General features: G+C 47.6%; 1 protein-coding gene across 1 annotated transcript; it reads right to left on the bottom strand.

The window, feature by feature from the left end:
- Positions 1–12,545: 12,545 nt before the first annotated feature.
- LOC135572087 (uncharacterized protein DKFZp434B061-like) lies at positions 12,546–66,090 on the bottom strand. The gene is made up of 5 exons (XM_065019102.1): positions 66,079–66,090; positions 64,249–65,004; positions 39,481–40,075; positions 35,664–35,853; positions 12,546–12,708 (listed from the first exon to the last, which is right to left on the bottom strand). The coding sequence occupies exons 1-5, from the start codon at positions 66,088–66,090 to the stop codon at positions 12,546–12,548; spliced, it is 1,716 nt and encodes a 571-aa protein (XP_064875174.1).
- Positions 66,091–71,021: the final 4,931 nt, after the last annotated feature.

Here is a 71,021-nt window from a genome sequence, read left to right as displayed (position 1 = left end):
AGTGTCTCCTCAGTGTCTCCTCAGTGTCTCCTCAGTGGGGACTCAGTGTCTCCTCAGTGTCTCCTCAGTGGGGACGCAGTGTCTCCTCAGTGTCTCCTCAGTGTCTCCTCAGTGGGGACTCAGTGTCTCCTCAGTGTCTCCTCAGTGGGGACTCAGTGTCTCCTCAGTGTCTCCTCAGTGTCTCCTCAGTGGGGACTCTGTGTCTCCTCAGTGTCTCCTCAGTGTCTCCTCAGTGTCTCCTCAGTGGGGACTCTGTGCTGAGTTGAGTTGCTGTCCTGTAGCTGCCTGCTGTTGGAACTGGTTCAAGGCCAGAGTCTGAGCTTAAAGCTATTATTAGGCCAAGAAATGTTATAGGAATATACAATTGAAGTCAGAATTTCACGTACACTTAGGTTGGAGACATTAAAACTTGTTTTTCAACCACTCCACAAATTTATTGTTAACAAACTATAGTATTGGCAAGTGGGTTAGGACATCTACTTTGTTCATGTCACAAGTCATTTTTCCAACAATTGTTTACAGACAGATTATTTCACTTATAATTCACTGTATCACAATTCTAGTGAGTCAGAAGATTACATACACTAAGTTGACTGTGCCTTTAAACAGCTTGGAAAATTCCAGAAAATGATGTTATGGCTTTATTAGCTTCTTATAGGTTAATTGACATAATTTAAGTCAATTGGAGGTGTACCTGTGGATGTATTTCAAGGCCTACCTTCAAACTCAGTGCCTCTTTGCTTGACATCATGGGAAAATCAAAAGAAATCAGCCAAGACCTCAGAAAGAAATTTGAAGACCTCCTCAAGTCTGGTTCATCCTTGGGAGCAATTTACAAATGCCTGAAGATACCATGTTAGTCTGTACAAACAATTGTACGCAAGCATATACACCATGGGACCACTCAGCTGTCATACCGCTCTGGAAGGAGATGCGTTCTGTCTCCTAGAGCTTAACGTACTTAACGTGCGAAAAGTGCAAATCAATCCCAGAACAACAACAAAGAACCTTGTGAAGATGTTGGAGGAAACAGGTACAAAAGTATCTATATCCACAGTAAAACGAGTCCTAAATCAACATAACCTGAAAGGCCGCTCAGCAAGGAAGAATCCACTGCTCCAAATGAAAAAGCCAGACTACGGTTTGCAACTGAACATAGGGACAAGATCGTACTTTTTGGAGAAATGTCCTCTGGTCTGATAAAACAAAAATATAACTGTTTGACCATAATGACCATCGTTATGTTTGGAGAAAAAAGGGAGAGGCTTGCAAGCCGAAGAACACCATCCCAAAGGTGAAGCATGGGAGTGGCAGCATCATGTTGTGGGGGTGCTTTGCTGCAGGAGGAACTTATTTTCTTTATTTTTTTTTTACCTTTATTTAACTAGGCAAGTCAGTTAAGAACAAATTATTATTTTCAATGATGGCCTAGGAACAGTTGAGGGGAGGATGGATGGGGCCATGTATCGCAAGATCTTGGCCAACAACCTCCTTCCCTCAGTAGGAGCATTGAAGATGGGTTGTGGCTGGGTCTTCCAGCATGACAACGACCCGAAACATACAGCCAGGGCAACTAAGGAGTGGCTCCGTAAGAAGCATCTCAAGGTCCTGGAGTGGCCTAGCCAGTCTCCAGACCTGAACCCAATAGAAAATCTTTGGAGGGAGCTGAAAGTCCGTATTGCCCAGCGACAGCCCCAAAACCTGAAGGATCTGGAGAAGGTCTGTATGGAGGAGTGGGCCAAAATCCCTGCTGCAGTGTGTGCAAACCTGGTCAAGAACTACAGGAAACGTATGATCTCTGTAATTGCAAACAAAGATTTCTGTACCAAATATTAAGTTCTGCTTTTCTGATGTATCAAATACTTATGTCCTCGAATAAAATGCAAATGAATTACTTAAAAATCATACAATGTGATTTTCTGGATGTTTGTATTAGATTCTTTCTCTCGCAGTTGAAGTGTACTTATGATCAAAATGACAGACCTCTACATGCTTTGTAAGTAGGAAAAACCTGCAAAATCGTCAGTGTATCAAATACTTGTTCTCCCCATTGTATATATGTATATTTTTAATTAACCTTTATTCAACTAGGCAAGTCAGGAACAAATTCTTATTTACAATGACGGCGTACCCAGGCCAAACCCGGACTCCCAATCACAGCCAGATGTGATACAGTATGCTCTCCCTGTTCTCCCTGCTCTCCCTGGCTCTCCCTGTTCTCCTTGCTCTCCCTGCTCTCCCTGGCTCTCCCTGGCTCTAACTGGCTCTCCCTGTTCTCTAACTGGCTCTCCCTGATCTCCCTGCTCTCCCTGTTCTCCCTGCTCTCCCTGGCTCTCCCTGTTCTCCCTATTCTCCCTGTTCTCCCTGTTCTCCCTGCTCTCCCTGGCTCTCCCTGGCTCTAACTGGCTCTCCCTGTTCTCCCTGCTCTAACTGGCTCTCCCTGCTCTCCCTGGCTCTCCCTGGCTCTAACTGGCTCTCCCTGTTCTCCCTGTTCTCCCTGATCTCCCTGCTCTCCCTGGCTCTACCTGTTCTCCTTGCTCTCCCTGTTCTCACTGCCTCTCCCTGGCTCTAACTGGCTCTCCCTGCTCTCCCTCTTCTCCCTAGCTCTCCCTGTTCTCCTTAGTCTCCCTGTTCTCCCCGGGTCTCCCTGATCTCCCTGGCTCTCCCGGCTATCCCTGGCTCTCCCTGGCTCTCCCTGTTCTCCCTGTTCTCCCTGCTCTCCCTGATCTCCCTGGCTCTCCCTGTTCTCCCTGTTCTCCCTGGCTCTCCCTGACTCTCCCTGGCTCTCCCCGTTCTCCCTGTTCTCCCTGATCTCCCTGCTCTCCCTGACTCTCCCTGATCTCCCTGGCTCTCCCTGTTCTCCCTGTTCTCCCTGATCTCCCTGCTCTCCCTGGCTCTCCCTGTTCTCCCTGTTCTCCCTGATCTCCCTGCTCTCCCTGACTCTCCCTGTTCTCCTTGCTCTCCCTGTTCTCCTTGCTCTCCCTGTTCTCACTGCCTCCCTGGCTCTCCTGGCTCTAACTGGCTCTCCCTGCTCTCCCTCTTCTCCCTGCTCTCCCTTGCTCTCCCTGTTCTCCTTGCTCTACCTGTTCTCCTTGCTCTCCCTGTTCTCACTGCCTCTCCCTGGCTCTCCCGGCTATCCCTGGCTCTCCCTGGCTCTCCCTGGCTCTCCCTGTTCTCCCTGGCTCTCCTGGCTCTCCCTGGCTCTCCTCCCCCGGGTCTCCTCTCCCTGGCTCTCCCTGGCTCTCCCTGGCTCTCCTGCTCTCCCTGTTCTCCCTGGCTCTCCTGGCTCTCCCTGGCTCTCCCTGTTCTCCCTGGCTCTCCTGGCTCTCCCTGGCTCTCCCTGTTCTCCCTGGCTCTCCTGGCTCTCCCTGGCTCTCCCTGTTCTCCCTGGCTCTCCTGGCTCTCCCTGTTCTCCCTGGCTCTCCCTGTTCTCCCCGGGTCTCCCTGATCTCCCTGGCTCTCCCGGCTATCCCTGGCTCTCCCTGGCTCTCCCTGGCTCTCCCTGTTCTCCCTGGCTCTCCTGGCTCTCCCTGGCTCTCCCTGTTCTCCTTGCTCTCTCTGGCTCCTGGAATTATCCCTCGCATCCGTCACTGCTGTTAGTTACTGTAGCTCCTATGTCTGCTAATATGGATTCAGGTACTGCTGTTAGTTACTGTAGCTCCTCTGTCTGCTAATATCGATTCAGGTACTGCTGTTAGTTACTGTAGCTCCTCTGTCTGCTAATATGGATTCAGGTTCTTCTTTGTGGTTATTGTTAGTGTACGTGCCGTATACCTCTGGTTTCCTTGACGCTGGAAGTGGCCCTTACATCCATCAATGCTATTATTTAGCTGCTAGGGACACGTGCTGGATTAGGGTTGTTGTCAATGTATGTTATTGACTATATGTGACCGGTTTCAGGAAGATTGGCGCAAGTCACTTCTTCACAGGAGATTCATTGAACAAATTATTATTATTTTCATTTACAATGTGTTTTATGGCAGGAAATCCTTCTGGAACATGTGAGCTTTCATATGGCTTAATTACAAATGTGTAAATATGAATACATGTGTTAAATTATGCCATTTGACATCTAGTGGAAGCCTTAAGAAGTACAACATGACCAATATCCCACTGGATCTTCAATAGGGAATGAGTTGAAAAACGACCAACCTCAGATTTCTCACTTCCTGGTTGGATTTTTTCTCAGGTTTTCGCCTGCCATATTAGTTCTGTTATACTCACAGACATCATTCAAACAGTTTTAGAAACTTCAGAGTGTTTTCTATCCACATCGACTAATTATATGCATATATTAGCAACTGGACCTGAGCAGCAGGCAGTTTACTCTGGGCACCTTATTCATCCAAGCTACTCAATACTGGCCCCAGCCATAAGAAGTTAATAGTATGTAGTATGCTGGACGTTGGTATGGGTATTTGAACACAGCTTATGTCGTTTTTGTGAATCGTTCCTTAAAGTTCCAAGGGCAGTAGTGACATTAAGTTATAGACAACAGTGCATTATAGAGATGGCACCATTGTGATCGAAGCGAACCTTCCAGAGACGGACCTAATTGTACAAGACCTCCAACACGTATACAACACTGACTCCTTCACCTCATAGTGTTATCCCTAATATGAACACTCTCTCTGCTGTGCTTTAGCCCATTCCTAGTCTTTAATGAGTCCAAATGGTACTCGGTGAATTAGTGAAAACCCCCAGTAACACAGCAGCCAGTGTGTGAAGATAAATGCTGCTGAATCAAATGAACACTTTTTAATTAACCTGTTAATTAAAACAGTCACGTCTGGATTGAAGGGGTATGTGATGTGTTAAGATAAAAATATAACGTGTAAAAACAAAACTTTATTAATTGAAGACGATAACACGATTTCACATCTATAACCATTTAGCAGATTCTTTATTGGCGTGGAAATTTAACGTTAGAAAATGTTATGGTGTGAGAATCTGAATCAAACTTGTAGATTAGAATACTGGCCTGGTTGGTTCATGATGTAATTCACTTTATGTTGATTAGAATACTGGCCTGTTTCATGATGTAATTCACTTTATGTTGATTAGAATACTGGCCTGTTTCATGATGTAATTCACTTTATGTTGATTAGAATACTGGCCTGGTTCATGATGTAATTCACTTTATGTTGATTAGAATACTGGCCTGGTTCATGATGTAATTCACTTTATGTTAATTAGAATACTGGCCTGGTTCATGATGTAAATCACTTTATGTTGATTAGAATACTGGCCTGGTTCATGATGTAATTCACTTTATGTTGATTAGAATACTGGCCTGTTTCATGATGTAATTCACTTTATGTTGATTAGAATACTGGCCTGTTTCATGATGTAATTCACTTTATGTTGATTAGAATACTGGCCTGTTTCATGATGTAATTCACTTTATGTTGATTAGAATACTGGCCTGTTTCATGATGTAATTCACTTTATGTTGATTAGAATACTGGCCTGGTTCATGATGTAATTCACTTTATGTTGATTAGAATACTGGCCTGGTTCATGATGTAATTCACTTTATGTTGATTAGAATACTGGCCTGTTTCATGATGTAATTCACTTTATGTTGATTAGAATACTGGCCTGGTTCATGATGTAATTCACTTTATGTTGATTAGAATACTGGCCTGGTTCATGATGTAATCAAATCAAATCAAAAAAAAAAAAATTAATTCACTTTATGTTGATAGATACATACATTAAAAGAGCCAACAACCCTCTGGAGTATATTGCATCCCAAGTGGCACCCTATTCCCTATATAGTGCACTACTGTTGACCATGGTGGCACCCTATTCCCTATATAGTGCACTACTGTTGACCATGGTGGTTCACGCTAATTCCTTTATGTTGATTGAATACTGGTGGCACCCTGTTCCCTATATAGTGCACTACTGTTGACCATGGTGGCACGCTATTCCCTATATAGTGCACTACTGTTGACCATGGTGGCACGCTATTCCCTATATAGTGCACTACTGTTGACCATGGTGGCACCCTGTTCCCTATATAGTGCACTACTGTTGACCATGGTGGCACCCTGTTCCTATTATGCACTACTGTTGACCATGGTGGCACTTTATGTTGATTAGTGCACTACTGGACCATGGTGGCACCCTGATCCCTAATAGTGCACTACTGTTGACCATGGTGGCATACTGTTCCTGTTAGTGCACTATGTACCATGGTGGCACCCTTTATATTGATTAGAACTACTGTTGACCATGGTGGCACCCTGTTCCCTATATAGTGCACTACAATAAACCAGAGCCTGGTTCCCATGTCAACAGTAGTGCATGGGAATAGGTGCCATTGAGACGCAGACTATAACTGTCCTGTAGGGACTTCTCATCTGTTACCTCCCTAAATAGCCTCATCAAACTGTTTCACGGTCCATCTTAACACGGATCGCAGCAGGACGACGAGGCACACACACACATGTACACACACTTTATGTTGACACACACACACTGGCACACACACACACATGTAACACACACACACACACATTACAATACACACACACACACACACACACACACACACACTAAATAGCTAACTAAGAATACTGTAGTGTCTGTATTGATTATTTGTATTTTTGCACTGTCTCTATGATTAGAATACTGTCTCTGGTTCACACTGATGTACACTACACATGTCTTAGAATACTGGCCTGGTCTCACACTGATGTAATTCACTTTATGCACTTAGACACTGTCTCTGGTGCACACTGTAATTCACTTTATGTTGTCTCTATGCACACTACACACTGTCTCTATGCACTCTCACACTGTCTTATGAATACTGGCACTGTCTCTGATGTAACTCTACACTTTCTATGCACTTGATTAGACATACTGGCACTGTTCTATGCACACTCTACACACTGTCTCTTGCACTCTACACACTGTCTCTATGCACACTACACTGTCTCTATGCACACTACACACTGTCTCTATGCACTCTACACACTGTCTCTATGCATGATACACACTGTCTCTATGCACACTACACACTGTCTCTATGCACTCTACACACTGTCTCTATGCACACTACACACTGTCTCTATGATGTAACTTCACACTGTCTCTTATGCACTCTACACACTGGTCTCTATGCACACTACACACTGTCTCATGCAAAACTCTAACACTGTCTCTATGCACTCTAGACACTGTCTCTATGCACACTAAACACTGTCTCTATGCAACCCACTGTCTCTATGCACTCTACACACTGTCTCTATGCACACTCTACACACTGTCTCTATGCACCTATGGTGGCACTCTACACACTGTCTCTATGCACTGCTACACACTGTCTCCATGCACACTCTACACACTGTCTCTATGCACTCTGCACACTGTCTCTATGCACTCATGGTGGCACTGTCTCTATGCACTCTACACACTGTCTCTATGCACACTCTACACACTGTCTCTATATAGTACACACTGTCTCCATGCACTCTACACACTGTCTCTATGCACACTACACACTGTCTCTATGCACATGGTGGCACACTGTCTCTATGCATAGTACACACTGTCTGACCATGGTGGCACACACTGTCTCTATGCACACTACACACTGTCACTATGCACTCTGACACACTGTCTCTATGCACACTACACACTGTCTCTATGCACACTCTACACACTGTCTCTATGCACTGGCACACACTGTCTCTATGCACACTACACACTGTCTCTACGTGCACATTACACACTGTCTCTACGGCCTCTACACACTGTCTCTATGGTGCTACACACTGTCTCTAGCACTATACACTGTCCTACGTACACTCTACACACTGTCTCTACGTACACTCTACACACTGTCTCTATGCACACTACACACTGTCTCTATGCACACTACACACTGTCTCTATGCACTCTATACACTGTCTCTATGCACACTACACACTGTCTCTATGCACTCTATACACTGTCTCTATGCACACTCTACACACTGTCTCTATGCACACACACACTGTCTCTATGCACACACACACTGTCTCTATGCACACTCTACACACACTCTACACACACTCACACACTGTCTCCATGCACACTACACACTGTCTCACACACTAAATAGCACACTGTCTCTACATGTACACTCTACACACTGTCTTATTTGTACACTTACACACTGTCTCCATGCACACTACACACTGTCTCTATGCACACTCTACACACTGTCTCTATGCACACTCTACACACTGTCTCTACGTACACTCTACACACTGTCTCTATGCACACTACACACTGTCTCTATGCACACTACACACTGTCTCTATGCACACTCTACACACTGTCTCTATGCACACTACACACTGTCTCTATGCACACTACACACTGTCTCTACGTACACTCTACACACTGTCTCTATGCACACTCTACACACTGTCTCTATGCACACTACACACTGTCTCTATGCACTCTATACACTGTCTCTATGCACACTCTACACACTGTCTCTATGCACACTACACACTGTCTCTATGCACACTCTACACACTGTCTCTATGCACACTACACACTGTCTCTATGCACACTACACACTGTCTCTATGCACACTCTACACACTGTCTCTATGCACACTCTACACACTGTCTCTATGCACACTCTACACACTGTCTCTATGCACTCTACACACTGTCTCTATGCACACTCTACACACTGTCTCTATGCACTCTACACACTGTCTCTATGCACACTACACACTGTCTCTATGCACACTACACACTGTCTCTATGCACACTCTACACACTGTCTCTATGCACACTCTACACACTGTCTCTATGCACACTACACACTGTCTCTATGCACACTCTACACACTGTCTCCATGCACACTACACACTGTCTCTATGCACACTCTACACACTGTCTCTATGCACACTCTACACACTGTCTCCATGCACACTACACACTGTCTCTACGTACACACTACACACTGTCTCCATGCACACTACACACTGTCTCTACGTACACTCTACACACTGTCTCTATGCACACTCTACACACTGTCTCCATGCACACTACACACTGTCTCTATGCACACTCTACACACTGTCTCTATGCACACTACACACTGTCTCTATGCACACTCTACACACTGTCTCCATGCACACTACACACTGTCTCTATGCACTCTACACACTGTCTCTATGCACACTCTACACACTGTCTCCATGCACACTACACACTGTCTCTATGCACACTCTACACACTGTCTCTATGCACACTCTACACACTGTCTCTATGCACACTCTACACACTGTCTCCATGCACACTACACACTGTCTCTACGTACACTCTACACACTGTCTCTATGCACACTCTACACACTGTCTCCATGCACACTACACACTGTCTCTACGTACACTCTACACACATGTCTCTATGCACACTCTACACACTGTCTCTATGCACACTCTACACACTGTCTCCATGCACACTACACACTGTCTCTACGTACACTCTACACACTGTCTCTATGCACACTCCACACGGTCTCTATGCACACTCTACACACTGTCTCTATGCACACTCGACACACATGTCTCTATGCACACTCTACACACTGTCTCTATGCACACTCTACACACTGTCTCTATGCACACTCCACACTGTCTCTATGCACACTCTACACACTGTCTCTATGCACACTACACACGGTCTCTATGCACACTCTACACACTGTCTCTATGCACACTCTACACACTGTCTCTATGCACACTCTACCCACTGTCTCTATGCACACTCTACACACTGTCTATGCACACTCTACACACTGTCTCTATGCACACTCTATACACTGTCTCTATGCACACTCTACACACTGTCTCTATGCACACTACACACGGTCTCTATGCACACTCTACACACTGTCTCTATGCACACTCTACACACTGTCTCTATGCACACTCTACCCACTGTCTCTATGCACACTCTACACACTGTCTATGCACACTCTACACACTGCCTCTATGCACACTCTACACACTGTCTCTATGCACACTCTACACACTGTCTCTATGCGCACTCTACCCACTGTCTCCTATGCACACTCTACCCACTGTCTCTATGCACACTCTACACACTGTCTATGCACACTCTACACACTGTCTCTATGCACACTCTACACACTGTCTCTATGCACACTCTACACACTGTTTAGGCACACTCTACACACTGTCTCTATGTACACTCTACACACTGTCTCTATGCACACTCTACACACTGTCTCTATGCACACTCTACACACTGTCTCTATGCACACTCTACACACTGTCTCTATGCACACTCTACCCACTGTCTCTATGCACACTCTACACACTGTCTATGCACACTCTACACACTGTCTCTATGCACACTCTACACACTGTCTCTATGCACACTCTCACACTGTCTATGCACACTCTACACACTGTCTCTATGCACACTCTACACTCTGTCTCTATGCAGACTCTACACACTGTCTCTATGCACACTCTCACACTGTCTATGCACACTCTACACACTGTCTCTATGCACACTCTCACACTGTCTATGCACACTCTACACACTGTCTCTATGCACACTCTCACACTGTCTCTATGCACACTCTACACACTGTCTCTATGCACACTCTACACACTGTCTCTATGCACACTCTACACACTGTCTCTATGCACACTCTCACACTGTCTCTATGCACACTCTACACACTGTCTCTATGCACACTCTACACACTGTCTCTATGCACACTCTACACACTGTCTCTATGCACACTCTACACACTGTCTCTATGCACACTCTACACACTGTCTCTATGCACTGTCTCTATGCACACTCTACACACTGTCTCTATGCACACTCTACACACTGTCTCTATGCACACTCTACACACTGTCTCTATGCACACTCTACACACTGTCTCTATGCACACTCTACACACTGTCTCTATGCACACTCTACACACTGTCTCTATGCACACTCTACACACTGTCTCCTATGCACACTCTACACACTGTCTCTATGCACACTCTCACACTGTCTATGCACACTCTACACACTGTCTCTATGCACACTCTACACACTGTCTCTATGCACACTCTACACACTGTCTCTATGCACACTCTACACACTGTCTCTATGCACACTCTACACACTGTCTCTATGCACACTCTCACACTGTCTATGCACACTCTACACACTGTCTCTATGCACACTCTACACACTGTCTCTATGCACACTCTACACACTGTCTCTATGCACACTCTCACACTGTCTACACACACTGTCTCTATGCACACTCTACACACTGTCTCTATGCACACTCTCACACTGTCTCTATGCACACTCTACACACTGTCTCTATGCACACTCTACACACTGTCTCTATGCACACTCTACACACTGTCTCTATGCACACTCTACACACTGTCTCTATGCACACTCTACACACTGTCTCTATGCACACTCTACACACTGTCTCTATGCACACTCTACACACTGTCTCTATGCACACTCTACACACTGTCTCTATGCACACTCTACACACTGTCTCTATGCACACTCTACACACTGTCTCCATGCACACTCTACACACTGTCTCTATGCACACTCTACACACTGTCTCTATGCACACTCTCACACTGTCTATGCACACTCTACACACTGTCTCTATGCACACTCTACACACTGTCTCTATGCACACTCTCACACTGTCTATGCACACTCTACACACTGTCTCTATGCACACTCTACACACTGTCTCTATGCACACTCTACACACTGTCTCTATGCACACTCTACACACTGTCTCTATGCACACTCTACACACTGTCTCTATGCACACTCTCACACTGTCTATGCACACTCTACACACTGTCTCTATGCACACTCTACACACTGTCTCTATGCACACTCTACACACTGTCTCTATGCACACTCTACACACTGTCTCTATGCACACTCTACACACTGTCTCTATGCACACTCTACACACTGTCTCTATGCACACTCTACACGCTGTCTCTATGCACACTCTACACACTGTCTCCATGCACACTCTACACACTGTCTCTATGCATGCTCACACACTGTCTCCATTTTATTAGTTTTTTATTTCACCTTTATTTAACCAGTTAGGCCATATCACCTTTATTTAACCAGGTAGGCTAGTTGAGAACAAGTTCTCATTTACAACTACGACCTGGCCAAGATAAAGCAAAGCAGTGCGACACAAACAACAACACAGAGTTACACATGGAATAAACAAGCATACAGTAAATAACACAATACAAAAAAAGAAAGTCTATATACAGTCAATAACACAATAGAGTGAAGTCTATATACAGTGTGTGCAAACTGCGTGAGGAGGTAAAGCAATAAATAGACCATAGTAGCAAAGTAATTACAATTTAGAAAATTAACACTGGTGTGATAGATGAGCATATGATGATGTGTAAGTAGAAATACTGGTGTAGAAAAGAGCAGAAAGGTAAATAAAAACAATATGGGGATGAGGTAAATAGATTAGGTCTCCAGCTTCAGTGATTTTTGCAGTTCGTTCCAGTCATTGGCAGCAGAGAACTGGAAGGAAAGGCGGCCAAAGGAGGAGTTGGCTTTGGGGGTGACCAGTGAGATATACCTGCTGGACGGTCTGCTACGGGTGAGTGCTGCTATGGTGACCAGTGAGCTGAGATAAGGCGGGGCTTTACCTAACAGAGACTTGTAGATGACCTGGAGCCAGTGGGTTTGGCGACGAGTATGAAGCGAGGGCCAGCGAGAGTGTACAGGTCGCAGTGGTGGGTTGTATATGGGGCTTTGGTGACAAAACAGATGGCACTGTGATAGTCTGCATCCAATTTGTTGAGTAGAGTGTCGGAGGCTATTTTGTAAATGACATCGCCGACGTCGAGGATCGGTAGGATGGTCAGTTTTACGTGGGTATGTTTGGCAGCATTAGTGATGTTTAATGTGAGTCTGGAAGGAGAGTTTACAGTCTAACCAGACACCTAGGTATGTGTAGTTGTCCACATATTCTAAGTCAGAACTGCCCAGAGTACTGATGCTGGACGGGCAGGCAGGTGCGGGCAGCAATTGGTTGAAGAGCATGCATTTAGTTTTACTTGCATTTCGGAGCAGTTGGAGGCCATGGAAGGAGAGTTGTATGGCATTGAAGCTCATCTGGACGTTAGTTAACACAGTGTCCAAGGAAGGGGCAGAAGTATACAGAATGGTGTCGCCTGCATAGAGGTGGATCAGAGGAACACCAGCAGCAGGAGCGACATCATTGATGTAAACAGAGAAGAGAGTCGACACGAGAATTGAACCCTGTGGCACCCCCATAGAGACTGCCAGAGGCCCGGACAACAAGCCCTCTGATTTGACACACTGAATTCTGTCAGAGAAGTAGTTGGTGAACCTGGCAAGGCATTCATTTGAGAAACCAAGGCTGTTGAATCCGCCGATAAAAATGTGGTGATTGACATAGTCGAAAGCCTTGGCCAGGTCGATGAATACGGCTGCACAGTATTGTCTCTTATCGATGGCGGTTATGATATTGTTTAGGACCTTGAGCGTGGCTGAGGTGCACCCATGACCAGCTCTGAAACCAGATTGCATAGCGGAGAAGGTATAGTGGGATTCAAAATGGTCTGTTTGTTAATGGCTTTTGAAGACCTTAGAAAGACAGGGTACGATAGCTATAGGTCTGCAGTTTAGGTTTGCAGTTTGGGTCTAGAGCAACTCCCCCTTTGAAGAGGGGGATGACCACGGCTGCTTTCCAATCTTTGGGAATCTTAAATGATACGAAAGAGAGGTTGAACTGGCTAGTAAGAGGGGTTGCAACAATTTCAGCAGATAATTTTAGAAAGGGTGGGTCAGATTGTCTAGATCTTGGTTGAAAACATCAGAGGTGTATTTGGAGGGCAAGTTGGTTAGGATGATATCTATGAGGGTGCCCGTGTTTACGGCTTTGGGGTTGTACCTGGCAGGTTCATTGATAATTTGTGTGAGATTGAGGGCATCAAGCATGAAACCAAGGCTTTTACGGTTACGGAAGTCAACAAATGTTCGCACTTTCATTTTTTGCGTGAATGCTGCCGTCAATCCACAATTTCTGGTTGGGGAAGGTTTTAATAGTCACCGTGGGTACAACAACACCGATGCACTTGCTAATAAACTCGCTCAATCAGCGTATACATTCATTTTCTTGTCTGAGGCTATCCGGAACATATCCCAGTCCACGTGATCGAAGCAATCTTGAAGCGTGGAATCAGATTGGTCGGACCAGCATTGAACAGACCTGAGCACGGGCGTTTCCTGTTTTAGTTTCGGTCTATAGGCTGGGAGCAACAAAATGGAGTTGTGGTCAGATTTGCCGAAAGGAGGGCGAGGGAGGGCTTTGTATGCGTCGCAGAAGTTAGAGTAATAACGTTCCAGGGTTATACCAGGGTCGCGCATTCGATATGCTGATAAAATTTAGGGAGCCTTGTTTTCAGATTAGCTTTGTTAAAATCCTCAGCTACAATAAATGCAGCCTCAGGATATGTGGTTTCCAGTTTACAAAGAGTCCAATGAAGTTCTTTCAGGGCCGTCGATGTGTCTGCTTGGGGGGATATACACGACTGTGATTATGATCGAAGAGAATTCTCTTGGTAGATGGGGGGGGGGGATATACACGACTGTGATTATGATCGAAGAGAATTCTCTTGGTAGATAATGCGGTCGGCATTTGATTGTAAGGAATTCTAGGTCAGGTGAACAAAAGGACTTGAGTTCCTGTATGTTGTTATGATCACACCACGACTCATTATGCATAAGGCACACACCCCCGCCCCTCTTCTTACCAGAGAGATGTTTGTTTCTTTTTTGTTTTTTGTTCTCTTTTCTGGATAACGCATAGGTGGTGGACAATCTAGTCCTAGTATTTATGGAATGTCTGTCTCTTACCAACTGAATACCGTTGTGAATAGAACTTCGCCATTTTAAATTATGTATATTATGAAATAAAATAATCTTGTTTTTTAAAATTATCTTGTCAATTGATGACCAACCAAGAACAATGCGCATGACTGCAACAGAAGAACCATATCTCCACCTTAAAACAATCCTTGCTGCGGTGTTCTGTGCATTCTGCAGCCTCCTAACTTCACTTGATGATGCATTTCCCCAGACCACAGAACAGTAGTTCACCGGACTCTCAACCAATGCCTGTGTTATTTGCTGAATAATTTTTCCTGGTAAATATTTAGCTATCCTTCTGATTATACATGTGGTTTTAATATGTTTTTTTTTACATAGATTAGTTATTTCAGACAACCATGATAAGCAGTTGTCTAGCTGCTCTCCCAATAGTTTGGTTTCTGCCACTTCTTCAATTTGTACTCCTCCCATACTTAATTTTATCCCATGCTGTTTTGGCCTTTTCCTAGTGGAACAGACCAACATAACTTTGGTTTTCTTGGTGTTTAAAACAAGTTTGTTTTGGCAAACCCACTCCCTAATATTCTCCAAATCTCCTTGTAAAGTTTGCTGTACCTGTTGAACCAATTTTCTTGCTGCATAAATTGTAGTATTAGCTGCAAATATAGTAGCTTGAGTTTTGGCTAAGACATAGGGAAGGTTGTTGGTATATATTAAATAGAGAAGTGGCCCAAGACAGCTGCCCTGCGGTATTCCACAGTTTAACCCATGAGTGGAAGAAAATGAACCATTGATATAGTTGGACTGTTTCCTGTCAGTTAGATATGACTGTACCCAATTCAATGCTACCTCCTTAAAACCATAATGCATTAATTTGGTCAAAATTATTTCATGATCCACTAAATGAAATGCTGCACTGAAATCTAAAAATAGTACACCCACAAACTTGCTATTATCCATAGCATTGAGCCACTGGTCAGTCATGTCAACCAATGCAGTGGTAGTGGAATGTTTTTTGCGATAAGCATGCTGATTGGCTGTAATCAGATCATTCTTTTCCATGTTCTCCCATATTTGTCTACTCACAATACCCTCCAATATCTTACTGAGTGTAGGGAGTACACTAATTGGTCGACTATTGGCAAGAGTAATAGGTTCTTTGCAGTCTTTCGGGACAGTACACAATTTCGCATGCTCCTATACATTTGCAAACATCCCATTTTGAAGTGACCAATTAAATATGTATCTCAGTGGAACTGCAATCTGTGGAGCAGCACTGCGAAGCAAAACATTGTCCATAAGACCATAACCTGTAGATTTACCATCAGGTAATGACTTCAATAAGTTTAACACCTCCTCCACTGACACCGTTTGCAGACTAAAAGAGCAGATCTTGTTGCTCATAATATGGTCATCAATCGATTGGACAATAGCTGTCTACATTGTTGCTCAGTAAATTAATTATCTTTGTAAAAAAAAAAAATCAGCAAAATGATTGGCAATATCAACTGGTTTTGGTATTATTCTCCCGTCAACCTCCACACTAGATGGGCATGATGAGATAGATGTACCAAGTAAGCCCTTAACTGTGTCCCATACCATTCTAGATGGGCATGATGAGATAGATGTACCAAGTACCAACCTTAACTGTGTCCCATACCATTCTAGATGGGCATGATGAGATAGATGTACCAAGTACCAACCTTAACTGTGTCCCATACCATTCTAGATGGGCATGATGAGATAGATGTACCAAGTACCAACCTTCACTGTGTTCCATACCATTCTAGATGGGCATGATGAGATAGATGTACCAAGTAAGCCCTTAACTGTGTCCCATACCATTCTAGATGGGCATGATGAGATAGATGTACCAAGTAAGCCCTTAACTGTGTCCCATACCTTTTTACAATCATTTTTACAATCAGTAAAAGCATTGTTGTAAAATAACTTTTTTTTCCTTCGATTCAATTTAACTGCATAATTACGTAATGTTCTATAATTCTGTTCATCAATTTCTCATTTTGACTTGGCTGCTTAGACTTTTGCCATATTTCTTTGAGAAAAAGCTTCACCCAGTTCATCATCAATCCATGGAGATGGACGAGCACCAACTGTACTCTTTCTTATAGGGACATGATGGTCCATTACCTCAGTGAGCAAATCAATAAAACATTCTGTAGCGTGATTTAGTTCATCCTCTAGATAAATCAGCTCCCAGGATACACCAGCATTTAGAAAGAGCTCATGATTAAATGTTTTAACATTTCTCTTGACCACAATCCTAGGGGGTTTCTTTGAAACCTTGGTGTTCGTGGTTATGGTCACAATATTATGGTCTGTCCAGCCCACTGGCATTGATCTGGCTTTTAAGCATTGCAATGGTATATTACAGAAAATCAGATCAATGCATGTGTCTGAATGATGACCCAACTTAATTGAAGATCTAGTAGTATCATTAACCATTTGTTTCAAACCACAGTTCTTAGCATAATCTCATCAATTTTGTTCTATTCTAATTATTGTGATCCTTCCAATTTATATTAAAATCACCCAAGATAAATACATCTCTGTTGGTATCTGTGGCCTGGTCTAACCCAGTACATAAGTCATCCAAATAGGACACCTTAGAGCTAGGAGGTCTATACACACATCCTACCAATATGGGTGCCTGGTGAGGCAGATGTACCTGAGCCCATAGTGCCTCTACTTGACCTACATTAAGGTCATCCCTCCTCTTAAAAGGTATATGCTTCTGAATATACAGTGCTACACCCCCACCATTCCTATTCCTGTCCCTTTCAAGTAGACTATATCTATGATTCCTGTCCCTTCTCAGTAGACTATATCTATGATTCCTGTCCCTTCTTCTCAGATTCCTGTCCCTTCTCAGAGACTATATCTATGATTCCTGTCCCTTCTCTTCTCAGTAGACTATATCTATGATTCTGTCCCTTCTCGGTATATCTATGATTCCTGTCCCTTCTCAGTAGACTATATCTATTCCTGTCTCTTCTCAGATTATATCCTGTCCGTTCAGTAGACTAGATTCCTGTCCGTTCTCAGTAGACTATATCTATGAATGTTAATTTGCCCATCATTTACAGATGCATCTAAATGAGTTTCGGTCAAAGCCAAAATATGAATATTTTTTATGTTGACCAAGTTAAAAACCTCATGTATTTTGTTAGGGAAACTACATACATTAACCTGAGCTATATGCAGCCCTTTCCTTATCAAGAGATGAAGATACACTACACTACAACACACAAACTCAAATTTGAACATTAAATTAAAATAGCCAGAGTTACTCTAGAGTCCTGATACAGTTGGATTAAAATAGCCAGGGAGTTACTCTAGAGTCCTGATACAGTTGGATTAAAATAGCCAGGGAGTTACTCTAGAGTCCTGATACAGTTGGATTAAAATAGCCAGGGTTACTCTAGAGTTACAGTCTAGAGTCCTGATACAGTTGGATTAAAATAGCCAGGGAGTTACTCTAGAGTCCTGATACAGTTGGATTAAAATAGCCAGGGAGTTAATCTAGAGTCCTGATAAAGTTGGATTAAAATAGCCAGGGAGTTACTCTAGAGTCCTGATACAGTTGGATTAAAATAGCCAGGGAGTTACTCTAGAGTCCTGATACAGTTGGATTAAAATAGAGTCCTGAGGGAGTTACTCTAGAGTCCTGATACAGTTGGATTAAAATAGCCAGGGAGTTACTCTAGAGTCCTGATACAGTTGGATTAAAATAGCCAGGGAGTTACTCTAGAGTCCTGATACAGTTGGATTAAAATAACCAGGGAGTTACTCTAGAGTCCTGATACAGTTGGATTAAAATAGCCAGGGAGTTACTCTAGAGTCCCGATACAGTTGGATTAAAATAGCCAGGGAGTTACTCTAGAGTCCCGATACAGTTGGATTAAAATAGCCAGGGAGTTACTCTAGAGTCCTGATACAGTTGGATTAAAATAGCCAGGGAGTTACTCTAGAGTTCTGATACAGTTGGATTAAATCCAACTGATACAGTTGGATTAAAATAACCAGGGAGTTACTCTAGAGTCCAGATAGAGTTGGATTAAAATAACCAGGGAGTTACTCTAGAGTCCCGATACAGTTGCCCGTTGATATAAAGTTTATCATGATGGGATATAGTTTTTTTGTCCTTTCATTGATCTCGGTGGGGAAGTGATTATTCATTCCAAAAATCTGTGTTTCTTCATGTTCTTCGTCATTTCCTTTTGGTTAAATTTATCAAAACATGCAATAATAGCCCGTGGCCTATTCCCCAGAGGCCTTACCCATTCTATGGACTCCGGAGAAAGTGGCATTGCGCACAACATCAGTGGGCAGTTTTAGTTGAGTTGACATAAAGTCTCGGACTCACAGCCTCTGGTGTTGTCATTCTCCGGGTATCCCTGAGAAGATTAGATTGTTCCCCATTGATCGACATTGTAAATAGCGCAAGTTTCCCTAAGTTGTTTGTTCTACCTTTGTGCCACCTCCACCTTGCCGTGAATAGAGTCTACATTTACATTACATTTAAGTCATTTAGCAGACGCTCTTATCCAGAGCGACTTACAAATTGGTGCATTCACCTTATGACATCCAGTGGAACAGTAGTTCTCTTTCCTCAGAACATCCATCTGACATTGGCTGAATTCTAGACTGGCACATAATGCATTGATGTCCTCTCGTAATATATCCAAGATATCAAGTTTAGCAAGCCTTTCATTGATGGATTTTAACAAGTCAACATCCATATTAGTAAACCTCTCACCCACTCGCCACACTCGCGCCCTCTTACTAGGGGATGGTTTGGGTTCCATCGTTGATACCTATTGGCCAACCTGGTTTTGTTTTGTTGATTGTGTTTGTTGTCCTTAACAATTCTTGAATCCTCCGAAACCAGCGACATGTTTCTTTGAGTTCGTAAGTATCTCTCGTCAATGAATCGTTCTTCAATGGATTCTGAATTATCCAGCGTGACAGAGTTAAACACACACAAAATAAAAAACAAAAACAAAAGAGAGGCGAAGGTCGAGAGCCGACATTGGCGAGTAGTATACTCGGGAGCGGTGGGCGATGTGCCCTTTTATGGAGCCTGACCAGAAGACCACTCCGTCTGCCCCTTCTGCGGCGCCGTTGTTTTGGGTCTCCGGCTGGGATCCGATCCATTGTCCTGGGTGGTGGACCAAACAGAGGATCCGCTTCGGGAACGTCGTATTCCAGGTCGTAATGTTGCTCTTAAATCCAATAGTTCCTCCCGGTATTAAGACTTAAGATTTAACAGTGTAAGAAAGAATACATAAAAAAAACGAAATACTGCATATTTTCCTAAGAACGCGAAGCGAGGCGGCCATCTCTGTCGGCGCCATGTTGTAGAGGTGCTTCTGGGCAGAGATGATATGGTGCTTCTGTCCCCAACCAAGGAGGGCCTTCAGCAGCACCTAGATCTTCTGCACACATTCTGTCAAACCTGGGCCCTGACAGTGAATCTCAGTATGACAAAAATAATGGTGTTCCAAAAAAGGTACAGCTGCCAGGACCACAAATACAAATTCCATCTAGACACCGTTGCCCTGGAGCACACAGAAAAACTATACTTACCTCGGCCTAAACATCATCACCACAGGTAACTTCCACAAAGCTGTGAACGAACTGAGAGACAAGGCAAGAAGGGCCTTCTATGCCATCAAAAAGAACATAAAATTTGACATACCAATTAGGATCTGGCTAAAAATAGTTGAATCAGTTATAGAACCCATTGCCCTTTATGGTTGTGAGAAACATATGTTTCCCATGCCAATAAAGCCCTTAAATTGAATTGAATTGAATTGACAGAGGAAGAGACAGAGAGAGAGAGAGGATTAGAGAGAGAGAGAGAAGGGATGAGAGAGAGAGTGGATGAGAGAGAGAGAGAGAGAGAGAGAGAGAGAGAGAGAGAGAGAGAGAGATGAGAGAGAGAGAGAGAGAGAGAGAGAGAGAGAGAGAGAGAGAGAGAGAGAGAGAGAGAATGATGACAGAGAGAGAGATTCAGTGAACTGGCATGTGTTACTTTTGTTCATCATTTCTAGTTTGAGTCAATGGTTGCGATCTTTCCCGTGAACAGATGGCTGGAGCAGGCAGGTATGGAGGGGAGGAAGCTGGTTCGAGGGATAGAGGTGTAGAGGTGGGTAGGGATGGATGGTGGAGGAGGGGAAGGGAAGGAGGGGTGCAATGTACGGCAGGGTGGAGGGTTGGATGGACGGGGACGGGGAAGAGGGTTGGATGGACAGGGGTGGAGGAGGAGGGACACGACAGAGTGGAGGGGTGGATGAGGGTTGAAAGCAGGGCAGGTGGACTCAATCAAGCAGTGAAATGTAAATCTGCGCGGCGTCGAGACTCGCTGCACATCCCTCTCTCCTTTCCATCACTCTGTTATGCCCTCTGAGCCGCATGCCGCATGCAGGTGAGCATCGAATGGCACCCCTGTGACACCGGGGGAAGGGTAGTGACATCTGCACATTGACGTGAACAATTGACTCAGGGACAGAGAGACAAGAGGTGGGAGGCAGGGAAGAAAACGACGTCAGGTTTATTCAGAGCTTTGTGTGTGTCAGAGGGGGTGGGAGTCGGGAGGCACTGGGAAAAATGACACAATCACTACCTCTCTGCTCTGCCATCCTCCCTCCTTCTAAATCTCCTGATGAAAGGAGAAAGAGAATCAGCGTCCTGACTGGGCTCTGAGGTCCACCGTCCTAGTTATACTCCTGTTGGGCACAGTGGTTATTCTGATTCTGTGTTGAAGGAATGCTAGACTGTGTGAGTATAGGTGTCTTCAACCACACATCACACCAGACCTGGGGTGATTCTGTACAGCTTTACACATCACACCAGACCTGGGGTGATTCTGTACAGCTTTACACATCACACCAGACCTGGGGTGATTCTGTACAGCTTTACACATCACACCAGACCTGAGGTGGTTCTGTACAGCTTTAACATTCTGCTCTGCATTTTTCTCCCTCTGAATATTCCAGCCCAGATGAAGACCCAGGGATAATTTATCTCCCTCTGAATATTCCAGCCCAGATGAAGACCCAGGGGTCATTTATCTCCCTCTGAATAGTCCAGCCCAGATGAAGACCCAGGGGTAATTTATCTCCCTCTGAATATTCCAGCCCAGATGAAGACCTAGGGGTAATTTATCTCCCTCTGAATATTCCAGCCCAGATGAAGACCTAGGGGTAATTGATCTCCCTCTGAATATTCCAGCCCAGATGAAGACCTAGGGGTAATTTATCTCCCTCTGAATATTCCAGCCCAGATGAAGACCCAGGGATAATTTATCTCCCTCTGAATATTCCAGCCCAGATGAAGACCCAGGGATAATTTATCTCCCTCTGAATAGTCCAGCCCAGATGAAGACCCAGGGATAATTTATCTCCCTCTGAATAGTCCAGCCCAGATGAAGACCTAGGGGTAATTTATCTCCCTCTGAATAGTCCAGCCCAGATGAAGACCCAGGGGTAATTTATCTCCTCTGAATATTCCAGCCCAGATGAAGACCCAGGGGTAATTTATCTCCTCTGAATATTCCAGCCCAGATGAAGACCTAGGGATAATTTATCTCCCTCTGAATAGTCCAGCCCAGATGAAGACCCAGGGATAACTTATCTCCCTCTGAATATTCCAGCCCAGATGAAGACCCAGGGGTCGTATCATTGTTGTAACATTTATTACTACAGGTTCAGAGAGCGAGCGAGGATGATGTTTCTGTGATGTTTAAGAATCCACGACTATATGACAACATTGGAAGCTGTGTTTGTAAACCGTCAAGCAACTGCGGTGGTGTTAACATAACACACTTACCTTTCTAGCTGAACACAGAGTTCAGATATGAGAGAGAGAGAGAGAGAGAGAGAGAGAGAGAGAGAGAGAGAGAGAGAGAGAGAGAGAGAGAGAGAGAGAGAGAGAGAGAAAGCAGGGAGAGAGAGAGAGAAAGGAGAGAGAGAGAGAGAGAGAGAGAGAGAGAGAGAGAGAGAAAAGCAGGGAGAGAGAGAGAGAGAGAGAGAGAGAGAGAGAAGCAGGGAGAGAGAGAGAGACAGCAGGGAGAGAGAGAGAGAGAGAAAGCAGGGAGAGAGAGAGAGAGAGAGAGAGAGAGAGAGAGAGAAAGAGACAGAGGGAGAGAGACAGAGAGAACGAAAGAAAGAGAGAGAGAGAGAGAGAGAGAGAGAGGGAGAGAGACAGAGAGAGAGAGAACGAGAAAGAGAGAGAGAGAGAGAGAGAGAGAGAGAGAGACAGAGAGAGAGAGAACGAGAAAGAGAGAGAGAGAGAGAGAGAGAGAGAGAGAAAGCAGGGAGAGAGCGCAGAGATAGAGAGCAGAGGGAAAGAGAGAGAGACAGAGAGCAGGGTGAGAGAGAGCAGAGAGAGAGAGAAAGCAGAGGGAGAGAGGCTGAGGAAAAGATTAATATAACATTTTAGACAAGAACTGTGCACTCCGAGTATGTAGGTGACGCAGGCAGAGTGTTTTCGTTGTGACACGGCTGTCAGAAACATCCTATAGTTGGACGGCTGCTCTACTACCATGGTGACACTGAATATGTTCATAGAGGGAAATTCTCCCTACGACTCATTTCCAGCCGTGACTAAGCATGCATCCCAAATGCACCCTATTCCCGATGTAGTGCACTACTTTTAGGGAATTGGGTGCCATTAGGGATGCCATCTAAGACCCTTCTGAGACCCCTCTCTGTGTAAGAATGCAGGATCACACACACACACACACACACACACACACACACACACACACACACGTTGTGTTCACTGTTCTATGTCAGGTAGACATACAATTTGGTGAAACACTTAATTTTGAGGCTAAGCAATGACAGTCAGGTAAATGACAGTCAGATAAATGACAATCAGATACATGACAGTCAGGTAAATGACAGTCAGGTAAATGACAGTCAGGTAAATGACAGTCAGATAAATGAAACGTTTTGGGGTCTCAGGTTTAACGGAAGTTACTTTGCAAAGTAGTTCACAACGTCCAAACTACTTTGTGAAACACTATCATGTGTAAATTCTGAATTGTCAACGGACTATAAATTGCAAGAACAGATCAATTTGGGGTGGTGATATGTTAATTAACAGAATGCATAATTTATCCTATGAATCACATTTCAGGTGAGAATCAGGCAGGTGTGATGTAGATACAGAAAGGACATTCTGGAATACTTAACCCATAATTTATTGAATTTTTTGCAAAAACAGTAGTGTGTAGTTCCAGTAGTTAGCCACACCGCTACATGGTAAAACAGTAATGAACTACTGAAAACACTACATCGATTAGAATGTAGTTCAACGACCACCAAGCTACTGTTAAATATAGTTCAACTACCACCAAGCTACTGCTAAATATAGTTCAACTACCACCAAGCTACTGTTAAATATAGTTCAACTACCACCAAGCTACTGTTAAATATAGTTCAACGACCACCAAGCTACTGTTAAATATAGTTCAACTACCACCAAGCTACTGTTAAATATAGTTCAACTACCACCAAGCTACTGTTAAATATAGTTCAACTACCACCAAGCTACTGTTAAATATAGTTCAACTACCACCAAGCTACTGTTAAATATAGTTCAACTACCACCAAGCTACTGTTGAATATAGTTCAACGACCACCAAGCTACTGTTAAATATAGTTCATAGACCACCAAGCTACTGTTAAAAATAGTTCAACGACCACCAAGCTACTGTTAAATATAGTTCATAGACCACCAAGCTACTGTTAAATATAGTTCAACTACCACCAAGCTACTGTTAAATATAGTTCATAGACCACCAAGCTACTGTTAAAAATAGTTCAACTACCACCAAGCTACTGTTAAATATAGTTCAACTACCACCAAGCTACTGTTAAATATAGTTCATAGACTGTTAAATATAGTTCAACTACCACCAAGCTACTGTTAAAAATAGTTCAACTACCACCAAGACCACCAAGCTACTGTTAAATATAGTTCAACTAGAAATATAGTTCAACTACCACCAAGCTACTGTTAAAATAGTTCAACTACCACCAAGCTACTGTTAAATATAGTTCAACTACCTACTGTTAAATATAGTTCAAGCTACTGTTAAATATAGTTCAACTACCACCAAGCTACTGTTAAATATAGTTCAACTACCACCAAGCTACTGTTAAATATAGTTCAACTACCACTACAATATAATTCTACTGTTGAATATAGTTCAACTACCACCAAGCTACTGTTAAATATAGTTCAACTACCACCAAGCTACTGTTAAATATAGTTCAACTACCACCAATCTACTGTTAAATATAGTTCAACTACCACCAAGCTACTGTTGAATATAGGTCAACTACCACCAAGCTACTGTTAAATATAGTTCAAGCTACTGTTAAATATAGTTCAACTACCACCAATCTACTGTTAAATATAGTTCAACTACCACCAAGCTACTGTTAAATATAGTTCAACTACCACCAAGCTACTGTTAAATATAGTTCAACTACCAACTACCAAGCTACTGTTAAATATAGTTCAACTACCACCTGTTAAAAATAGCTACTGTTGAATATAGTTCAACTACCACCAAGCTACTGTTAAATATAGTTCAACTACCACCAAGCTAAAATATAGTACTGTTGAATATAGTTCAACTACCACCAAGCTACTGTTAAATATAGTTCAACTACCACCAATCTACTGTTGAATATAGTTCAACTACCACCAAGCTACTGTTAAATATAGTTCAACTACCACCAAGCTACTGTTGAATATAGTTCAACGACCACCAAGCTACTGTTAAATATAATTCAACTACCACCAAGCTACTGTTAAATATAATTCAACTACCACCAAGCTACTGTTAAATATAATTCAACTACCACCAAGCTACTGTTAAATATAGTTCAACTACCACCAAGCTACTGTTAAATATAGTTCAACTACCACCAAGCTACTGTTAAATTCAACTACCACCAAGCTACTGTAGTTCAACTACCACCAAGCTACTGTTAAATATAGTTCAACTACCACCAAGCTACTGTTAAATATAGTTCAACTACCACCAAGCTACTGTTGAATATAGTTCAACTACCACCAATCTACTGTTGAATATAGGTCAACTACCACCAAGCTACTGTTGAATATAGTTCAACGACCACCAAGCTACTGTTAAATATAATTCAACTACCACCAAGCTACTGTTAAATATAGTTCAACTACCACCAAGCTACTGTTAAATATAGTTCAACTACCACCAAGCTACTGTTAAATAGTTAACGACTAGTTAAACTACATGTAGTTCACTACTTCCCAACACTGGTTGCTATTCTGCGGCGCTATGCTAAAGTAAATATTCCCTAAACAGTACACTACTTTTGACCAGAACCCTACTATTATGTTGTGAATAGGGCACCATTGTGTGGGTACCATACTGTTGTGAATAGGGTACCATACTGTTGTGAATAGGGTACCATTATGGAGGGCACCATTATGTTGTGAATAGGGTACCATTATGTTGTGAATAGGGCACCATTATGTTGTGAATAGGGCACCATTATGTTGTGAATAGGGTACCATTATGTTGTGAATAGGGCACCATTATGTTGTGAATAGGGCACCATTGTGTTGTTAATAGGGTACCATTGTGTTGTTAATAGGGTACCATTGTGTTGTTAATAGGGTACCATTGTGTTGTTAATAGGGTACCATTGTGTTGTTAATAGGGTACCATTGTGTTGTTAATAGGGTACCATTGTGTTGTGAATAGGGTGCCATTATGTTGTGAATAGGGCACCATTATGTTGTGAATAGGGCACCATTGTGTTGTTAATAGGGTACCATTGTGTTGTGAATAGGGTGCCATTATGTTGTGAATAGGGTGCCATTGTGTTGTGAATAGGGTGCCATTATGTTGTGAATAGGGCACCATTGTGTTGTGAATAGGGCACCATTGTGTTGTGAATAGGGTGTCATTATGTTGTGAATAGGGTGCCATTTGGGATTCAGCCCATTGTGTATTTGATTTCCATATGAGCCGTTTGACTTAGTTGATGCAGAATCAATATTGCATATCTAGAATTCATGAATTCTGAGAAGGGTTATGTTGGTAACAGAACCTGTGTGTGCTGGCTGGGTGACTGTGTGTCTGTGTGTGTGTGAGGGTGTTTTTCTCTCTCTCTGTGTGTGTGTGTGTGTGTGTGTGTGTGTGTGTGTGTGTGTGTGTGTGTGTGTGTGTGTGTGTGTGTGTGTGTGTGTGTGTGTGTGTGTGTGTGTATGTGTGTGTGTGTGTGCGTGTGCGTGTGCGTGTGCGTGTGTGTTCGTGTGTGTGTGTGTGCGTGTGTGTGTGTGTGTGCGTGTGTGTGTGTGTACGTGTGCGTGTGCGTGTGCGTGTGCATGTATGTGTGTGTGTGTGTGTGTGTGTGTGTGTGTGTGTATGTGTGTGTGTTTGACCTACATCAGTCTATCTGTAGTGAACGGGCCTCTAGAGAGTTGAACTACCACCAAGCTACTGGACTGATTTCCTTTCTTCTGGAGAGAAAAAACAGTCTCAGAGTCACATTCCGTCTTGGTCTCGTCAGTTCCCTGTGTGTTCCCCCACTTCTATAGTTCTGCCACGGCTACACAGAAGACTGGGACTGGCTGGGCCTCGTTCAATCAAGCCATAATTCCTTGAGAGATACAGTTCTCCTTCAAGCTCTCAACGTGGCCTATAGCTGTCTCTTCCTTTGAGGTTACCTGACAATTACCACACACACACACACACACACACACACACACACACACACACACACACACACACACACACACACACACACACACACACACACACACACACACACACACACACACACACACACACACACACACACACACACACACACACACAATCTGTCTATCTCTCACCTGCCCCCCTCCACTCCCTATTTGTGGTCCCTGGGAGTTTTCTATGTGGGCATCATCAACCTCTTTGTCTGTGTGGACTTGAGCCCATTAGAGCCAATCCATCACTGTTATCCACAGGACAGCTGTTATATAGTTAACACTGTCCCCTGTTATCCTCAGGACAGCTGTTATATAGTTAACACTGTCCCCTGTTATCCTCAGAACAGCTGTTATATAGTTAACACTGTCCCCTGATATCCTCAACCAGCTGTTATATAGTTAATACTGTCTCCTGTTATCCACAGGACAGCTGTTATATAGTTAACACTGTCCCCTGTTATCCTCAGGACAGCTGTTATATAGTTAACACTGTCTCCTGTTATCCTCAACCAGCTGTTATATAGTTAACACTGTCCCCTGTTATCCTCAGGACAGCTGTTATATAGTTAATAACTGATCAGTATTAATGAGGCAGGTCCCAGATCAGTAATGAAGCAGGTCCCTGATCAGTAATGAAGCATGTCCCTGATCAGTAGTAATGAAGCAGGTCCCAGATCAGTAGTAATGAGGCAGGTCCCAGATCAGTATTAATGAAGCAGGTCCCAGATCAGTAGTAATGAAGCAGGTCCCAGATCAGTAGTAATGAAGCAGGTCCCAGATCAGTAGTAATGAAGCAGGTCCCAGATCAGTAGTAATGAAGCAGGTCCCAAATCAGTATTAATGAGGCAGGTCCCAGATCATTAGTAATGAAGCAGGTCCCAGATCAGTATTAATGAAGCAGGTCCCAGATCAGTAAACCTTTATTTAACTAGGCAAGTCAGTTAAGAACAAATTCTATTTTACAATGACGACCTAGGAACAGTGGGTTAACTGCCTTATTCAGGGGCAGAATGACAGGTTTTTAGCTTGTCAGCTCGGGGGATTCCATCTAGCAAGTAAAAGTAAAGATACCTTAATAGAAAATGACCAGTAAAATACTACTTGAGTAAAAGTATAAAAGTATTTGGTTAACTATCAAAAATAAATGCAATTGCTTAAATATCTTAAGTTTTTAAACTAAAAGTACAAGTATAAATCATTTCAAAGCCCTTATATTAAGTAAACCAGACAGCATGATTTTCTTGTTTTTTTAATTTACGGATAGCCAGGGGCACACTCCAACACTCCAACACTCGGACATAATTCACAAACGAAGCATTTGTGTTTAGTGAGTCTGCCAGATCAGAGTCAGTAGGGATGACCAGGGATGTTCTCTGTTTAGTGAGTCCTCCAGATCAGAGGCAGTAGGGATGACCAGGGATGTTCTCTGTTTAGTGAGTCCTCCAGATCAGAGGCAGTAGGGATGACCAGGGATGTTCTCTGTTTAGTGAGTCCTCCAGATCAGAGGCAGTAGGGATGACCAGGGATGTTCTCTGTTTAGTGAGTCCTCCAGATCAGAGGCACTAGGGATGACCAGGGATGTTCTCTGATTAGTGAGTCCTCCAGATCAGAGGCAGTAGAGATGACCAGGGATGTTCTCTGTTTAGGGAGTCCTCCATTTCAGAGGCAGTAGGGATGACCAGGGTTGTTCTCTGTTTAGTAAGTCCTCCAGATCAGAGTCAGTAGGGATGACCAGGGATGTTCTCTTGATATGTGTGAATTGGACCATTTCTGTCCTGCTAAGCATTCAAAATGTAACGAGTTCTTTTGGGTGTCAAGGAGAATGTAGTAAAGTACACGTAAAAGTTGTCAAAAACATAAATAGTAAAGTACAGATCCCCCCCCCCCAAAAAAAACCCACTTAAGTAGTACGTTAAAGTATTTTTACTTAAGTACTTTACACAACGGTGTACACGTCAATCCAGAGCATTCCAAACATGCTCAACGGGTGACATTTCCGGTGAGTATGCAAGTCATGGAAGAACTGGGTAATTTTCAGTTTCCAGGAATTGTGTACAGATCCTTGCGACATGGGGCCGTGCATTATCATGATGAAACAATGAGGTGATGGAGGAGGATGAATGGCACAAAAATGGGCCTCAGGATCTCATCACGGTATATTTGTGCATTTAAATTGACATCGATAAAATCATTTTTTGGAGTTGTCCGCAGCTTATTCCTGCCCATAACCTCACCTCCACCATGGGGCCTGTGTTCACAATGTTGACATCAGCAAACCACCATACCATAACCTCACCTCCACCATGGGGCACTGTGTTCACAATGTTGACATCAGCAAACCACCATACCATAACCTCACCTCCACCATGGGGCCCTCTGTTCATAATGTTGACATCAGCAAACCACCATACCATAACCTCACCTCCACCGTGGGGCCCTCTGTTCACAATGTTGACATCAGCAAACCACCATACCATAACCTCACCTCCACCGTGGGGCCCTCTGTTCACAATGTTGACATCAGCAAACCACCATACCATAACCTCACCTCCACCGTGGGGCCCTCTGTTCACAATGTTGACATCAGCAAACCACCATACCATAACCTCACCTCCACCATGGGGCCCTCTGTTCACAATGTTGACATCAGCAAACCACCATACCATAACCTCACCTCCACCATGGGGCCCTCTGTTCACAATGTTGACATCAGCAAACCACTCACCCACATGATGCCATACACACAGCCTGTGGCTGAAAGATACAGGTGTCCTTCCTAACTCAGTTACCGAGGAGGAAGGAAACCACTCACCCACATGATGCCATACACACGGCCTGTGGCTGAAAGATACAGGGGTCCTTCCTAACTCAGTTACCGAGGAGGAAGGAAACCGCTCAAGGATTTCACCATGAGTCCACCATGACTTTAAAACAGTTACAGCGTTTAATGGTCTGCGGTTGTGAGGCCGGTTGGATGGGCCTTCAGAAAGCATTCACACCCCTTGACTTTTTCCCACATTTTGTTGTGTTACAGACGGAATTTAAAAATGGAATAAATGTAGATGTTGTGCCACTGATCTACACACGATACCCTACAATGTCAAAGTGGAATTTTGTTTAGAGAAATGTTACAAATGAATAAAATATGAAATGTCTTGAGTCAAGGAATATTCAACCCCTTTGTTATGGCAAGTATAAATACGTTGAAGAGTAAAACTTAACAAGTCACATAATAGATTAGAAGGATTACCCAATTCTTTAAATGTAGTAAAATAATTGTTCTGATTACTTTGATAGTTTAGTCTATTACCTTTATTACTTTGTATTGTGGGGCAGTTAAATGACATATTTAATCAAATAACGACACTCAGACTACCACTCTTTCATCCCCTCTCCTACCAGAATAACACACTCAGACTACCACTCTTTCATCCCCTCTCCTACCAGAATAACACACTCAGACTACCACTCTTTCATCCCCTCTCCTACCAGAATAACACACTCAGACTACCACTCTTTCATCCCCTCTCCTACCAGAATAACACAGTATATGACAACGGGAATAATAATGTACAGGAGACAGGGAGGCAGGGAGGGATGAAGGATCTAATGGAGGGAGGGATGAAGGATCTAATGGAGGGAGGGATGAAGGATCTAATGGAGGGAGGGATGAAGGACCTAATGGAGGGAGGGATGAAGGACCTAATGGAGGGAGGGATGAAGGACCTAATGGAGGGAGGGATGAAGGACCTAATAGAGGGAGGGATGAAGGATCTAATAGAGGGAGGGATGAAGGATCTAATAGAGGGAGGGATGAAGGATCTAATGGAGGGGGGGATGAAGGATCTAATGGAGGGAGGGATGAAGGATCTAATGGAGGGAGGGATGAAGGACCTAATGGAGGGAGGGATGAAGGACATAATGGAGGGAGGGATGAAGGACATAATGGAGGGAGGGATGAAGGACCTAATGGAGGGAGGGATGAAGGATCTAATGGAGGGAGGGATGAAGGATCTAATGGAGGGAGGGATGAAGGACCTAATGAAACGAGGGATGACCCAATGGAGGGAGGGATGAAGGACCTAATGGAGGGAGGGATGAAGAAGGTTAAGTTGGAGTGAGGGATGAAGGACCTAATGGAGGGAGGGATGAAGGACCTAATGGAGGGAGGGATGAAGGATCTAATGGAGGGAGGGATGAAGGATCTAATGGAGGGAGGGATGAAGGACCTAATGGAGGGAGGGATGAAGGACCTAATGGAGGGAGGGATGAAGGACCTAATGGAGGGAGGGATGAAGGACCTAATGGAGGGAGGGATGAAGGTATAAATGAACACAGCCCTGTATCAACGTAGATGTCTCTGCTGAATGAACACGGCCCTGTATCAACGTAGATGTCCCTGCTAAATGAACACGGCCCCGTATCAACGTAGATGTCCCTGCTAAATGAACAGGGCCCTGTATCAACGTAGATGTCCCTGCTAAATGAACAGGGCCCTGTTCATTTAGCAGGGACATCTACGTTGATACAGGGCCCTGTTCATTTAGCAGGGACATCTACGTTGATACAGGGCCCTGTAACGTAGATGTCCCTGCTAAATGAACAGGGCCCTGTATCAACGTAGATGTCCCTGCTAAATGAACACGGCCCTGTATCAACGTAGATGTCCCTGCTAAATGAACAGGACCCCGTATCAACGTAGATGTCCCTGCTAAATGAACAGGGCCCCGTATCAACGTAGATGTCCCTGCTAAATGAACAGGGCCCCGTATCAACGTAGATGTCCCTGCTAAATGAACACGGCCCTGTATCAACGTAGATGTCCCTGCTAAATGAACACGGCCCCGTATCAACGTAGATGTCCCTGCTAAATGAACACGGCCCCGTATCAACGTAGATGTCCCTGCTAAATGAACAGGGCCCTGTATCAACGTAGATGTCCCTGCTAAATGAACACGGCCCCGTATCAACGTAGATGTCCCTGCTAAATGAACAGGGCCCCGTATCAACGTAGATGTCCCTGCTAAATGAACAGGGCCCCGTATCAACGTAGATGTCCCTGCTAAATGAACACTGCTATCGAGAAATGAGGACCTTGGTAAGAGTGGAGGGGAGTACAGCAAACCTAATGGGAATACAAGTATTTAAAATATTACAAGTGAGGTGTGATTTCTGTAGCTGCCACAGACACACGGCTCTTCTCCTTTCTGTAAATAGATTTCTTGTTTCTTCCTTTTTTCTGTTGACATGAATTTGTTGACCTTTTGGTTGGAGAAGTACAGGTTTGGTTAACCAAAAGGTAGAATAAATATCCCAAGATACTTACTGTAGAGAGAGAGACTCTGGGAATCACATCCACTTCAGGTTCGGTGTATGCGATTATCTAGCGTTGGGTGTTGTATTCTTAATTAAGTCAACTGTGTGTGTGTGTGTCTGTGTGTGTCTGTGTGTGTCTGTGTGTGTCTGTGTCTGTGTCTGTGTCTGTGTGTGTGTGTGTCTGTGTCTGTCTGTGTGTGCGTGCCTTTGTCTTAAACCTCACCAGCGATCAGTCTTCCTCTGTCAGCAGATTTCCCCCAAACATGATCTTCCTCTCCTACATCTGAAATCCGAAGTTGTTTTTTCCCATCAGTTATTGTGTGTGAGGATCCAAGAATGGTTAAAAGCTAAACAGTATCTCCACGTACTGAAAAGAGATGAGAGAAGATGACAGAAAAACCTACATGGTTTTGGGGTGCAGTACATATTGATTTGAAGAGACATGTGGATTGTGTGATGTACATTCTAATATACCAATAATAAAGCCACTGCTTCAACACACATTGCAATACTCCACAGTCCTCCTCTGTTATATCCCCTAATTAAAAGACTGTATAGATTATCTTATTTTATCATTTATATCTGTAACGGCTTTCTAATGGTGAAGGAGAGTCGGACCAAACTGCAGCGTGTCTATTACGATTAATCTTTAATAAACAAACGTAACACGACAAAACAATAAACGAAACGAAAACCGAAAACAGCCTATACAAGTGTCTACTAACCTCTAACAAGGACATCAAGACACACAGGACAATCACCCACAATACAACCAAAGAATATGGCTGCCTAAATATGGTTCCCAATCAGAGACAACGGTAAACACCTGCCTCTGATTGAGAACCACTTCAGACAGCCATAGACTCTCCTAGAACACCCCACTAAGCTACAATCCCACTATACACACATTCCAAAATCCCAAGACAAAACACACCACAATACAAAAACTCTATGCCACACCCTGGCCTGACCCAATACATGAAGAAAACACAAAATACTTAGACCAGGGCGTGACAGAACCCCCCCTAAGGTGCGGACTCCCGAACGCACCTCAAAACAAATAGGGAGGGTCCGGGTGGGCGTCTGTCCATGGTGGCGGTTCCGGCGCGGGACGTGGACCCCACTCAATTACTGTCTTAGTCCCTCTTCCTCGCGTCCCTGGATAGTCCACCCTCGCCGCCGACCATGGCCTAGTAGTCCTCACCCAGAACCCCACTGGACTGAGGAGCAGATCGGGACTGAAGGACAGCTCGGGACTGAGGCAGCTCGGGACTGAGGGGAAGCTCGAGAGTGAGAGAAAGCTCGGGAGTGAGAGAAAGCTCGGGAGTGAGAGAAAGCTCGAGAGTGAGAGAAAGCTCGAGAGTGAGAGAAAGCTCAGGAGTGAGAGAAAGCTCAGGAGTGAGAGAAAGCTCAGGAGTGAGAGAAAGCTCAGGCAGGTAGATGAATCTACCAGATCCTGGCTGGCTGGTGGTTCCGGCAGATCCTGGCTGACTGGCGGATCCTGGCAGATCCTGGCTGACTGGCGGATCCTGGCTGACTGGCGGATCCTGGCTGACAAGCGGATCTGGCAGATCCTGGCTGATCCTGGCTGACTAGCGGATCTGGCAGATCCTGGCTGACTGGCAGATCCTGGCAGATCCTGGCGGATCCTGGCTACTGGCGGATCCTGACTGACTAGCGGATCTGGCAGATCCTGGCTGACTGGCACTTCTGGCGGATCCTGGCAGACTGGCGGATCCTGGCTGACTGGCGGATCCTGGCACACTGGCGGATCCTGGCTGAATGGCGGATCTAACTGATCCTGGCAGACTGGCAGATCCTGGCAGACTGGCGGCACTGGTGGCGCTGGGCAGACTGGCGGCGCTGGGCAGACTGGTGGCTCAGGCGGCGCTGGGCAGACTGGCGGCACTGGCGGCGCTGGGCAGACGGGTTGCTCAGACGGCGCTGGGCAGACTGGCGACGCTGGGCAGACTGGCGACGCTGGGCAGACTGGGAGCACTGGCGGCGCTGGGCAGACTGGTGGCGCTGGGCAGACTGGGAGCACTGGCGACGCTGGGCAGACTGGCGGCGCTGGGCAGACTGGCGGCACTGGGCAGACTGGTGGCTCAGGCGGCGCTGGGCAGACTGGCGGCACTGGCGGCGCTGGGCAGACGGGTGGCTCAGACGGCGCTGGGCAGACTGGCGACGCTGGGCAGACTGGCGACGCTGGGCAGACTGGGAGCACTGGTGGCGCTGGGCAGACTGGCGGCGCTGGGCAGACTGGCGGTGCTGGGCAGACTGGTGGCTCAGGCGGCGCTGGGCAGACTGGCGGCACTGGCGGCGCTGGGCAGACGGGCGGCTCAGACGGCGCTGGGCAGACGGGCAGCTCAGACGGCGCTGGGCAGACGGGCAGCTCAGACGGCGCTGGGCAGACGGGCAGCTCAGACGGCGCTGGGCAGACGGGCAGCTCAGACGGCGCTGGGCAGACGGGTAGCTCAGACGGCGCTGGGCAGACTGACAGCTCTGGATGCTTCATGCAGGCTGACAGCTCTGGCTGCGCTGAACAGAGGAGTACTGGTGCCTCTGGAATGAGGGGCTCTGGCGCCTCTGGCATGAGGGGCGGTAGCTCTGACAGCGCCAGACAGGCGGGAAGCTCCGGCAGCGGCGCCGGACAGGCGGGGCGCTCCGGCAGCGGCGCCGGACAGGCGGGAGCGGCGCCCGGACAGGGACAGGCGGGAGCTCCGGCAGCGGCGCCGGACAGGCGGGACGGACAGGCGCGGACAGACGCGACGCTCCGGCAGCGGCGCCGGACAGGCGGGAAGCTCCGGCAGCGCTGGACAGGTGGGACACACTGTAGGCCTGATGCGTGGTGCTGGCACTGGTGGTAATGAACCGAGGACACGCACAGGAAGCCTGGTGCGGGGAGCTGCTACCGGAGGGCTGGGGTGTGGAGGTGGTACTGGATAGACCGGACCGTGCAGGCGCACTGGAGCTCTTGAGCACCGAGCCTGCCCAACCTTACCTGGCTCGATGCCCACTCTAGCCCGGCCGATACGAGGAGCTGGAATATACCGCACCGGGCTATGCACCCGCACTGGGGACACCGTGCACACCACTGCATAACAAGGTGCCTGCCCGGTCTCTCTAGCCCCCCGGTAACCACAGGAAGTTAGCGTAGGTCTCCTACCTAGCGTAGCCATACTCCCTGTGATCCCCCCAAAGAAATTTTTGGGGCTGATTCTCAGGCTTCCTTGCCAACCGTGTTCCCTCGTATCGCCGGCTCCTCACTCCGGCTGCCTCTGCTCTCCTAAGTGCCTCCACCTGTTCCCATGGAAGGCGATCCCTTCCCGCCAGGATCTCCTCCCATGTGTAGCAACCCTTGCCATCCAATATATCGTCCCATGTCCAATCCTCATTGTGCCGCTGTTGCTGCCTTTGTTGTTTCTCCTGTGGCTCCTGCCTGTTGACACGCTGCTTGGTCCGTTTGTGGTGGGTGATTCTGTAACGGCTTTCTAATGGTGAAGGAGAGTCGGACCAAACTGCAGCGTGTCTATTACGATTCATCTTTAATAAACAAACGTAACACACGACAAAACACTAACACTACAAAACAATAAACGAAACGAAACGAAAACAGCCTATACAAGTGTCTACTAACCTCTAACAAGGACATCAAGACACACAGGACAATCACCCACAATACAACCAAAGAATATGGCTGCCTAAATATGGTTCCCAATCAGAGACAACGGTAAACACCTGCCTCTGATTGAGAACCACTTCAGACAGCCATAGACTCTCCTAGAACACCCCACTAAGCTACAATCCCACTATACACACATTCCAAAATCCCAAGACAAAACACACCACAATACAAAAACCTATGCCACACCCTGGCCTGACCCAATACATGAAGAAAACACAAAATACTTAGACCAGGGCGTGACAGAATCCCCTAATTAAAAGACTGTATAGATTATCTTATTTTATAATTTATATCCCCTAGACTGTATAGATTTCATATTTATTTTATTTTATATCCCCTAATTAAAAGACTGTATAGATTATCTCGTCATGATACCCTTGTGACTTGAGCCTGATCTTGTTTTTCACAGTCGACTATGCATAATCTGACTTGGCAGATACTGTATAACATCCGCTTCTCTGGTTGTGTCGTTCCCCCGCCACCCTATACTGGCAGCTCACTGCAGAGCTACGGTCGTGTTTCCAAAATGGTACCCTATCACATATATACAGGCCCTGTTACAGTGTAGTGCACTAAAAAAGAAAAAGGACGCCATTTGGGACGCATCTCTATGGACTGAGACGTGTTCTGGATCGATACAGGAGGGTTGTCTGCTGTCCGTCAAATGACTGTATCAGTTGTGACGCGTCCGTCCGTCCTCTGTCTACTTTAAACCTCGTTTATCAGCTTCCTGTTGACACCAACCAGGGAACGGCAAATGAAAAGATGCTTTTAGCCTTTCGTCTACTTAGTCAAGAAAACAAACCAATACATTCCATTTATAATGAATGAACCAGTATGGATGTTTTTTAATGTTTTGCGTACGGTGTGCATCCTGCTTTGAGGTGAACCTATTGAGATAAACACCCCGACAGTAACAAGCTGACAATGTCAAATGAAAAGATCCATTAACTGAGATAACTAGATAACATGTTGGTTACTAGATTAGTATGAGCTATCCAACCTTGAGTGATTGATGGGCTATGAAACACACTACCTCTCCTACAGTATCGAGCTAGTCTTGAGGGAATGATGGGCTATGAAACACACTACCTCTCCTACAGTATCAAGCTAGTCTTGAGGGAATGATGGGCTATGATACACTTCCTCTACAGTATCAAGCTAACGACATACGTTATTGATATCTGGCACAATCCCTTTTCAGATGGAAGGTTGCAATGATCCAACGGCTAACGAGCGTGACTGGAATCCCAACGCCGCAACTTGTTGCTTGGAGGAATGATGTTGCCGCGCGGCCACTAGCTGGCTTCGAGCTTCCAAACTGAACAATGCTATAGCTAGCTGGCCATGGGCTGCATCGCAAATGGCACCCTATTATCCTAGTGCACAATTTACACCAGGGCTCTGGTCAAAAGTAGTTAACTATATAGGAAATAGGTTGCCATTTGGGACATTCCTAGCCTGAGGCAGTATAATGAATAGCCTCTCCTAGCCTCCCTAATTGCCTCACAGGCCTGTGGATGACTCATCAGAGAGAGGTCTAATTGGCCATCACTGCCCAGGCAAGCATGGGGCTATGAGGCTAATGTTTGCAGCTACCGCTACCATATACAGTACCTCTGCTACAGCGCGGCTAAGATGCTAGTGGAATAGCTAAGAGGCTCCATTCATTTTGTTGATGCTTTGTTTGTCTGCTAATGAACCAGTTTAGCCCAATACTTTGATTAGTATGCTGTTGCTGTTTCTCCAGTTGGTGTCAGAGACAGAGACCTTCGCAGTTGGTATCAAAGACACCCCAGTTGGTGTCAAAGACAGAGAACGCCCCGGTTGGTGTCAGAGACAGAGACCGCCCCGGTTGGTGTCAGAGATAGAGACCTCCCCAGTTGGTGTCAGAGACAGACACCGCCCCATTTGATGTCAGACAGAGACCTCCCCAGTTGGTGTCAGAGTCAGAGACCTCCACAGTTGGTGTCAGAGACAGAGACCTCCCCAGTTGGTGTCAGAGACAGAGACCTCCCCAGTTAGTGTCAGAATCAGAGACCTCCCCAGTTGGTGTCAGAGACAGAGACCGCCCATTTGATGTCAGAATCAGAGACCTCCCCAGTTGGTGTCAGAGCCAGACACTGCCTCATTTGATGTCAGAATCAGAGACCTCCCCAGTTGGTGTCAGAGACAGAGACCTCCCCAGTTGGTGTCAGAGACAGACACCGCCCCATTTGATGTCAGACAGAGACCGCCCCAGTTTGTGTCAGTGTCAGAGACCTCCACAGTTGGTGTCAGAGACAGAGACCACCCCATTTGATGTCAGACAGAGACTGCCCCAGTTGGTGTCAGAATCAGAGACCTCCACAGTTGGTGTCAGAGTCAGAGACCGCCCTAGTTAGTGTCAGAATCAGAGACCTCCCCAGTTAGTGTCAGAATCAGAGACCTCCCCAGTTAGTGTCAGAATCAGAGACCTCCCCAGTTAGTGTCAGAATCAGAGACCTCCCCAGGGTCTTGTTCCTCTATGGGGATCTGTGGTGGAAGCAGTGGGTTTTCTTTGCTTCTAACTATGAAATATCTCCCAGAATGAAGTGAATGAACAGCTTCCTGGGTTTTCTATAGCGGAAGCCTTGCAGTGGATCCTTGTAAGACAAGTGCCTTCAGCTGCTGGCAATCAATGTATTTGACGTGTCATTTTTGAATAAATTGCAGTATGAATATTGAAAGAGCTAAAATTATGAAGAGAGAGGGAAGAAATTACTGTCTCTATACCAGCTGCTGGTCTGTTACACCCCCCCCCCAAAAAAAAAGATGCTCCAATCCTCTCCTCCACTAGAGATGCTCCTATCCTCTCCTCCAATAGAGATGCTCCTATCCTCTCCTCCAATAGAGATGTTCCTATCCTCTCCTCCACTAGAGATGCTGCTATCCTCTCCTCCAATAGAGATGCTCCTATCCTCTCCTCCAATAGAGATGCTCCTATCCTCTCCTCCAATAGAGATGCTCCTATCCTCTCCTCCAATAGAGATGCTCCTATCCTCTCCTCCACTAGAGATGCTCCTATCCTCTCCTCCAATAGAGATGCTCCTATCCTCTCCTCCACTAGAGATGCTCCTATCCTCTCCTCCAATAGAGATGTTCCTATCCTCTCCTCCAATAGAGATGCTCCTATCCTCTCCTCCAATAGAGATGCTCCTATCCTCTCCTCTAATAGAGATGCTCCTATCCTCTCCTCCACTAGAGATGCTCCTATCCTCTCCTCCAATGGAGATGCTCCTATCCTCTCCTCCAATAGAGATGCTCCTATCCTCTCCTCCAATAGAGATGCTCCTATCCTCTCCTCCAATAGAGATGCTCCTTTCCTCTCCTGTATAGATTTGAGAAATGCGGCTTATCATACATAACCAGGTAAAGATGAAGACTGGTAGAGGAAGGAAGCCAGAGTTCACTTGTGTCTCTAGAGTGATGAGGGAAGATGGACACCATGTAAATAAGAGTGTTTTACCACCTGCCATTAAGAGCTGACCTTCCAGTCACCAGCTGTTCCCACCACCGTACAGGGCACTTTATTAACACAACCTATTTGTGTCTCAACACCTTCAATTCCAGGCATCTACTATAATGACGGTATATCTGTAAAGTTTAGTATAAAGTTTAGTATAATTAGTGTCCGCGTGGGATACGAGGCCCTCTCTGAGATCTCTCTCTCTCCCCGACCTATCAACACTGGCAAAACAGATATCATGGAGTGATGCCTGCTGGTATACTTACGGGGTTTAGTTATACTTCACTGAACGGTACAGTACACTACCCAAAACAGAGATGCCCAATACATCACTGGGGCCAAGCTTCCTGCCATCCAGAACCTCTATACCAGGCGGTGTCAGAGGAAGGCCCTAAAAATGGTCAAAGACTCCAGCCACCCTAGTCGTAGACTGTTTTCTCTGCTACCGCACGGGAAGCAGTACCGGAGCGCCAAGTCTAGGTCCAAGAGGCTTCTAAACAGCTTCTACCCCCCCAAGACATAAGACTCCTGAACATCTAATTAAATGGCTCCCCAGACTATTTGCTTTGCCCCCCCCCCTCTTTTAATGCCACTGCTACTCTGTTATCATCTATGTATAGTCACTTTAATAACTCTACCTACATGTACATATTACCTCAACTACCTCGACTAACTGGTGCCCCCGCACATTGACTCTGTACCGGTACCCCCTGTATATAGCCTCCACATTGACTCTGTACCGGTACCCCCTGTATATAGCCTCCACATTGACTCTGTACCGGTACCCCCTGTATATAGCCTCCACATTGACTCTGTACCGGTACCCCCTGTATATAGCCTCCACATTGACTCTGTACCGGTACCCCCTGTATATAGCCTCCACATTGACTCTGTACTGGTACCCCCTGTATATAGTCTCCACATTGACTCTGTACCGGTACCCCCTGTATATAGCCTCCACATTGACTCTGTACCGTAACACCCTGTATATAGCCTCCACATTGACTCTGTACCGTAACACCCTGTATATAGCCTCCACATTGACTCTGTACCGTAACACCCTGTATATAGCCTCCACATTGACTCTGTACCGTAACACCCTGTATATAGCCTCCACATTGACTCTGTACCGTAACACCCTGTATATAGCCTCCACATTGACTCTGTACCGTAACACCCTGTATATAGCCTCCACATTGACTCTGTACCGTAACACCCTGTATATAGCCTCCACATTGACTCTGTAATGGTACCCCCTGTATATAGCCTCCACATTGACTCTGTACCGTAACACCCTGTATATAGCCTCCACATTGACTCTGTACCGGTACCCCCTGTATATAGCCTCCACATTGACTCTGTACCAGTACCCTCTGTATATAGCCTCCACATTGACTCTGTACCAGTACCCTCTGTATATAGCCTCCACATTGACTCTGTACAGGTACCCCCTGTATATAGCCTCCACATTGACTCTGTACCGGTACCCCCTGTATATAGCCTCCACATTGACTCTGTACCAGTACCCCCTGTATATAGCCTCCACATTGACTCTGTACCAGTACCCCTGTATATAGCCTCCACATTGACTCTGTACCGGTACCCCCTGTATATAGCCTCCACATTGACTCTGTACCGTAACACCCTGTATATAGCCTCCACATTGACTCTGTACCGTAATACCCTGTATAAAGCCTCCACATTGACTCTGTACCGTAACACCCTGTATAAAGCCTCCACATTGACTCTGTACCGTAACACCCTGTATAAAGCCTCCACATTGACTCTGTACCGTAATACCCTGTATATAGCCTCCACATTGACTCTGTACCGTAACACCCTGTATAAAGCCTCCACATTGACTCTGTACCGTAACACCCTATATATAGCCTCCACATTGACTCTGTACCGTAACACCCTGTATATAGCCTCCACATTGACTCTGTACCGTAACACCCTGTATATAGCCTCCACATTGACTCTGTACCGTAACACCCTGTATATAGCCTCCACATTGACTCTGTACCGTAACACCCTGTATATAGCCTCCACATTGACTCTGTACCGTAACACCCTGTATATAGCCTCCACATTGACTCTGTACCGTAACACCCTGTATATAGCCTCCACATTGACTCTGTACCGTAACACCCTGTATATAGCCTCCACATTGACTCTGTACCGTAACACCCTGTATATAGCCTCCACATTGACTCTGTACCGTAACACCCTGTATATAGCCTCCACATTGACTCTGTACCGTAACACCCTGTATATAGCCTCCACATTGACTCTGTACCGTAACACCCTGTATATAGCCTCCACATTGACTCTGTACCGTAACACCCTGTATATAGCCTCCACATTGACTCTGTACCGTAACACCCTGTATATAGCCTCCACATTGACTCTGTACCAGTACCCTCTGTATATAGCCTCCACATTGACTCTGTACAGGTACCCCCTGTATATAGCCTCCACATTGACTCTGTACCGGTACCCCTGTATATAGCCTCCACATTGACTCTGTACCAGTACCCCCTGTATATAGCCTCCACATTGACTCTGTACCGGTACCCCCTGTATATAGCCTCCACATTGACTCTGTACCGTAACACCCTGTATATAGCCTCCACATTGACTCTGTACCGTAATACCCTGTATAAAGCCTCCACATTGACTCTGTACCGTAACACCCTGTATAAAGCCTCCACATTGACTCTGTACCGTAACACCCTGTATAAAGCCTCCACATTGACTCTGTACCGTAACACCCTGTATATAGCCTCCACATTGACTCTGTACCGTAACACCCTGTATATAACCTCCACATTGACTCTGTACCGTAACACCCCGTATATAGCCTCCACATTGACTCTGTACCGTAATACCCTGTATATAGCCTCCACATTGACTCTGTACCGTAACACCCTGCATATAGCCTCCACATTGACTCTGTACCGTAACACCCCGTATATAGCCTCCACATTGACTCTGTACCGTAATACCCTGTATATAGCCTCCACATTGACTCTGTACCGTAACACCCTGTATATAGCCTCCACATTGACTCTGTACCGTAGCACCCTGTATATAGCCTCCACATTGACTCTGTACCGTAACACCCTGTATATAGCCTCCACATTGACTCTGTACCGTAACACCCTGTATATAGCCTCCATATTGACTCTGTACCGTAACACCCTGTATATAGCCTCCACATTGACTCTGTACCGTAACACCCTGTATATAGCCTCCATATTGACTCTGTACCGTAACACCCTGTATATAGCCTCCACATTGACTCTGTACCGTAGCACCCTGTATATAGCCTCCACATTGACTCTGTACCGTAACACCCTGTATATAGCCTCCACATTGACTCTGTACCGTAACACCCTGTATATAGCCTCCACATTGACTCTGTACCGTAATACCCTGTATATAGCCTCCACATTGACTCTGTACCGTAACACCCTGTATATAGCCTCCACATTGACTCTGTACCGTAACACCCTGTATATAGCCTCCATATTGACTCTGTACCGTAACACCCTGTATAAAGCCTCACTGTTGTTATTTACTGCTGCTCTTTAATTATTTGTTCATCTTATCTTACTTTTTCAGTTATTTTCTTTTAACTGCATTGTTGGTTAAGGGTTTGTAAGTAAGCATTTCACTGTGAGGTCTACACCTGTTGGTTAAGGGCTTGTAAGTAAGCATTTCACTGTGAGGTCTACACCTGTTGGTTAAGGGCTTACATTTACATTTACATTTAAGTCATTTAGCAGACGCTCTTATCCAGAGCGACTTACAAATTGGTGCATTCACCTTATGACATCCAGTGGAACAGTAGTGCATCTAAATCTTTTACGGGGGGGTGAGAGGGATTACTTTATCCTATCCTAGGTATTCCTTAAAGAGGTGGGGTTTCAGGTGTCTCCGGAAGGTGGTGATTGACTCCGCTGTCCTGGCGTCGTGAGGGAGTTTGTTCCACCATTGGGGGGCCAGAGCAGCGAACAGTTTTGACTGGGCTGAGCGGGAACTGTACTTCCTCAGTGGTAGGGAGGCGAGCAGGCCAGAGGTGGATGAACGCAGTGCCCTTGTTTGGGTGTAGGGCATGATCAGAGCCTGGAGGTACTGAGGTGCCGTTCCCCTCACAGCTCCGTAGGCAAGCACCATGGTCTTGTAGCGGATGCGAGCTTCAACTGGAAGCCAGTGGAGAGAGCGGAGGAGCGGGGTGACGTGAGAGAACTTGGGAAGGCTTGTAAGTCAGCATTTCACTGTGAGGTCTACACCTGTTGGTTAAGGGCTTGTAAGTAAGCATTTCACTGTGAGGTCTACACCTGTTGGTTAAGGGCTTGTAAGTAAGCATTTCACTGTGAGGTCTACACCTGTTGGTTAAGGGCTTGTAAGTCAGCATTTCACTGTGAGGTCTACACCTGTTGGTTAAGGGCTTGTAAGTCAGCATTTCACTGTGAGGTCTACACCTGTTGGTTAAGGGCTTGTAAGTCAGCATTTCACTGTGAGGTCTACACCTGTTGGTTAAGGGCTTGTAAGTAAGCATTTCACTGTGAGGTCTACACCTGTTGGTTAAGGGCTTGTAAGTCAGCATTTCATTGTGAGGTCTACACCTGTTGGTTAAGGGCTTGTAAGTAAGCATTTCACTGTGAGGTCTACACCTGTTGGTTAAGGGCTTGTAAGTAAGCATTTCACTGTGAGGTCTACACCTGTTGGTTAAGGGCTTGTAAGTAAACATTTCACTGTGAGGTCTACACCTGTTGGTTAAGGGCTTGTAAGTCAGCATTTCACTGTGAGGTCTACACCTGTTGGTTAAGGGCTTATTACACCTGCCCTATTAGGCGCATTTGACAAATACGGGCTTGAACCAGGGAACCTCTGCACACATCAACAACAGTCACCCACGAAGCATTGTTACCCACCGCGCCACAAAAGCCGCGGCCCTTGCAGAGCAAGGGGAACCACTACTTCAAGGTCTCAGAGCGAGTGACCTCACCGATTGAAACGCTATTTAGCGCGCACCACCGCTAACTAAGCTAGCCGTTTCACATCCGTTACACGATGCTGGCTGAAATAGTTACAGGGTTTAGATCTACTTCCCTGAAAGGTACAGTTGTTTCCCTGTCTCACTTTGACCAGAAAGTGGTTTTTGGGACCTAGACATTGTCAAAGACTCCAGCCACCCAAGTCAAAGACTGTTCTCTCTGCTACTGCAACTGCAAGTGGTACCGATGCAGCAAGTCTGGAACCAACAGGACCCTGAACAGCTTCTACCCCCAAGCTATAAAACTGTTAAATAATTAGTCCACATAGCTATGGTTAACTATTTAACTATCTGGTTTAGTGCTGAGGGATTTACTGAAATGTAGGTTATTTTGTGGGGTTTTAAACAACTAATTGACTGACCTCGGTTAAATTATGATGTAGTAGGGAGTTGTAGTTTCCAAAAGCCTATATTGTACATAGTTTAGCGCAGAAAATGTGGAAATGAACTACAATGACCATAATCCATTGCGCGCCCGTTTAAACTTGTTCGGTCTGTGCAGTGCATTAACATAAACAAAGACGCCGCACGATCTTCAGGGAGACTGAAAATACACGATCTAAGTGATTGACAGTTTGTATAAAAAATAAATACCTTATTTACTTTGAAGAACTACTAAAAAAGTGATTTTGTCAGACAGCAGCTCTATAGAGATGAGATGATGACTTGGATTAAATAAAAGTAATAAAATAATAAAATATCGTATTAAAGTATAGTAATGTGAATAGATGATGGTTAATGAGTGATCAGCAGTAATGGACATTTAATGTCTAAAAAAAAAAAAAAAAGATCGAAACCAAAACGTGATAAAAAAAAAATCGAACCGAAACTAAACCGAACTCAACAATAATGAATCACTCAGCACTAATCTGCATTGACCCTTTCTGCCTCTTGTCTCACTACATATGCTGCTGTTACTGTTTATTATCTATCCGGTTGCCTAGTCACGTTATCCCTACCGTACCTATATGTACATATCTACCTCAATTACCTTGCACATACACTCGGGAACTGGTACCCCGTGTATAAGATGTGGATGTTGAGTATGGCAGCCCCCCCCCCCCCGCACCTCTCTGATTCAAAGGGGTTACATTTCAGTTGAATACATTCAGTTGTACAACTGACTAGGCTTTCCTTTTCTCTATATAGTCAAGTTATCATTACTCAGTACTGGTACCCTGTGTATATAACCTAGTTATCATTACTCAGTACTGGTACCCTGTGTATATAACCTAGTTATCATTACTCAGTACTGGTACTCAGTGTATATAACCTAGTTATCATTACTCAGTACTGGTACCCTGTGTATATAACCTAGTTATCATTACTCAGTACTGGTACCCTGTGTATATAACCTAGTTATCATTACTCAGCACTGGTACCCTGTGTATATAACCTAGTTATCATTACTCAGTACTGGTACCCAGTGTATATAGCCTAGTTATCATTACTCAGTACTGGTACTCAGTGTATATAACCTAGTTATCATTACTCAGTACTAGTACCCTGTGTATATAACCTAGTTATCATTACTCAGTACTGGTACTCAGTGTATATAACCTAGTTATCATTACTCAGTACTGGTACCCTGTGTATATAACCTAGTTATCATTACTCAGTACTGGTACTCTGTGTATATAACCTAGTTATCATTACTCAGTACTGGTACTCAGTGTATATAACCTAGTTATCATTACTCAGTACTAGTACCCTGTGTATATAACCTAGTTATCATTACTCAGTACTGGTACCCTGTGTATATAACCTAGTTACCATTACTCAGTACTGGTACCCTGTGTATATAACCTAGTTATCATTACTCAGTACTAGTACCCTGTGTATATAGCCTGGTTATCATTACTCAGTACTGGTACCCTGTGTATATAACCTAGTTATCATTACTCAGTACTAGTACCCTGTGTATATAGCCTGGTTATCATTACTCAGTACTGGTACCCTGTGTATATAACCTAGTTATCATTACTCAGTACTAGTACCCTGTGTATATAGCCTGGTTATCATTACTCAGTACTGGTACCCTGTGTATATAACCTAGTTATCATTACTCAGTACTGGTACCCTGTGTATATAACCTAGTTATCATTACTCAGCACTGGTACCCTGTGTATATAACCTAGTTATCATTACTCAGTACTGGTACCCAGTGTATATAGCCTAGTTATCATTACTCAGTACTGGTACTCAGTGTATATAACCTAGTTATCATTACTCAGTACTAGTACCCTGTGTATATAACCTAGTTATCATTACTCAGTACTGGTACTCAGTGTATATAACCTAGTTATCATTACTCAGTACTGGTACCCTGTGTATATAACCTAGTTATCATTACTCAGTACTGGTACTCTGTGTATATAACCTAGTTATCATTACTCAGTACTGGTACTCAGTGTATATAACCTAGTTATCATTACTCAGTACTAGTACCCTGTGTATATAACCTAGTTATCATTACTCAGTACTGGTACCCTGTGTATATAACCTAGTTACCATTACTCAGTACTGGTACCCTGTGTATATAACCTAGTTATCATTACTCAGTACTAGTACACTGTGTATATAGCCTGGTTATCATTACTCAGTACTGGTACCCTGTGTATATAACCTAGTTATCATTACTCAGTACTAGTACCCTGTGTATATAGCCTGGTTATCATTACTCAGTACTGGTACCCTGTGTATATAACCTAGTTATCATTACTCAGTACTAGTACCCTGTGTATATAGCCTGGTTATCATTACTCAGTACTGGTACCCTGTGTATATAACCTAGTTATCATTACTCAGTACTAGTACCCTGTGTATATAGCCTGGTTATCATTACTCAGTACTGGTACCCTGTGTATATAACCTAGTTATCATTACTCAGTACTAGTACCCTGTGTATATAACCTAGTTATCATTACTCAGTACTAGTACCCTGTGTATATAGCCTGGTTATCATTACTCAGTACTGGTACCCTGTGTATATAACCTAGTTATCATTACTCAGTACTAGTACCCTGTGTATATAACCTAGTTATCATTACTCAGTACTAGTACCCTGTGTATATAACCTGGTTATTATTTCTCAGTGTGTATTTATTCCTCATGTTATGTTTTTTCTATTATTTCTCTATTTTCTTTCTCTCTGCATTGTTGGGAAATGGCCTGTAATCATTTCACTGTTAGTCTACACCTGTTGTTTACAAAGCATGTGACAAATAACATTTGATTTGATTTGACACAGCTCTGGTTGCCTAGTCAGCGAGCAGGGATAAAGGAGAGGAGAAGGTGAGATTGTACTGAGGCTGCTGGCTCTCTCTCAGGAGAGTCTTAATTGGCTGTGTTATTGCAGACCTGAGCCAAGGAGGCAGGGGGAAGGCAGGGGAGGCACAGGGAGACAGGGGAGGCACGGGGAGACAGGGGAGGCAGAGAGAAAGGAGTGGATCCAGGATTTAGACAGTTAGAGTGTGAGCTGTGGGCCATCTGACTGTGACCTTCCTACTGTTCACAGCTGCTCCCCCCGGAGAAGGTGTTCAGGTTCTGGATCTCTCTCTCTCCCTGTGTCTCTCCCTGTGTGTGTCTCTCTCTCTCTCTCTCTCTCTCTCTCTCCCTGTATCTCTCTTTCCTCACCCCCTCTCTCTCTCTCTCTCTCTCTCTCTCTCTCTCTCTGCCTGTATCTCTCTATCCTCACCCTCTCTCTCTCTCTCTCTCTCTCTCTCTCTCTCTCTCTCTCTCTCTCTCTCGCTCTCTCTCCCTCTTTGTCTCTCTCTCTCCCTCTCCCTCTTTGTCTCTCTCTCTCTCTCGCTCTGTCTCTCCCTCTTTGTCTTTCTCTCTCTCTTCAACTCCCACTGGACCTCTTTTCCTCCCTCCCTCCCTCCATCATCTCACCCTCTCTTATTCCCTCTGCTCCTCTCAGAGGTGACTTTTCACACCATCATTCTCTCTCTCTCTTTACTTCCCTCCCCACCCATCCAGTCTCAGCAGGGAAGGGATAATGCTCCCCGCTCTTCAGATTCAACCGCCCCACCCTCTCCTTCACCCCCGCAGGGTGATTCTTCACCCTCTCTTTCACTCCTCCCCAACTCCCCTCCTTAGCTCACCCTGACCCACCTGTCTTCAGCGCCTGTCTGCTGCTAAGGTACTAGGTGTATTTATAGTGATTTTCACTGGCTGAAGAATAATGTACAGTATGTCTCTGGTGAGAGAGAAAGAGAGATAGAAAGAGAGAGAGAGAGTGGGAAGGATTGAGGGAGAGCTAGAGGGAGGAGAGGCTTCTCTGAGAAGAGAGAGAGAGAGAGGGAAGGATCGAGGGAGAGCTAGAGGGAGGAGAGAATTCTCTGAGAAGCAGAGAGAAGAGAGAGAGAGAGAGGGAAGGATTGAGGGAGAGCTAGAGGGAGGAGAGAATTCTCTGAGAAGCAGAGAGAAGAGAGAGGGGGGGGTCAAATCAAATCAAATTTTATTTGTCACATACACATGGTTAGCAGATGTTAATGCGAGTGTAGCGAAATGCTTGTGCTTCTAGTTCCGACAATGCAGTGATAACCAACAAGTAATCTAACTAACAATTCCAAAACTACTGTCTTATACACAGTGTAAGGGGATAAGGAATATGTACATAAGGATATATGAATGAGTGAGGGTACAGAGCAGCATACAGTAGATGGTATCGAGTACAGTATATACATATGAGATGAGTATGTAGACAAAGTAAACAAAGTGGCATAGTTAAAGTGGCTAGTGACATAAGGATGCAGTCGATGATCTAGAGTACAGTATATACGTATGCATATGAGATGAATAATGTAGGGTAAGTAACATTATATAAGGTAGCATTGTTTAAAGTGGCTAGTGATATATTTACATAATTTCCCATCAATTCCCATTATTAAAGTGGCTGGAGTTGGGTCAGTGTCAGTGACAGTGTGTTGGCAGCAGCCACTCAATGTTAGTGGTGGCTGTTTAACAGTCTGATGGCCTTGAGATAGAAGCTGTTTTTCAGTCTCTCGGTCCCAGCTTTGATGCACCTGTACTGACCTCGCCTTCTGGATGATAGCGGGGTGAACAGGCAGTGGTTCGGGTGGTTGATGTCCTTGATGATCTTTATGGCCTTCCTGTAACATCGGGTGGTGTAGGTGTCCTGGAGGGCAGGTAGTTTGCCCCCGGTGATGCGTTGTGCAGACCTCACTACCCTCTGGAGAGCCTTACGGTTGAGGGCGGAGCAGTTGCCGTACCAGGCGGTGATACAGCCCGCCAGGATGCTCTCGATTGTGCATCTGTAGAAGTTTGTGAGTGCTTTTGGTGACAAGCCGAATTTCTTCAGCCTCCTGAGGTTGAAGAGGCGCTGCTGTGCCTTCTTCACGACGCTGTCAGTGTGAGTGGACCAATTCAGTTTGTCTGTGATGTGTATGCCGAGGAACTTGAAACTTGCTACCCTCTCCACTACTGATCCATCAATATGGATAGGGGGTGTTCCCTCTGCTGTTTCCTGAAGTCCACAATCATCTCCTTAGTTTTGTTGACGTTGAGTGTGAGGTTATTTTCCTGACACCACACTCCGAGGGCCCTCACCTCCTCCCTGTAGGCCGTCTCGTCGTTGTTGGTAATCAAGCCTACCACTGTTGTGTCGTCCGCAAACTTGATGATTGAGTTGGAGGCGTGCGTGGCCACGCAGTCGTGGGTGAACAGGGAGTACAGGAGAGGGCTCAGAACGCACCCTTGTGGGGCCCCCGTGTTGAGGATCAGCGGGGAGGAGATGTTGTTGCCTACCCTCACCACCTGGGGCGGCCCGTCAGGAAGTCCAGTACCCAGTTGCACAGGGCGGGGTCGAGACCCAGGGTCTCGAGCTTGATGACGAGCTTGGAGGGTACTATGGTGTTGAATGCCGAGCTGTAGTCGATGAACAGCATTCTCACGTAGGTATTCCTCTTGTCCAGGTGGGTTAGGGCAGTGTGCAGTGTGGTTGAGATTGCATCGTCTGTGGACCTATTTGGGCGGTAAGCAAATTGGAGTGGGTCTAGGGTGTCAGGTAGGGTGGAGGTGATATGGTCCTTGACTAGTCTCTCAAAGCACTTCATGATGACGGAAGTGAGTGCTACGGGGCGGTAGTCGTTTAGCTCAGTTACCTTAGCTTTCTTGGGAACAGGAACAATGGTGGCCCTCTTGAAGCATGTGGGAACAGCAGACTGGTATAGGGATTGATTGAATATGTCCGTAAACACACCGGCCAGCTGGTCTGCGCATGCTCTGAGGGCGCGGCTGGGGATGCCGTCTGGGCCTGCAGCCTTGCGAGGGTTAACACGTTTAAATGTCTTACTCACCTCGGCTGCAGTGAAGGAGAGACCGCATGTTTTCGTTGCAGGTAGTGTCAGTGGCACTGTATTGTCCTCAAAGCGGGCAAAAAAGTTATTTAGTCTGCCTGGGAGCAAGACATCCTGGTCCGTGACTGGGCTGGGTTTCTTCTTGTAGTCCGTGATTGACTGTAGACCCTGCCACATGCCTCTTGTGTCTGAGCCATTGAATTGAGATTCCACTTTGTCTCTGTACTGACGCTTAGCTTGTTTAATAGCCTTGCGGAGGGAATAGCTGCATTGTTTATATTCGGACATGTTACCAGACACCTTGCCCTGATTAAAAGCAGTGGTTCGCGCTTTCAGTTTCACGCGAATGCTGCCATCAATCCACGGTTTCTGGTTTGGGAATGTTTTTATCGTTGCTATGGGAACGACATCTTCGACGCACGTTCTAATGAACTCGCACACCGAATCAGCGTATTCGTCAATATTTCCATCTGACGCAATACGAAACATGTCCCAGTCCACGTGATGGAAGCAGTCTTGGAGTGTGGAGTCAGCTTGGTCTGACCAGCGTTGGGGGAGAGCTAGAGGGAGGAGAGGCTTCTCTGAGAAGCAGAGAGAAGAGAGAGGGGGGGTTCGAGGGAGAGCTAGAGGGAGGAGGAGAGGCTTCTCTGAGAAGCAGAGAGAAGAGAGAAAGAGAGAGAGAGAGAGAGGGAAGGATCGAGGGAGAGCTAGAGGGAGGAGAGGCTTCTCTGAGAAGCAGAGAGAAGAGAGAAAGAGAGAGAGAGAGAGGGAAGGATCGAGGGAGGAGAGGCTTCTCTGAGAAGCAGAGAGAGAGATTGAGAGGGAAGGTATGAGGGAGAGCTAGAGGGAGGAGAGGCTTCTCTGAGAAGCAGAGAGAAGAGAGATATACAGTGCATTTGGAAAGTATTCAGACCTCTTGATTTTTTCCACATTTTGTTACTTTACAGCCTTATTCTAAAATGGATTAAATTGTTTTTTTCCCCCTCATCAATGTACACTATACCCCGTAATGACAAAGAAAAAATGAGTTTTTAGATATTTTTTGCAAAACAATAACATAAAAACTGAAATATTACATTTACAGCATTCAGACCCTTTACTGGGGTCGGCAGGGTAGACTAGTGGTTAGAGTGTAGAGGAGGTAGGTACACTAGTGGTTAGAGTGTAGAGGGGGTAGGTACACTAGTGGTTAGAGTGTAGAGGGGGTAGGGTAGACTAGTGGTTAGAGTGTAGAGGGGGCAGGGTAGACTAGTGGTTAGAGTGTAGAGGAGGTAGGTACACTAGTGGTTAGAGTGTGGAGGTGGCAGGGTAGCCTAGTGGTTAGAGTGTAGAGGAGGTAGGTACACTAGTGGTTAGAGTGTAGAGGAGGTAGGTACACTAGTGGTTAGAGTGTAGAGGCGGCAGGGTAGCCTAGTGGTTAGAGTGTAGAGGAGGTAGGTACACTAGTGGTTAGAGTGTGGGGGGGCAGGGTAGCCTAGTGGTTAGAGTGTAGAGGGGGTAGGTACACTAGTGGTTAGAGTGTACTAGGGTAGTGTGGTTAGAGTGTAGAGGGGGCAGGGTAGACTAGTGGTTAGGTTAGAGGAGGTAGGTACACTAGTGGTTAGAGTGTAGGGAGGTAGGTACACTAGTGGTTAGAGTGTAGAGGCGGCAGGTGGTAGGTGGCTAGTGGTTAGAGTGTAGAGGGGAGGGTAGCCTAGGTAGAGTAGTGGTTAGAGTGTAGAGGGGACAGGGTAGCCTAGTGGTTAGAGTGTAGAGGGGGCAGGGTAGCCTAGTGGTTAGAGTGTAGAGGCGGCAGGTAGCCTAAGTGGTTAGAGTGTAGAGGAGGTAGGTACACTAGTGGTTAGAGTGTAGAGGGGGCAGGGTAGCCTAGTGGTTAGAGTGTAGAGGGGGCAGGGTAGCCTAGTGGTTAGAGTGTAGAGGCGGCAGGTAGCCTAGTGGTTAGAGTGTAGAGGAGGTAGGTACACTAGTGGTTAGAGTGTAGAGGGGGTAGGTAGCCTAGTGGTTAGAGTGTAGAGGCGGCAGGTAGCCTAGTGGTTAGAGTGTAGAGGAGGTAGGTAGCTTGGTTAGTGGTTAGAGTGTAGGGGGGGGGGCAGGTAGCCTAGTGGTTAGAGTGTAGGGGTGGCAGGGTAGCCTAGTGGTTAGAGTGTAGAGGGGGTAGGTAGCCTAGTGGTTAGAGTGTAGAGGTGGCAGGGTAGCCTAGTGGTTAGAGTGTAGAGGGTACACTAGTGGTTAGGGTAGGGGGTAGGTAGCACTAGTGGTTAGAGTGTGGGGCGGCAGGTAGGTGGTTAGAGGTAGCCTAGTGGTTAGAGTGTAGGTAGGTGGTTAGAGTGTAGAGGAGGCAGGGTAGCCTAGTGGTTAGAGTGTAGAGGGGTGGCAGGGTTAGCACTAGTGGTTAGAGTGTAGAGGCGGCAGGGTAGCCTAGTGGTTAGAGGTAGGTAGGTACACTAGTGGTTAGAGTGTAGAGGGGTAGGTAGCCTAGTGGTTAGAGTGTAGAGGCGGCAGGGTAGCCTAGTGGTTAGAGTTAGGGTGCCTAGTGGTTAGAGGGGGTAGGTAGGGTTAGCCTAGTGGTTAGAGTTAGAGGAGTGGTAGAGTGCAGGGTGCCTAGGGTAGCCTAGTGGTTAGAGTGTAGAGGAGGCAGGGTAGCCTAGTGGTTAGAGTGTAGAGGTGGTAGGGTAGCCTAGTGGTTAGAGTGGAGGGTGGCAGGGTAGCCTAGTGGTTAGAGGGAGGGTAGCCCTAGTGGTTAGAGTGTAGAGGTGGCAGGGTAGCCTAGTGGTTAGAGTGTAGGGGGCAGGGTAGCCTAGTGGTTAGAGTGTAGAGGCGGCAGGGTAGCCTAGTGGTTAGAGTGTAGAGGTGGCAGGATAGCCTAGTGGTTAGAATGGAGGGTCGGCAGGGTAGCCTAGTGGTTAGAGTGGAGGGTCGGCAGGGTAGCCTAGTGGTTAGAGTGTAGAGGTGGCAGGGTAGCCTAGTGGTTAGAGTGGAGGGTGGCAGGGTAGCCTAGTGGTTAGAGTGGAGGGTCGGCAGGGTAGCCTAGTGGTTAGAGTGGAGAGGTGGCAGGGTAGCCTAGTGGTTAGAGTGTAGCGGTGGCAGGGTAGCCTAGTGGTTAGAGTGGAGGGTCGGCAGGGTAGCCTAGTGGTTAGAGCGTTGGACTAGTAACCGGAAGGTTGCAAGTTCAAACCCCTGAGCTGACAAGGTACAAATCTGTCGTTCTGCCCCTGAACAGGCAGTTAACCCACTGTTCCCAGGCCGTCATTGTAATTTCTTCAACCTCATGGCTTGATTTTTGCACTGTCAACTGTGGGACCTTATATATAGAGGTTTTTTTCAATTGAATTTTCCACAGGTTCCAGAAGAGATTCAGGAAGCTGAGCTCAATTTCCTGTTCCAGAAGAGATTCATTCCCCTGTTCCAGAATAGAATTCTTTCCGAAATGCTCCCCTGTTCCAGGAATAGAGGAAGAGAAGCAGGAAGAGAAGCAGGAAGAGGAGCAGGAAGAGAAGCAGCCTAGTTCACTCCCCATCCATGTTCCAGGAATAATTGTTTTATACTCTGTAGTGCTGCGTAACTCCCCCACTGTTCCAGAATATAATTTCAGCAATTCCCCAATTTAACCTGTTCCAGAATAGATTCAAAGCTCCCCAACGACGACTGTTCCAGAAGAGATTTTCCATCTCCCCAAAAGATGTTCCAGAAGATAATCAGATTCAGAGAACACAGTGAAAACTCCCCCTGTTCCAGAATAGATTCACTCCCCTGTTCCAGAATAGATTCACGCCCCTGTTCCAGAATAGATTCACTCCCCTGTTCCAGAATAGAGAAGAGATTCACCCCCTGTTCCAGAATATATTTCACTCCCCCTGTTCCAGAATAGATTCACTCCCCTGTTCCAGAAGAGATTCATTCCCCCCAGAATGTTCCAGAATAGATTCACTCCCCCTGTTCCAGAATAGATTCACTCCCCCTGTTCCAGAATAGATTCACTCCCCTGTTCCAGAATAGATTCATATTTAATTCCCCCTGTTCCAGAATATATTTCACTTCCCCTGTTCCAGAAGAGATTCACTCCCCTGTTCCAGAATAGATTTCACTCCCCTGTTCCAGAATAGATTCACTCCCCTGTTCCAGTTCCAGAATAGATTCACTCCCCCTGTTCCAGAATAGATTTCACTCCCCCTGTTCCAGAATAGATTCACTTCCAGAAGAGATTCCCTGTTCCAGAATATATTTCATTCCCCTCCCCTGTTCCAGAATAGATTCACTCCCCCCTGTTCCAGAAGAATAGATTCACTCCCCTGTTCCAGAAGAGATTCACTCCCCTGTTCCAGAATAGATTCACTCCCCCTGTTCCAGAATAGATTCAGAATAGATTCACCCCCTGTTCCAGAATAGATTCACTCCCCTGTTCCAGAATAGATTCACTCCCCTGTTCCAGAATAGATTCACTCCCCTGTTCCAGAATATATTTCATTGCCCCTGTTCCAGAATAGATTCCCTCCCCTGTTCCAGAAGAGATTCACTCCCCTGTTCCAGAATGTTCCAGAATAGATTCATTCCCCCTCCCCTGTTCCAGAATAGATTCATTTGTTCCATTCCCCCTGTTCCAGAATCAGAAGAGATTCACTCCCCAGAAGAGATTCCTGTTCCAGAAGAGATTCACTCCCCTGTTCCAGAAGAGATTCACTCCCCTGTTCCAGAATAGATTCACTCCCCAGAATGTTCCAGAATATATTTCATTCCCCCTGTTCCAGAATAGATTCACTCCCCTGTTCCAGAAGAGATTCATTCCCCCTGTTCCAGAATAGATTCACTCCCCCTGTTCCAGAATATATTCACTCCCCCTGTTCCAGAATATATTCACTCCCCCTGTTCCAGAAGAGATTCATTCCCCCTGTTCCAGAATATATTCACTCCCCCTGTTCCAGAATATATTCACTCCCCCTGTTCCAGAATATATTTCATTCCCCCTGTTCCAGAATAGATTCACTCCCCTGTTCCAGAATAGATTCACTCCCCTGTTCCAGAATAGATTCACTCCCCTGTTCCAGAATAGATTCTCTCCCCTGTTCCAGAATATATTCACTACCCTTGTTCCAGAAGAGATTCATTCCCCCTGTTCCAGAAGAGATTCACTCCCACTGTTCCAGAAGAGATTCACTCCCCTGTTCCAGAATAGATTCACCCCTGTTCCAGAATATATTTCACTCCCCTGTTCCAGAATATATTTCATTCCCCCTGTTCCAGAATAGATTCACTCCCCTGTTCCAGAATAAATTCACTCCCCCTGTTCCAGAATAGATTTCACTCCCCCTGTTCCAGAATAGATTCACTCCCCCTGTTCCAGAATAGATTCACTCCCCCTGTTCCAGAATAGATTCACTCCCCCTGTTCCAGAATATATTTCACTCCCCCTGTTCCAGAATAGATTCACTCCCCCTGTTCCAGAATAGATTCACTCCCACTGTTCCAGAATAGATTCACTCCCCCTGTTCCAGAATAGATTCTCTCCCCTGTTCCAGAATAGATTCACTCCCCCAGGTACCACCCTGGTCAAACGTAGTGGACTATACAGGGAATAGGGTGCCACCCTGGTCAAACGTAGTGTATTATACGGGGAATAGGGTGCCACCCTGGTCAAACGTAGTGTACTATACAGGGAATAGGGTACCATTTGAGCTGCAGCCGAAGTCTTTCTGTGCTTGTCTTTATTTATCATGACTGAGTTGTCATCAGAGAGGCGATCTATTTAATTCACAACAGAAAGAGGCCATTTTCTCCCCCCCCCTCCCCTCTCCCCCTTTCCCAACCAAAGTAATCCTGATAGGTTTGCTTTTCTTTTTCCGACACGATGAAATGGTATCCAGAGATTATAAAACGCATTTACATTTTCTGAAAAGACGGAATAGAGCTCACAGTCTGTGGTGAACTGGCCTTGTCGTGGCTCAACCACCCAGCTGTGGCGAACTGGCCTTGTCGTGGCTCAGCAGTCTGTGGTGAACTGGCCTTGTCGTGGCTCAGCAGTCTGTGGTGAACTGGCCTTGTCGTGGCTCAGCAGTCTGTGGTGAACTGGCCTTGTCGTGGCTCAACCACCCAGCTGTGGTGAACTGGCCTTGTTGTGGCTCAACCACCCAGCTGTGGCGAACTGGCCTTGTCGTGGCTCAGCAGTCTGTGGTGAACTGGCCTTGTCGTGGCTCAACCACCCAGCTGTGGTGAACTGGCCTTGTCGTGGCTCAACCACCCAGCTGTGGTGAACTGGCCTTGTCGTGGCTCAACAGTCTGTGGCGAACTGGCCATGTCGTGGCTCAACCACCCAGCTGTGGCGAACTGGCCTTGTCGTGGCTCAACCACCCAGCTGTGGCAAACTGGCCTTGTCGTGGCTCAACCACCCAGCTGTGGCGAACTGGCCTTGTCGTGGCTCAACAGTCTGTGGCGAACTGGCCTTGTCGTGGCTCAACAGTCTGTGGCGAACTGGCCTTGTCGTGGCTCAACCACCCAGCTGTGGCGAACTGGCCTTGTCGTGGCTCAACCACCCAGCTGTGGCGAACTGGCCTTGTCATGGCTCAACAGTCTGTGGCGAACTGGCCTTGTCGTGGCTCAACAGTCTGTGGTGAACTGGCCTTGTCGTGGCTCAACCACCCAGCTGTGGCGAACTGGCCTTGTCGTGGCTCAACCACCCAGCTGTGGCGAACTGGCCTTGTCGTGGCTCAACAGTCTGTGGCGAACTGGCCTTGTCGTGGCTCAACAGTCTGTGGGCCTTGAACTGGCCTGTGTGAACTGTGGCTCAACAGTCTGTGGCGAACTGGCCTTGTCATGGCTCAACAGTCTGTGGCGAACTGGCCTTGTCGTGGCTCAACCACCCAGCTGTGGTGAACTGGCCTTGTCGTGGCTCAGCAGTCTGTGGCGAACTGGCCTTGTCGTGGCTCAACAGTCTGTGGCGAACTGGCCATGTCGTGGCTCAACCACCCAGCTGTGGCGAACTGGCCTTGTCGTGGCTCAACAGTCTGTGGCGAACTGGCCTTGTCGTGGCTCAACCACCCAGCTGTGGTGAACTGGCCTTGTCGTGGCTCAACCACCCAGCTATGGCGAACTGGCCTTGTCGTGGCTCAACCACCCAGCTGTGGTGAACTGGCCTTGTCGTGGCTCAACCACCCAGCTATGGCGAACTGGCCTTGTCGTGGCTCAACCACCCAGCTGTGGTGAACTGGCCTTGTCGTGGCTCAACCACCCAGCTGTGGTGAACTGGCCTTGTCGTGGCTCAACCACCCAGCTGTGGCGAACTGGCCTTGTCGTGGTTCAACAGTCTGTGGTGAACTGGCCTTGTCGTGGCTCAACAATCTGTGGTGAACTGGCCTTGTCGTGGCTCAACCACCCAGCTGTGGTGAACTGGCCTTGTCGTGGCTCAACCACCCAGCTGTGGTGAACTGGCCTTGTCGTGGCTCAACCACCCAGCTGTGGCGAACTGGCCTTGTCGTGGCTCAACAGTCTGTGGTGAACTGGCCTTGTCGTGGCTCAACAATCTGTGGTGAACTGGCCTTGTCGTGGCTCAACCACCCAGCTGTGGTGAACTGGCCTTGTCGTGGCTCAACAGTCTGTGGCGAACTGGCCCTGTCGTGGCTCAGCAGTATGTGGCGAACTGGCCTTGTTGTGGCTCAACCACCGGACTGCTTTCACTTTAAACACGTTTCAACTTTCAAGGTAACATCTCAAGTGCTATTCCATTTACAGTGCACTACTTTAGACCAGAACTCATAAGGCCCCTGGTCAAACGCAGTGCACTATATAGAGAATAGGGTGCCATTTGGGAGCAGGGCGCATCCATTAACCCTGACGTGAACATCAGAAGCAGTCCCGGATCCTCTCTTGTTTATTCATTTATTTATGGAGCCTTTATTTAACTTGGCAAGTCAGTTAAAAACAAATTCTTATTTACAATGACGACTTCGGGAACAGTGGGTTAACTGGAGCAGAACAACAGATTATCACCTTGTCAGCTCGGGGATAAGAACTTGCAATCTTCCGGTTACTAGTCCAACGCTCTAACCACTAGGCTACGATGCCGCCTCTACGCTCTAACCACTAGGCTACGCTGCCGCCTCTACGCTCTAACCACTAGGCTACGCTCTAACCACTAGGCGCTGCCGCCTCTACGCTCTAACCACTAGGCTACGCTGCCGCCTCCACGCTCTAACCACTAGGCTAACGCTGCCGCCTCTACGCTCTAACCACTAGGCTACCCCCTGCCGCCCCTCTCTACGCTCTAACCACTAGGCTACGCTGCCGCCTCTACGCTCTAACCACCACTAGGCTACCCTGCCGCCTCTACGCTACCCTAACCACTAGGCTACCCTGCCGCCTCTACGCTCTAACCACTAGGCTACCCTGCCGCCTCTACGCTCTAACCACTAGGCTACCCTGCCCCCCACTCTACGCTCTAACCACTAGGCTACCCTGCCGCCTCTACGCTCTAACCACTAGGCCACGCTACCCTGCCGCCTCTACGCTCTAACCACTAGGCTACCCTGCCGCCTCTACGCTCTAACCACTAGGCTACCCTGCCGCCTCCACTACACTCTAACCACTAGGCTACCTGCCGCCTCTACGCTCTAACCACTAGGCTACCCTGCCCCCTCTACGCTCTAACCACTAGGCTACCTGCCTCCTCTACACTCTAACCACTAGGCTACCCTGCCGCCTCTACACTCTAACCACTAGGCTACCCTGCCGCCCCTACACTCTAACCACTAGGCTACCCTGCCCCACTCTACGCCTCCTCTAACCACTAGGCTGCCGCCTCGCTGCCGCCCACTCTACGCCCCCTCTAACCACTCTAGGCTACCCTGCCGCCTCTACGCTCTAACCAATAGGCTACGCTGCCGCCCACTCTACGCTCTAACCACTAGGCTACTCTAACCACTAGGCTGCCACCCCTACACTCAAACCACTAGGCTACCTGCCGCCTCCACGCCTAACCACTAGGCTACCCTGCCGCCTCTACACTCTAACCACTAGGCTACCCTGCCCCCTCTACACTCTAACCACTAGGCTACCCTGCCCCCACTACGCTCTAACCACTAGGCTACCTGCCTCCTCTACACTCTAACCACTAGGCTACCCTGCCGCCTCTACGCCACTAACCACTAGGCTACCCTGCCGCCTCTACGCTCTAACCACTAGGCTACCCTGCCCCCTCTACGCTCTAACCACTAGGCTACCCTGCCTCCTCTACGCTCTAACCACTAGGCTACCCTGCTACACCTCTAACGCTCCCTGCCCCTCTAACCACTAGGCTACCCTGCCGCCTCTACGCTCTAACCACTAGGCTACGGCCGCCTCTACCCTAACCACTAGCCCACCCTACGCTCCAACCACTAGCTACCCTGCCGCCTCTACGCTCTAACCACTAGGCTACCCTGCCGCCTCTACGCTACCCTGCCCCTCTAACCACTAGGCTACCTGCCGCCTCTACGCTCTAACCACTAGGCTACCCTGCCCCTCTACACTCTAACCACTAGGCTACCCTGCCCCCCTACACTCTAACCACTAGGCTACCCTGCCCCTCTACGCTCTAACCACTAGGCTACCCTGCCCCCTCTACGCTCTAACCACTAGGCTACCCCGCCTGCCTAACCACTCTACACTCTAACCACTAGGCTACCCTGCCCCCTCTACCACTAGGCTCCCTGCCCCTAACCACTAGGCTACCCTGCCGCCTCTACGCTCTAACCACTAGGCTACCCTGCCGCCTCTACACTCTAACCACTAGGCTACCCTGCCCCCTACTCTAACCACTAGGCTACCTGCCTCCTCTACACTCTAACCACTAGGCTACCCTGCCGCCTCTACGCTCTAACCACTAGGCTACCCTGCCGCCTCTACGCTCTAACCACTAGGCTACGCTGCCGCCCACTCTACGCTCTAACCACTAGGCTACCCTGCCTGCTACGCCTCTACGCTCTAACCACTAGGCTACCTGCCACTAGGCTACCCTGCCGCCTCTAACCACTAGGCTGCCGCCTCTACGCCCACTAGGCTACCTGCCGCCTCTACGCCCACTAGGCTACCCTGCCACACTCTAACCACTAGGCTACCTGCCGCCTCTACGCTCTAACCACTAGGCTACCCTGCCGCCTCTACACTCTAACCACTAGGCTACCCTGCTAACCACTAGGCTACCCTGCCCCCTCTACACTCTAACCACTAGGCTACCCTGCCCCGCTCTACCACTAAACCACTAGGCTACCTGCCGCCTCTACGCTCTAACCACTAGGCTACCCCCCCTGCCACCTCTACACTCTAAACCACTAGGCTACCCTGCCACCTCTACACTCTAACCACTAGGCTACCCTCTACGCCGGCTACCCGCCTCTACACTCTAACCACTAGGCTACGCTGCCGCCTCTACGCTCTAACCACTAGGCTACCCTGCCACCTCTACACTCTAACCACTAGGCTACCCTGCCACCTCTACACTCTAACCACTAGGCTACCCTGCCCCCTCTACACTCTAACCACTAGGCTACCCTGCCACCTCTACACTCTAACCACTAGGCTACCCTGCCACCTCTACACTCTAACCACTAGGCTACCCTGCCACCTCTACACTCTAACCACTAGGCTACCCTGCCCCCTCTACGCTCTAACCACTAGGCTACCCTGCCCCCTCTACACTCTAACCACTAGGCTACGCTGCCGCCAGGTAGTTAATGACAAGCTGTGAATGATGGACATCCATAGTTAATGGAGACAGGATCTGAACTGTCCTCTAGTGAATCAGTGTTAATGATCTGAACTGTCCTCTAGTGAATCAGTGTTAATGATCTGAACTGTCCTCTAGTGAATCAGTGTTGATGGTCTGAACTGTCCTCTAGTGAATCAGTGTTGATGGTCTGAACCGTCCTGTCCTCTAGTGAATCAGTGTTGATGATCTGAACCGTCCTGTCCTCTAGTGAGGGAGAGGGGCTTTGTGACGCGGGGCTGTGGGGAGAGGGGCTGTGGGGAGAGGAGCTTTGTGACGCGGGGCTGTGGGGAGAGGGGCTTTGTGACGCGGGGCTGTGGGGAGAGGGGCTTTGTGACGCGGGGCTGTGGGGAGAGGGGCTGTGTGGTGTAGGGCTGTGGGGAGCGGGGCTGTGTGGTGTAGGGCTGTGGGGAGAGGGGCTGTGTGGTGTAGGGCTGTGGGGAGCGGGGCTGTGTGGTGTAGGGCTGTGGGGAGTGGGGCTGTGTGGTGTAGGGCTGTGGGGAGCGGGGCTGTGTGGTGTAGGGCTGTGGGGAGTGGGGCTGTGTGGTGTAGGGCTGTGGGGAGCGGGGCTGTGTGGTGTAGGGCTGTGGGGAGTGGGGCTGTGTGGTGTAGGGCTGTGGGGAGAGGGGCTGTGTGGTGTAGGGCTGTGGGGAGTGGGGCTGTGTGGTGTAGGGCTGTGGGGAGTGGGGCTGTGTGGTGTAGGGCTGTGGGGAGTGGGGCTGTGTGGTGTAGGGCTGTGGGGAGAGGGGCTGTGTGGTGTAGGGCTGTGGGGAGTGGGGCTGTGTGGTGTAGGGCTGTGGGGAGAGGGCTGTGTGGTGTAGGGCTGTGGGGAGAGGGGCTGTGTGGTGTAGGGCTGTGGGGAGAGGGGCTGTGTGGTGTAGGGCTGTGGGGAGTGGGGCTGTGTGGTGTAGGGCTGTGGGGAGAGGGGCTGTGTGGTGTAGGGCTGTGGGGAGAGGGGGGCTGTGTGGTGTAGGGCTGTGGGGAGTGGGGCTGTGTGGTGTAGGGCTGTGGGGAGAGGGGCTGTGTGGTGTAGGGCTGTGGGGAGTGGGGCTGTGGTGTAGGGCTGTGGGGAGAGGGGCTGTGTGGTGTAGGGCTGTGGGGAGAGGGGCTGTGTGGTGTAGGGCTGTGGGGAGAGGGGCTGTGTGGTGTAGGGCTGTGGGGAGTGGGGCTGTGTGGTGTAGGGCTGTGCTGTGCGGGGCTGTGTGGTGTAGGGCTGTGGGGAGAGGGGCTGTGTGGTGTAGGGCTGTGTGGTGTGGGTGTAGGGCTGTGTGGTGTAGGGCTGTGGGGAGAGGTGCTGTGTGTGTAGGGCTGTGGGGAGTGGGGCTGTGTGGTGTAGGGCTGTGGGGAGAGGGGCTGTGTGGTGTAGGGCTGTGTGGTGTAGGGCTGTGGGGAGCGGGGCTGTGTGGTGTAGGGCTGTGTGGTGTAGGGCTGTGTGGTGTAGGGCTGTGGGGAGCGGGGCTGTGTGGTGTAGGGCTGTGTGGTGTAGGGCTGTGTGGTGTAGGGCTGTGGGGAGCGGGGCTGTGTGGTGTAGGGCTGTGTGGTGTAGGGCTGTGGGGAGAGGGGCTGTGTGGTGTAGGGCTGTGGGGAGCGGGGTTGTGTGGTGTAGGGCTGTGTGGTGTAGGGCTGTGGGGTGTAGGGCTGTGCTGTGCGGGGCTGTGTGGTGTAGGGCTGTGTGGTGTGGTGTAGGGCTGTGTGGTGTAGTGGTGTAGGGCTGTGGGGAGAGGGGCTGTGTGGTGTAGGGCTGTGTGGTGTAGGGCTGTGTGGTGTAGGGCTGTGTGGTGTAGGGCTGTGGGGAGAGGGGCTGTGTGGTGTAGGGCTGTGGGGAGTGGGGCTGTGGTGTAGGGCTGTGTGGTGTAGGGCTGTGGGGAGAGGGGCTGTGTGGTGTAGGGCTGTGGGGAGAGGGGCTGTGGTGTAGGGCTGTGGGTGTAGGGCTGTGGGGCTGGGCTGTGGTGTAGGGCTGTGTGGTGTAGGGCTGTGGGTAGGGCTGTGGGGAGCGGGGCTGTGTGGTGTAGGGCTGTGTGGTGTAGGGCTGTGTGGTGTAGGGCTGTGGGGAGCGGGGCTGTGTGGTGTAGGGCTGTGTGGTGTAGGGCTGTGGGGAGAGGGGGCTGTGTGGTGTAGGGCTGTGGGGAGCGGGGTTGTGTGGTGTAGGGCTGTGTGGTGTAGGGCTGTGGGGTGTAGGGCTGTGCTGTGCGGGGCTGTGTGGTGTAGGGCTGTGTGGTGTAGGGCTGTGTGGTGTAGGGCTGTGGGGAGTGGGGCTGTGTGGTGTAGGGCTGTGGGGAGAGGGGCTGTGTGGTGTAGGGCTGTGCTGTGCGGGGCTGTGTGGTGTAGGGCTGTGGGGTGTAGGGCTGTGTGGTGTAGGGCTGTGGGTGTAGGGCTGTGGGGAGTGGGGCTGTGTGGTGTAGGGCTGTGGGGAGAGGGGCTGTGTGGTGTAGGGCTGTGTGGTGTAGGGCTGTGTGGTGTAGGGCTGTGGGGAGAGGGGCTGTGTGGTGTAGGGCTGTGGGGAGCGGGGCTGTGTGGTGTAGGGCTGTGGGGAGCGGGGTTGTGTGGTGTAGGGCTGTGGGGAGCGGGGCTGTGTGGTGTAGGGCTGTGGGGAGCGGGGCTGTGTGGTGTAGGGCTGTGGGGAGAGGGGCTGTGTGGTGTAGGGCTGTGTGGTGTAGGGCTGTGGGGTGTAGGGCTGTGGGGAGAGGGGCTGTGTGGTGTAGGGCTGTGGGGAGTGGGGCTGTGTGGTGTAGGGCTGTGTGGTGTAGGGCTGTGTGGTGTAGGGCTGTGTGGTGTAGGGCTGTGTGGTGTAGGGCTGTGGGGAGTGGGGCTGTGTGGTGTAGGGCTGTGGGGAGAGGGGCTGTGTGGTGTAGGGCTGTGGGGAGTGGGGCTGTGTGGTGTAGGGCTGTGGGGAGAGGGGCTGTGTGGTGTAGGGCTGTGGGGAGAGGGGCTGTGTGGTGTAGGGTTGTGGGGAGAGGGGCTGTGTGGTGTAGGGCTGTGTGGTGTAGGGCTGTGTGGTGTAGGGCTGTGTGGTGTAGGGCTGTGTGGTGTAGGGCTGTGTGGTGTAGGGCTGTGGGGTGTAGGGCTGTGGGGTGTAGGGCTGTGGGGTGTAGGGCTGTGGGGTGTAGGGCTGTGGGGAGAGGGGCTGTGTGGTGTAGGGCTGTGGGGAGTGGGGCTGTGTGGTGTAGGGCTGTGGGGAGAGGGGCTGTGTGGTGTAGGGCTGTGGGGAGAGGGGCTGTGTGGTGTAGGGTTGTGGGGAGAGGGGCTGTGTGGTGTAGGGCTGTGGTGTAGGGCTGTGTGGTGTAGGGCTGTGTGGTGTAGGGCTGTGTGGTGTAGGGCTGTGTGGTGTAGGGCTGTGGGGTGTAGGGCTGTGGGGTGTAGGGCTGTGTGGTGTAGGGTTGTGGGGAGAGGGGCTGTGTGGTGTAGGGCTGTGTGGTGTAGGGCTGTGTGGTGTAGGGCTGTGTGGTGTAGGGCTGTGTGGTGTAGGGCTGTGTGGTGTAGGGCTGTGTGGTGTAGGGCTGTGGGTGTAGGGCTGTGGGGTGTAGGGCTGTGGGGTGTAGGGCTGTGTGGTGTAGGGCTGTGTGGTGTAGGGCTGTGTGGTGTAGGGCTGTGTGGTGTAGGGAGAGTAGAGTTGTTTGGGACTGTTTAGCGACTTGTTGCTGACTGATGCAACATCCTCACAGATTATGAAAGACGTCTGAGTTCTTCATTTGGATTCATTAGGACTGGTCCACCTGCCCTGTTTTGTCTGGTCACGTTTTCCTCTCACAATAGGCAACATCATGATTTTATTTTAAAAAATGATACTTTCTTTATTTGATGTTTGTGGGGTTTGTACTGTATGTGTAACAACCAACGCTGGAGGTGAGAAGCAGGTACGGGGAGTTGAACATTTAATGTGGAACAGACAGGTAACAAGACAGGAACAGGGTCAGCACATGTTTAAACAAAGACACATGACAATGAATTCAGCAGGAACTGACAAAGACAGGGGAGGTAATAAGCAGGTGATTGAGTTCAGGTGAGTCCAATGTTACGCTGATGCTCGTGACGGGGAAAGGCAGGTGTGTGCGTAATGATGGTGGCAGGAGTGCGTAATGCCGGGGAGCCTGGTGCCTTCGAACACCAGGGAAGGGGAGCGGGAGCAGGCGTGGCAATATGTCTATATACCATTACAGAAAACCTATAATGGCTACATCATGATTTATTTATATATTTTTTATGTTTCTTAATTTTTCATGTCTTTATAGACTTTGTATATCTATCTCTATGTTCCTCTACCTCCCTCTTCTCTCTCTACCTCCCTCTTCTCCCTTACCTCCCTCTTCTCACTTACCTCCCTCTACCTCCCTATACCTCCTTCTCCTCCCTCTATCGCCCTCTTCCTCCCACTCCTCTCTCTACCTTTATTCACCTCCCTCTCCTTTCTCTACCCCCCCTAGCTCTCACTTCCCCCATCTACCTCTCTCTACCTCCCTCTTCCTCCCTCTTCCTCCCTCATCCTCCCTGTTCCTCCCTGTTCCTCCCTCATCCTCCCTCTTCCTTCCTCTTCCTCCCTCTTCCTCCCTGTTCCTCCCTCTTGCTCCTTCTTCCTCCCTCTACCTCCCTCATCCTCCCTCTTCCTTCCTCATCCTCCCTCTTCCTCCCTCATCCTCCCTGTTCCTCCCTGTTCCTCCCTCTTCCTCCGTCCTCGTAAAAGCCAGTCTCAGTAGAGGTGAAAGCAGTCATATTAAAGCACTCTGAGAACCTGGAGAACCTGGACCACGTTTTAACCTGGACACATTCATTACAAACGCACCATAACTCTTCATTAATGAGCTGGAAAATGGAGAGTAATGCAATCTCACCAATTTATGGAAGTAAGAGCCAAGGTGGGCCTTTTTAACTGGTCTGGGGGTGGTGGGGTGAGGGAGGGGGAGGACGGGGGGTAGGCCTTATTAACTGGTCTGGGGGTGGTGGGGTGAGGGAGGGGGAGGACGGGGTGGTAGGCCTTATTAACTGGTCTGGGGTGGTGGGGTGAGGGAGGGGGAGGACGGGGGGTAGGCCTTATTAACTGTTCTGGGGGTGGTGGGGTGAGGGAGGGGGAGGACGGGGGGGGTAGGCCTTATTAACTGTTCTGGGGGTGGTGGGGTGAGGGAGGGGGAGGACGGGGTGGTAGGCCTTATTAACTGGTCTGGGGGTGGTGGGGTGAGGGAGGGGGAGGACGGGGGGGGTAGGCCTTATTAACTGTTCTGGGGGTGGTGGGGTGAGGGAGGGGGAGGACGGGGTGGTAGGCCTTATTAACTGGTCTGGGGGTGGTGGGGTGAGGGAGAGGGGAGGGAGGACGGGGGGGTAGTCCTTATTAACTGGTCTGGGGGTGGTGGGGTGAGGGAGGGAGGGGGGAGGACAAGGGGGTGAGGCAGGGAGGAGGACGGGTGGTGAGGTAGGTGGGAGAGGACGGGAAGGTTGGCCTCATTAGCGGGTGTGTTATGGTAGGGTGAGGGACGGAAGAGGATGGTGGGAGAGGACGGGAAGGTTGGCCTCATTAGCGGGTGTGTTATGGTAGGGTGAGGGACGGAAGAGGATGGTGGGAGAGGACGGGAAGGTTGGCCTCATTAGCGGGTGTGTTATGGTAGGGTGAGGGACGGAAGAGGATGGTGGGAGAGGACGGGAAGGTTGGCCTCATTAGCGGGTGTGTTATGGTAGGGTGAGGGACGGAAGAGGATGGTGGGAGAGGACCGGAAGGTTGGCCTCATTAGCGGGTGTGGTATGGTAGTGTGAGGGACGGAAGAGGATGGTGGGAGAGGACGGGAAGGTTGGCCTCATTAGCTGGTGTGGTATGGTAGGGTGAGGGACGGAAGAGGATGGTGGGAGAGGACGGGAAGGTTGGCCTCATTAGCGGGTGTGGTATGGTAGGGTGAGGGACGGAAGAGGATGGTGGGAGAGGACGGGAAGGTTGGCCTCATTAGCGGGTGTGGTATGGTAGTGTGAGGGACGGAAGAGGATGGTGGGAGAGGACGGGAAGGTTGGCCTCATTAGCGGGTGTGGTATGGTAGTGTGAGGGACGGAAGAGGGACGGAAGAGGATGGTGGGAGAGGACGGGAAGGTTGGCCTCATTAGCGGGTGTGGTATGGTAGGGTGAGGGACGGAAGAGGATGGTGGGAGAGGACGGGAAGGTTGGCCTCATTAGCGGGTGTGGTATGGTAGTGTGAGGGACGGAAGATTCTTGTGATTATTGTGACTTTGCCATTGTAATTGTTTGTAAACTTGTGTAGTCAAATTAATCTATGATCGTATGCTCTCCATTTGTTGTTTGTATGCTGTTCTTTGTATGACATTTTAATATTTGAGAATTAACCAATGATATTATGCCACTCTTGGCCATGATTACAGACACCTGTGTCTTTTGACACTATATAAACGAGTCATCCCGCAGTGTTTGTGATTATACCCTGATGAAGACAGCTTGGCTGTCGAAACGTTGGTATTAAATGTTTGCATCTGAGCTCCTAGAGTGTGCGGCTCTCTTTTATTTTCACCTTGTATTACACTACCTACCCTCATCAGGTTTGGTGTTGAAGACCTTGTATTGCACTACCTTTGTACAATATATACAGTGAATGTCCTGTCTGGTTTCAGGTGGCGTCTGTACTACTGTCTTAAATGTAATGTCCTGTAATGGTTTCAGGTGTCGTCTGCACTACTGTCTTAAATGTAATGTCCTGCTTGGTTTCAGGTGTCGTCTGTACTACCGTCTTAAATGTAATGTCCTGTAATGGTTTCAGGTGTCGTCTGTACTACTGTCTTAATTAATAATTAATGTCCTGTCTGTAACACCGTTGTCTTTCAACCAGTGAAGTATTTGATTCTATGTTCCCTTACGGGAGCAAGTCAGGGTTGTCCGTTCAGCCCCTGTTACTCCAGGCCCGAAAGCCCTCGGAACAACCCCTGTAACTGCTAACCGATCAACTTTAAAACCAAATCAAATCAAATGTATTTATAAAGCCCTTCGTAGATCAGCTGATATCTCAAAGTGCTGTACAGAAACCCAGCCTAAAACCCCAAACAGCAAGCAATGCAGGTGTAGAAGCACGGTGGCTAGGAAAAACACCCTAGAAAGGCCAAAACCTAGGAAGAAACCAAGAGAGGAACCAGGCTATGAGGGGTGGCCAGTCCTCTTCTGGCTGTGCCGGGTGGAGATTATAACAGAACATGGCCAAGATGTTCAAATGTTCATAAATGACCATAAAAGTCATTCCGTTGGTATTGAGGAGAGGCTATTGGAGCTGTTTTCGAATGCACCAGTGTTCTTATCCAGAGGACAGGGTTTTGTTCTGTATCTGCTGGGCTGACGAACACAAGGGGCCCGTAATTAAAAGCAAATTCATCCCAAATGGCACCCTCTTCCCTGTGTAGTGCACTAGAGCATTTGGGCTCTAGGGTCTAAAGTAGTGCACTACATAGTGAATAGGGTGTTATTTGGGACTTTTTTGCTAAATCAATTCCTCGCTGTCACAGATAGAATGATGCTCCACTCCTTTTCCTCTTTTTTCTTCTCCTCTCTCGCTGTTTGAGTTGTATATTCCTTGGTGAGCTTGGACAGGCATTAGCCTCTAAAGTAGACCGCACAGGCTCTGTTTTTTTTAACAACTTGTCAGTTCGTTGAACACTTAACACACAGGGACGTAATGTTGTTTAGTGATGTCTCTAGAGGAGAGTTCGAGGCCTTTTGGGATTAATCCTGAGAAACGACGACGCATCTTACCACACTGACATGAAAACTAAGTGACAAACTCTTTTACTTTGTTATGTTCCAGATAAAAGTGGATATGTATCTTTTTTTCTATGCCAGTGTTACGTGGACTCCTATGGCCAGAGGATAGCGGCTCCCTACTGAATGACTCAGAGACACGGCCGTACTGCGAACAGACTGAGTTCATACCTCAGTAAAGAGTTTTTTGTACAGAATGTCTGCACTCCTATTTCAATAAAACAGTACTGCGGCACAGCACAAGATCTCTACTGAGGATACCTACACAAGATCCCTACTGAGGATACCTACACAAGATCCCTACTGAGGATACCTACACAAGATCTCTACAGAGGATACCTACACAAGATCTCTACAGAGGATACCTACACAAGATCTCTACAGAGGATACCTACACAAGATCTCTACAGAGGATACCTACACAAGATCTCTACAGAGGATACCTACACAAGATCTCTACAGAGGATACCTACACAAGATCTCTACAGAGGATACCTCTCTACAGAGGATACCTACACAAGATCTCTACAGAGGATACCTACACAAGATCTCTACAGAGGATACACAAGATCTCTACAGAGGATACCTACACAAGATCTCTACAGAGGATACCTACACAAGATCTCTACACAAGATCTCTACAGAGGATACCTCTCTACAGGATACCTAAGATCTCTACAGAGGATACCTACACAAGATCTCTACAGAGGATACCTACACAAGATCTCTACAGAGGATACCTACACAAGATCTCTACAGAGGATACCTACACAAGATCTCTACAACACAAGATCTCTACAGAGGATACCTACACAAGATCTCTACAGAGGATACAACAAGATCTCTACAGAGGATACAGATCTCTACAGAGGATACCTACACAAGATCTCTACAGAGGATACCTACACAAGATCTCTACAGAGGATACCTCTCTACAGAGGATACCTACAAGATCTCTACAG

The sequence above is a fragment of the Oncorhynchus nerka genome, linkage group LG6 (genome assembly GCF_034236695.1).
Source record: "Oncorhynchus nerka isolate Pitt River linkage group LG6, Oner_Uvic_2.0, whole genome shotgun sequence".
Classification (NCBI taxonomy): domain Eukaryota; kingdom Metazoa; phylum Chordata; class Actinopteri; order Salmoniformes; family Salmonidae; genus Oncorhynchus; species Oncorhynchus nerka.
Note: the sequence above shows the minus strand (reverse complement) of the source record. Positions and strands in the feature narration are given on the sequence as shown.

Bases quoted from the DNA above. Each gene is read 5' to 3' on its own strand.
- LOC135572087 (XM_065019102.1), bottom strand. The intron at 40,076-64,248 runs GCCCTACACCAC...AAATCTATACAG, and splicing joins CCCACAGCCCTACACCCACA to GAGAGGAAAGGAGCATCTCT. The intron at 12,709-35,663 runs GTCTGGCGCTGT...GCCTTATCTCAG, and splicing joins GCTGCCGGAGCTTCCCGCCT to CTCACTGGTCACCATAGCAG.